Source organism: Etheostoma spectabile, chromosome 17 (genome assembly GCF_008692095.1).
Source record: "Etheostoma spectabile isolate EspeVRDwgs_2016 chromosome 17, UIUC_Espe_1.0, whole genome shotgun sequence".
Classification (NCBI taxonomy): Eukaryota; Metazoa; Chordata; class Actinopteri; order Perciformes; family Percidae; genus Etheostoma; species Etheostoma spectabile.
The window spans coordinates 20,359,335-20,431,423 of NC_045749.1; the positions used below are offsets into that span (position 1 = coordinate 20,359,335).

The 72,089-nt window shown below is 41.4% G+C and overlaps 1 protein-coding gene across 1 annotated transcript; it reads right to left on the minus strand.

Annotated features, from left to right (window-relative positions):
- Positions 1-1,493: 1,493 nt before the first annotated feature.
- Positions 1,494-30,907, minus strand: valopa (vertebrate ancient long opsin a). The gene is made up of 5 exons (XM_032541645.1): positions 30,023-30,907; positions 25,197-25,407; positions 17,844-17,961; positions 14,664-14,897; positions 1,494-4,378 (listed from the first exon to the last, which is right to left on the minus strand). Exons 1-5 carry the CDS (start codon positions 30,384-30,386, stop codon positions 4,142-4,144), a joined length of 1,164 nt encoding a protein of 387 aa, XP_032397536.1. The 5' UTR covers positions 30,387-30,907; the 3' UTR covers positions 1,494-4,141.
- Between the last annotated feature and the right edge of the window lie 41,182 nt (positions 30,908-72,089).

The window sequence follows — 72,089 nt, forward strand, 5'->3', positions numbered from 1 at the left end:
TGTTCTTTTTAACTACCTAAATATAATTACCCCAAATAACATGATTGATTCCACACAATGCTCTTTGGCAAGTACAAATCTCTACTTTCATGAATTTTGGGGTGTCTTGTTCAATTTTATAGCATTTGGAAAAACCATTGAAGTGGTTTTGAAAAAATACAATACTAAAAATAATTGTAAAGCTAAAGGTAATAAGTTAATGTTAAGTAGTGTAAGGGACAAAAACGTAAGAAAGTTAAAAATATTGATCAAAAAGTGTCAACAAAAGTGTTGATTTTCAATTTTGACAGGAAGACAACACAAGGGTTAAGCTAACAATAAGTGTCCAAACCTTATTGTAACAAACAGTGTGTGTTGTGAGCCATGTGCTGTGCATAGAAATATCAGCTTTTTTCTTATATCTGATGGATATAGGCTTCCTCTACTAAGTAGTGGTGTGCGATACTGCAATTTTTTACGCAATTTGGTATCGATCCAAAACCAAGTAAATACAGGTCCAGTATCGACAATACCTATACTTTTTAATAATTGAGTTGGATGAATTTCCATGCCCTTTCAGTGTTTTGTGATAGTATTTATTTGATTTGGACAATGCACAGTTATCAACATATCTGTAAATGCGCCAGTGTTAGCCAAATAGCTATTTTTCAACTGTAATCCTAGTTACCCGGCATGTATGTCTTTATAGTGGGAAGAAACTGGTGCACCCGGAGGAAAGTTGCGCAAACATGTAAACTCCACACAAAAAGGACTGGAACAACCTGGATTTGAAACAAGAACCTTCTTACTGTGAGGCAGAAGTAATATCCACTTAGCCGCCATGCTGCCTAAAGATATTTGGATTATTTATAAGTTAAACCTCAGGACAGAATTTCCATGCGCTTGTATAAATTTGTTATATCACTGTGTTTTACAGCCTTTTTTATAAATTATGCAGCTTGCTTGCTTGTTTACCTGCCGCCGTTAAGTCAGCGTGACAGTACAACATGAAATCACAAGAGCGGGGGGGGGGGAGCAAAGCGTGCCTACTCCGCACTTTGACAGTAGCGTCACTAACACAGATATAAACAGCCAGGTCGCCTCTTTGATGAAACCGCAGCAGTGCAGACTGGAGAGAAACTGAAACTAGAGTATTGATCTCTTTATTCAATAGCATTACCAACGTTGGGATCGGTATTATTGATATTTGGATTGATCCGCCCACCACTACTACCAAGTCTGTATGCATTGAGGACCCATGAGATAAGTGTGCACAGATCTGGAGAATCCACAAGCACTTAATTGCCAATTTTACAGTGGGACAACCCTGATCCTCCAGAGATTTAGTAGGAATGCATAATCTGTGACGTTTATGAATTTGACCTCAAGCCGTGCTTAATGGAGCACAGGAAGAGGTAGAGTGAGTCTTATCCAGAACCTCCAATCACACCATCTATCAAAAAGTAATTCCCATTTTCATTATTATTGTATCAACAGAACAGCACAGTACATCATTGCTTTTCAAAAACTATACTTTGATACAGACATTTTTATTAACCAGAGTGCATCTACCGTAGACCTGTAAACCCATGTAAATCAAGACAAAAGTACCAACGACACAAAAAACATACAAGAGACTTGATATGCCTTTGTAAGTACATCACAACAGACAAGTGGAGTGGTTGATATTCAGGGTTGGGAGGTGAGAAATAGAACTTTAACCCATGTATGTTGGAAGTGTTCCCTCCCCTTATCAACATGCAATGCAGTCTGTAATCGTTGCACCAAAATGTAACACTGGCAGGTTTGTGTGATTTATGGCCTGTCAGATGTTCAAGGTGAAGTCCCTACTTCAAAAAGTCCCTACACACCTACTGTGCACCTACTGTATTTACGCATGTATATGTTTTTTTAAGAGTGCATGTGTGTCGGTAGTGGGGAGGCTTGGGATAGGTTAAATGACTTGGTATTGGCTGGCGAAGACAGAGTGTGTAGAGTCGCTGAGCAGTTGTAACATTGATGTACAATATTGATATTAGCTTATGTAGGCAGTGCTGTGGTTAGAGATTTGCCACACAGACGTGGCCTTGTCATCCAGAAATCACACAAAAAACATAACAAAAAAATAGGAATCTTCTGTTTTGTCTTCTGGATTCTTCTCTTGGACTTCACAGTAACCTTGGAACTGTTTTATTTATTAAACCCATGTATTACTGAAAGCTGGACCTGAAACCTGATTTGATTGGTGCTTGAAGCATTTACATGCTTTTGTTTGCTGTCTGTGTGATGCTGCTTGTTGTGGGACTTGGATGAAGCCCATAGCTTACTGGGAGATTAGCAACCACATGACTGCTGGCCTCTCCTCATGTCCATGCATTAATATATAACTTCAAAAATTGAAACTAGCGCTATGACATCGGAATTGAAGGACATTTATGACATTGCACTGGTTATTACACTGCAGAGGTCAGAGAGCAAACTATTTAAGGCATAGTTCATTGTCACTTTTAGGTCTGGTGTTTTCTTGTCCTTTATTTTCCTACATTGTTGTGGTTGTACACTGTAGGCTACCTATATACTATATACACCTATACTGCACTGTGATCTAAAACTATTTTAGCGAGAGACATGTTTAGAATAAGAAAAACAACTTATAAATGTCTTCAAATATTTTTACTCTGGTAACCAAGAGCTAAGTGTAAATTTTGCCTTTACAAATTGTGTTTTATACAACAATCCCTTGAGGTGGCTGCATTTGCAAGACAAATTGGAATTGGTTGAATTTAATGGAGATAATGCCAACAATTCTAAAATATAATTGAAAAGGGAAAACATTGTCAAACGACATGGCAATAGTATACATGGCATAGAGGTTTTTTTTACTTTTGCAAACAGTATCAGCAAATTGTGACAGATCTAGGATATGATTTGAACAATGTAACATCAATACATTAAGTACTGAATGTTGAGACATTGATGTAATTACCACAAAAAGAGGCCATCTATGTAAGTAAGTAAACCACTTTTCACATTTGCAAGAAATTTGGATTGTAATAGAATGGTCTCATGTTGTTATGCTAATTATACCAAGGCAGCAGAATTCATTTGGCAGTGAGGATTTTTAAAGAAGCAAGAATTTACTCCTAACAAACTGGACAAACATGATTGGAACACACCGTACATTGCAAACAGACACCAGACTGTTACTATTTTTAACATGGTGAATCACTGTGCAGCAAAGAGAATACAACAGTGTTTTGACAAATATCTAGTAATATTGAACAAACATGCAACACAAAGTCAAGTAGAAGACATTTTAACACTCACTGCTACATCTACTGTAGAGTAACGCTGAAGTGTTCAACTGTGTGACAGTATTTAGCTTTGATATTGCTGTTTACCTGTGTTTATGACGACAATACTCATTGCTTTTGTACATGGCTGGTTAGCTAAGCCACTCTTGTGCTAAAGTTATGTATTGGTGCATTGTATCATCAAAGCGCCTATTGAGAGCGCATTATAATAATATTATATTACAAGTAGTGAACTGCAACCTGTGTGTGTGCATGTGTGCATAAATGTGTTGCTTGTGTGTATTTTTGTGTTTGTTAGCACTTCATATGTACAGTATGTTGTCCTACATTTGCAGCAGAGGCAACAGAAGACTGGCAACTCCAAGTTCCATTGGCCATCCTCAATAAAGATGAAAGCTTTGACATAAACTATGAACTAAGTAAATAATAAGGATCCAAATTCAGAAGACTGCTCCGTCCTCTTGACGAGCGGAGACGAATGAAGATGCACTGGCAAAGCAAAGTACTGAAACAGCATAGAAAAACAACGCTTTCTCAACAGGCACCATCACAGGGCTTCAAAGGAGAAGGGGAGGACGAGATAAAAGGCTGGATGCATTGGATGCCCTCAACTCACTGATGTCAAGGTTTGCGTTTTTTGCTGTCTCTTTTTTTCATTGGGATATGAAGGCAAACACTATCAAGTCTAATCAAGTGCCCAAATGTGACACCCTAGAAGTTATATATGTATGTATGTATGTACAGTATGTATGTATATATGTATATGGTACATCTAAATTATAGAAGGTTCTTATGGACTACGGGTGTCAGCGGATAGTGAAAGAACACCTATTGGGATTAGTTTACCGTTACATTGGACACACTTTGTTTTCTGGGATGGGCAGGTGGACAAATGAGCCACATTCAGTTGGAGAACCATCCGACTTAGGTGACATAGAGCCACTACCACGTATGCGGGCCGCAATGGCTGACATTTCTCCTGTTTGACACTCTACAGTGATTCCAGGTCGCTCTGAGGTCTGGTTCAGGTTGCTGTCTGGGATTGTCCCCTTGCCGGTGAAGAGCTGGATTAGGCACTTCCTGAACTGGAAAGAAAACGAGAGAATTAAAAGCAATTTGCTTGATTAAAATTATTTGCAATTACATAGATCTAGGGACTATGGTTAACACATTCTAACGCAAAACTCCTCAAATACTTTTCAACGCTCCGGGTATCCCTTTGGCATTATTTGCCCCCCTCGAGCATTTGTCAATGTTAAATAATCCACTAGCAGCTCCATGTCCCAGAAGCTTTCTTGAAGTGTCCCAGGCATTTTCCACTTTTCGCATTTCTGCTGTGTTCTGGAGGTGCCTCTACGGGCCTTTGCAGCCATTCAAGTCAATGCTTGGTTTTCCACCAGACGCGTGGAGGTACATAGTGTAACATAATATCTACACAGCCTGTTTGTAGACGTTGGAGAAGTCAATGGGTTTTCTTCACAAAGGAAAAGTTACAACACCTAACATTTTCATTTAGATTTCTGTTTATTGTTTTTATTTGGAACGCAACACACGTTGGTAGGTATATTCCTTTTTACTTCAGACAAAGCCAGGCTCTCCCACTGCTTCCATTCTTTATGCTAAGCTAAACTAACTATCTCCTGGCTTGCAGTCTCATTCTCACTTGCTCAAAGTTAGCTTACATGCCCCTCATGGCCATTTGGTGGCATGGCAGTGTCCACGGATGCACATTGACCCAGTGAATCAGTGTCATTTGTCCCTATGTATAATACCTGTCTCTGCATGGAGCGTTATCCAAGAATACATTTTTTAGAGGTCAAAGACATTTGCAGTGCTAATTATCAGTGAGCATCAGTCTCTATACTGCACTAGGTGCAATTGTGTCTACATTGCCTTCTCTCACACACACACACACACAACTGTAAACAGTAGTTCTTGGAAGAACATAGACATTTTCAGCCGGTCCCCACTAATAGGCCCTCAATCATTGTTTTCCACATTACTTTAAATCTAAAAACCCTAATTGACCTTAGTGTACTTAAGCTCCCACTCTGTGAAGCCCCAGGGCGAAATCATGATTTCTGACCCATAATGACATGCAAGCTCTTAACTGTTCCCCTCTAACCAGTAAGGCTTTCAAAGAGTAGCAATAACACCTCAGATATCATCTGATGTCATTAAAAAAAACAAATGCCAAACTGTCTATGACTTTGATCACTCTGGGACCTGGAAACCTCTTACACCTTGTCCTTGGATAACATTTTCCTCCAACCTAAAAACAATATAGCTTTTAATACACATAAGACACACATAAGGTTATAAAATGTCATCTTATTGGCAACATGAATAGCCTGAAACGAATTATTCCGGAACATCTACAACAGGTGCTGTCATCTGTTTCTTTAAAGCAGTTAAAAGTTGAATTCTAAAGAGTTAAATGAATGGTAACACAAATTTCAATCATACCTAATATACTTGTATCATAATTATATCACTATAATACATAGATAATTGGAAGCATCCTGCCCTGTAGGAATGGATATTCATTCTTCAATTTACCTGGACCTAAACATCTTCAAATCGATGACACGTGGCATCCCTAGAGTCAAGTTTTTAAAGACTGTCAAAGGACATGTCAGGAAATGCATATATGTTCAGGTAAACCCATACCTTGCACCTGCATTAAATGCACAGTATGACCTTTTAAGCACAATGGTGTTAGCAAACAACTGCCTATTTGCACATGCAGCAAACTGTATAGCAAACATTGGGAGTCACGTCCAATATTCACTTTCCTTCTAAATACTCCACTGTGTTCACCAGTTGCTTAGTTTGTGTGTCTGCGTTTATTTTTTTGGCTGGGTTGCTGCATTTGTAGTTTTTATCGACACCATTTTTAGGATTGTTCAAGTGCCACCGGAAATTCCGCCAGATGTCTCCAATATTTGTCGGAATGTCTGTAACATTCCGCTTTTTTTGTGTGTTTTTTTGTGTTTTTTGTGTTTTTGTGTTTACACTCTGGTGGGTTTCTGAGGACTATGGTTAACTGCTCCTCAGATCTAGACAATCTGTCCAAACTGAATCTTCTTTTACATGACTAAAGCAACTTTTAAAAAGTACACGTTCCTTCCCAAGGCTATTTTGTGATTGGTTTAAAGGAATGCTAATAAACCAGATCAAGTGTTTGTCCCCTTCTGTAATGCTGTGTGGACTAGCCAGACCTTCCTCTGCAGCGCTGTGGAGGTACGTCTGGCAAGACTTTTGCATTTGTGACCTCAGCCCTCTGTATGCTACTCTGTGATTTGGTCACAGAGCTTACCCGAAGCACAACTTGTTTAAACTCTCTGCCTAAAGCATGAAAACAAAACATGTTTGCCTGCGGCAAAACTATTTTCACTGACTGCACTGGCTTGCCATAGTTAGCCCAGCAGGGGAAGAGAGCGAGAGAGAGAGAGAGAGAGAGAGAGAGAGAGAGAGAGACATTTAAAGAATTTAAAATTTCAGCAGAGCAGCTCGTCTTGCCCTTCAATTTCCACTTAGATCTAATGTAAATAGCATGCATGTCTATCTCTCCTGGCTGAAAGTTGAGGAGAGACTAGCATCCCTCCTGGCTTGTGTTCAAAACATTAATGAATTGAAAATTCCTAATTGTTTGTATAGTCAATTTACATTTAACTCCAACACACATAAATACCCCACTGGACATGCCACCAGAGGCCTTCCGAGATTTCCTAGAGCCCGAACTCAATCAATGCAACGTACAGTGCTGTATCAAAGAATGGTTGCATGGAACTCACTTCCGGCTGAGATTGCTAAAGCGCACAATAAATCAAGCTTTAAAAAACAAATTAAGCAAAACCTAAGGGCCCTAAGACTATGATCATATTTTGTAATTACTTTTATTCTTTTTTTGTGTATGGGAATATTTATTTATATGTATACAAAGATGCTTTAAGATTCAACTTTTCTATATTCAGTGCTCATGTAGTTGGTGTAATATTTATAAGAGAAAAGGAATAGGTATAGTGGTGAGGAAATATAAAGTTAGTTTTACTGCTCTTATTTTTTTATTATGTGGTTGTTTTATGTTTTGTGTGGACCCCAGAAGAGTAGCGGATGTTCTGCATAAGCTAATTGGAATCCTAATACAATAAAATCTAATCAAATCAGCAGAGGTGTTCATTTCCATACAGGTTTAGTGGGTTGACGGTTAATGTTGAAGTAGGGGATTTTTTCACGGGGTGTATTTTGGGGACTTAATTAACCCGACCCAGAGTAAGTCTGATGAAAACTGATGTATCTGCCCGGTTCAACTCTGAGATTTTCTCACATTCCACAGCGCTCAGAAGGAATAATCTCCGACATTAGGCAACGTTATGTTCTGCCAGCTCGCAGCCGGATGAGGCCCCCCCACTGTTGTGAAGCGTTCTGCATGTGGCATCTGCGGACACACACATATACAGATCTACGTCTCATTTTAAAAGATAAACAGCCTATAAGTGACATCACGCTCTGTCTGCACTTGTTGTCTGGTTGTGCGATGCATTTGTGGGATTCTGAAACGTCCTGAAATTTGGGAATTGTCGTTTTTTTATTCAAAGTCAAGGACAGTCCAAAGTAGTGCTACTTTGGATATTTTTGTAGGTCTGATGTGTTTTTTCACATTTTAGCTAACAAAGCTCCGTTTCGCTCTGTCTCTGGTCCTCAGGGTGAGAGGGGGAGTGGCCGGCGGATAGAGCGGCAAAAGCCAATGTGTGCTTCTTTCAATTAATGTAATTAGTTTATACAGTTTATTGATCCCCAGTGGGGAATCTACAATTTACACTCTGTTTTGTTAGAATAACTACACACAGGCCTGAAATACACACATTATAAGGAAATGCACAAATGTAGAGATGTCAGAGTGAGTGGATTGCCAGTGCTGGACCAGCGCCCTGAGCGGTTGGGGGTACAATGCCTTGCTCAAGAGCACCTGTCAGTGACCAGCATTTTTCCAGCTACCAATCCACACTCTGAACTTTGGTCTGGACGGGGGACTTGAACCGGCAATATCTTTTGTATTCCTAATCCAAACAACGTCAAACTCGGCACCGCACTTGCCCGTGTCTGTAGCAAGACACCTGTCAGGTTTGAAATCCTTTGGAGAGACATGTGCATAACAAAGACACACACTGACAGACAGACCTTCCTGAAATGTATGTGCAGCTTTAAGATTGTTTTTTGGACTGCACTTAATACTGTACTACATTATGCGATAGTTCTGTACGTTTCCGGAAGTTCCGCCAGATGTCCTTCACGTCCTGCTTTCTTTGACTTTACTTTAAACTTGCATCTAGCAACACTAACCAAAACCTTACAAACAAATCGTGCAACAAGGCAGGCCTGTTTGGTTGGTTGGGGGAATGATTGCAAAGATTTTCAAAGAACATGTTTCATTTGAGGCATTTCCTCTCTAACTGGGAAGTTTTTGGACCAGTTGCCGGGGATTTGCTATGGACAAAATACACATGACGATACACTGGTAAGAAGATGTTTAACCATGTGTCCAACTTATTTAAATAGCTCACGTTACTGTATTGTGTGATACGCTAACTTCCAGTTGACAAAGTTAATATTGTATCATTTCTTCTGCAAGACACAAATGTTCCACCAAAACATGTTCCACCAAGAATTTTGTGATTGGTTTAAAGAAATGCAAACAACCCCTGAGCCTTTATTCTCCTATCCAGGAATATTGTGTGGACTAGACAGTATCTATTGTCAAACAGTCCAGACTTCATTATCTAACATGCATATTTAAAAATCTTTCATACTGATTCAACAGTGTAATCCTCATGTGAAACTGCTAAATAATACTGGTAGAAGTAATGAATGGATATTTCTAGAATGTTTTTTTCACCTTTGACCTCAGCAATACCAGGATGCTGTCTCATGGATGTATAAAAAGAACTGCATACAGCCCTCAAGGCAGAACTTCCTTTATTTGCTATGAGAATTGCTCAGTGGCGCCAAAAACGTCGAACTACCATGTTTAAAATTAAACAGATGATAGATTCTGTCTCCGCACTTTGGGGTCCATAGAGCAGGCGCACTAGAGACTTCTGGCTACCAGTTTAGCGCTCTGCTAACTTGATTGGGGATAAGATGAGTGCTTCCCTTCTAGACTTTCCAAATCTTATTGGACTGAAAGGATCAAATTTGAGTCTTTTTTCTAGGGCTGTGACGCTCAAAAAAATATCTCCACTGATTTAAAGACATCTCTGTAAAAAAAAAAAAAGGAAGTTGTATTTCCACTGTTTGGCTTCTATGTCAAATTGGCTTCAAAGCCCAGCGACTTCCTGGGGGCCCCTCTGCATTCCCATGCATTATGGGAATCCTCTGGCACTCTGGTTCACTTCATCTGGTTAGGTAACTTAGAAAAAGAGAGCGATAACACAATCAACACTCTACTGTAGAGGTCAGCTGACTTCTACAGTATAAACACTTGCAGTTTGACTGAAGCTGTCCTTCTTGACATTCAGTGTTAGCAGAGACGCTGGCTGACTCATGTGAACAGCCAGTGCAGCTCCAAAGGGTGGCAAGTAGACATGGAAGGTCTAATCTAGGCATCGTGCCAAGCACATATGTGTTGTAGGACTTCTACATGCCTATCTGAAAATAGATCACTTTAAATGGTACTAAAGGCATATTTGGTCATGTTTGTCATAACTGGCTTTGACAGTTTTAATATTATGAAGAAGAACTCTACTGGCCAGACTGTAAAGAATACATTAAAAAAATAAAACCTTGTCATGTACAATAAAACTTGCCACAGACAAATACATGTTAACATGAATGGGTATTTAAAGGAGTTTAGGAGACTTCAGTTTTATTTGAAGTGTACAATGGAACTTCCCAATTTCCCAGCACAGCGTATTTTCCACTGGAAAAAAAATCTTTTATGTACTGTATCAGCTTGTGTGCCGGCTGATAGAAATGACAGTTGCCAGCGCAACCATCAAGAAATCGAATCGGTAGCCTGTATCTGCAGGTGCTTTTTAAATCCACATGATTCGCATTCAGCACACCACGTCAAAGTAGTGGAGAAGGGGAAACACAGTGTACTGTAGCACTCGATTGATTGACATTCAAGCAATACAGAGACTATAAGATACACCAATGTAGTTTTTTCTACTCAATCTCAATAGGCTGTGGTCTAGGTGGGACATCCACTCTTTACTATCAGACTATGCTGAACTTGAATATGCATCTATCTCATCTCACACTGACTCACTGGCAATACTGATATATACTACCTAAAAGGACTCTGGCATTCTGTGCAATTTCATACAGTGCATATCTAATATTTAACCATTTCATTTCTGTGCAATATTTATTTATGTATTATTTAGTACTTAACCATTTCATTTCATTACAGTGCCATATTTATGTATTACTTAGTACTTAAACATTTCATTTCAATACAGTGCAATATTTAATGCTCAATCACTTCATCACATTACTGTGCAATATTTAATACTCAGAACTTTTGATACACCAAACTATATTTTTGCACAATGTGTGTACAAAACTATTTTATATATGTATGTATATAGATGTTCTCAGGACTGTGCACAAGGTCCCCCACCCCCCTTTTATTTTATATTTTTATATTTTGTGTGGACACTGTAAAGGGGTTGCTTCAATCTCGTTGCACAGGTACTGCATTGGTGTATCATGACAATAAAGGCATTCTATTCTATTCTATTACTATCCTAACACACTTTTTTCCTCACTCAGTATATCTGCTCTTAATCACCTTTGTTGCAGCCAGATTACTCGCTAGGTCCAAACTACGCACTCTCATTACCCCTGTTCTGAAGTCTCTTCATTGGCTCCCTGTTGCATATAGGTTTCCGATTTAAAATGTCCCCTTTTGCACACAAAGAATCGCACGGTCAGGCTGCTGCATACATGTGGCCGAGCTTCTTCAACCATATTCCTCAGCTCCTTTAGATCTATAATGTTAAGTTTACTGTCTGTGCCATGTACCCGGCCTAAGACCCGAGATGATTGATCTTTTGAGTCTGTAGCTTTGAGACTTTGGAACGTTTTGCCTCCTTCAGACAAAGGACTTATCTCTGTACTTGTGTTATTAGATCTTAGCGCTGCATTTGATACCATTGACCATTATATCTTATTGCAGAGATTGGAACATTTAATTGGCATTAAAGGGACTGCTCTAAGCTGGTTTAAGTCTTATTTATCAGATCGATCTCAGTTTGTTAATGTTAACGATGAATCCTCTGTGCACGCCAACGTTAGTCATGGAGTCCCACAAGGATCTGTGCTCGGTCCAATCCTGTTCACTTTATATATGCTTCCTTTAGGCAGTATTATTAGGAAACACTCCATAACTTTCATTGTTATACAGATGATACTCAATTATATCTTTCAATCAAGCCGGATGAAACTAATCATTAGCTAGACTTCAAACGTGCCTTCAATATTAAAACCTGGATGACCTGTAATTTTCTAATGTTAAACTCCGATAAAACTGAGTTATTGCTCTCGGACCCAAGCACCTTCGTGACGCACTATCCAAAGATATAGTTACTCTGGATGGCATCACCCTGGCCTCCAGCACCACAGTGAAATCTTGGAGTCATCTTTGATCAGGACATGTCCTTTAATTCCCATTTAAAGCAAATTTCAAGGATCGCCTTTTTTCACCTACGTAATATTGCAAAAATCAGGAATATCCTGTCTAAAAATGATGCAGAAAACTAGTCCATGCATTGTTACTTCTAGGTTGGATTACTGCAATTCTCTGTTATCAGGCTGCTCGAAAAAATCCATAAAGACTCTACAGCTGATCCAGAATGCTGCGGCACGTGTTCTGACAGGAACCAGGAAAAGAGACCACATCTCTCCTGTTTTAGCTTCTCTGCATTGGCTTCCTGTAAAATTTAGAATAGAATTTAAAATCTTCTCTCACCTACAAAGCTCTTCATGGTCAGGCTCCATCTTATCTTAAAGAGCTTATAGTACCTTACAACCCTGGGAGAGAACTACGCTCCCAGAATGCAGGGTTACTGGTGGTTCCTAGAGTCTCTAAAAATAGAACAGGAGCCAGAGCGTTCAGCTATCAAGCTCCTCTCCTGTGGAACCAGGTTCCAGTTTGGGTCCGGGAGGCGACACCGTCTCCACATTTAAGAGTAGGCTTAAGACTTTCCTTTTTGATAAAGCTTATAGTTAGGGCATAGAATCGAATATTGTTAGGGAGTAGTAGTTAGTCACATTGTTTTCAGATTTATCTATCATATAAAATAACTAAAGGGAGACTTGGCATACAGCCCGATCCGGTTGGGGAGAGTTCTGGCCCGGCCGGGCTGGAGCTCTCTTTACCTCGTCTCTCTTGGGTTTTGTTGTAATAGTTTTAGACAGCTGGGGACTTATTTTGATACACTAGTTAGGGCATAGAATCGAATATTGTTAGGGAGTAGTAGCTAGTCACATAGTTTTCAGATTTATCTAACATATAATCAAGAATATAATAGAACCAAAGGGAGACTTGGCATACAGCCCGATCCGGTGGGGAGAGTTCTGGCCCGGCCGGGCTGGAGCTCTCTTTACCTCGTCTCTCTTGGTTTTGGGTTTTAATAGTTTTAGACAGCTGGGGACTTATTTTGATACACTGAGCTCCTCTCTCCTCTATCTTTCCATCTTTTCATTTATGTGCATCCATGTCCCAGAAATGCTTGTTACTAACCTATTTCGGGGAGTCATTCCCCGAGTCCTTATGTTCTTTTTTCCCCAGCATGTTCCCTTGGATCAGAGAGGCTCCGAAATCAGGGTAGCAGCTATTGCCATGGTTCCGCTACACGTTCTGTGATGCCATGTTCAACTGCTACACTGTGGTACCCTGCTACGTCCTGCTACGTCCTGCTACGTCCTGCTGTGCCTTGTAATGCTGCACAGCGTCCTGCTATGCCATGAACTACCACAAAGAACTGCTACAAACTACTAATTTTTTCTATTTTTGTTATTGCCACTCTTCATTCTAACCCCAACCGGCCCGTCAGACACCGCCTACCAAGAGCCTGGGTCTGACCTAAAAGGAAGTTTTTCCTCGCCACTGTCGCACTGTTGCTTGCTCTGGAGGAAACTAGAACTGTTGGGTCCTTGTAAATTCCGGAGTGTGGTCTATCTGTAAAGTGTCTTGAGATAATTCTTGTTATGAATTGATACTATAAATAAAATTGAATTGAATTGAATTGAATTATTGCAGACATTTGCAGTCTGCAATTTCTGTCTGACTGACTTTTTTTTTTTTTTTTTAATAAAGACCTACCTTTTTAGACATGCGTTTGGTTGACCAGTCAGATTTTTATTTTGTATATATTACTTTTTTTTATATATTACTTAATTACTCTTAATACTAACTAACTTACTTACTCTTACTTCACAAAATGTGCACTCAGCGTGAATACCCTAAAATTAGGAAGTACCATGTAAGATGAGTTAAATAATTTTTTTCGGCCTTCATTTCATTGGACATTGTCTATATTTAAACACTACTCAAGCTCCAGTAGCAGATTTGTCTTCTGTCAGTGTCACCGCTGCATGACCATTTTAGTGCACCTGGCTTGAATAAAGCACTAATTAAATGCCCCGGCCGCAAGGCTGTCACATTTGCAAATTAATAGGTTTTTAAATCCAGTTATTTAGATATTCGGTGGAACACTATAAATCCCCCAGTAGTGATCATAGGAGGAAAGTGTCAGCACACAGGAAAAATGCAAACTTGCAATGAATAAAGATGGTTTGTTTAACAAAATTGTAATATAGCTTAAACTTACAATTAAAGAAATTCAAAAGAAATTTATAAACGTGTTTCACGTGTGCAAGAACTGCACATAATCACATATGCTGTAGTCCATCTGTATACAGTCAATGAGGATTTGCTACAAAAAGTGTCTTAATTACCCTTAGAAAAAGACCTGGACAGCACAATGTAAGTGACATGAAACATTGCAAGTCTCACAAGCATACCATAGGTGGCTTTTTAACATGCACACGCTACGCACGGAAAATTGTACTCTCTGGATACCATGTTTCATTTATTCATACACCATGCATTATTGAGAGGCAGGCTAACACCCAACAACAACAGAAAAAACATTTCAGTATTCTGCAGCAGCTTTCATCTTCTGCATACAGCGACTTGTCTCAATGCTGGTGTTGGACGGAATATGACTACTTTCCCTCCACGCTGCTAACTAGTTTGGTACTGGACAATGCAAATAAATACTTGAACAAACCAAGCAAACAGTCTTAAAATGGCTGAATCAAATTGGATTCCTTCCGAACATGAAAACTCTCAGTTACCTGTTTATTCATGAAGACATAGATGACTGGGTTGTAGGCAGCAGTGGTCTTGGAAAAGAAGGCAGGTATGGAAGCCAGCCCGGGGTCAAGTTTGATGGTTGGATGAATAGTGACCAGTATGGAGAAGGCTGCATACGGCGTCCACCCCACCATGTAGGCCACAATCATCACAACCACCATACGGGTCACCTGCCTCTCCGGCTTCTTAGCGCCAGCCACACGACCGTGAGCTACCTGGAGGAAATAGAGAACCAGAACTAGCTTGCCAGTACTTTGTAATTTAACAGACGGCCTATTAGGATGTAGTCCACATCCAGGATGTTCCACTTCCGGGATTCCGTCGGATGTCCTTCTCTTCGGCCGGATGTCCGTCACCTTCCCCTTTCTTTGTTTTGGACTATGGTTAACTGCTTCTCAGGTCTCTGCAGGGTAAATCAAGACTGCTAGCTAGACTATCTGTCCAATCTGAGTTTTCTATTGCATGACTTAAACTACTTTTGAATGTACACATCGACACCAAGTACAGAGGCCAGTTTGCAGCAGCACCAGGCTACTTTTGGCGCATGGCACTACCCATGACGATTAAAGAAATGCCAATAAACCAGAGCACGTTTTTCTCCCCTCCCGGAATGCTGTGTGGACTAGCCAGACCCTCCGCCGCATGTCTTTAAGGGTCTTTAATTTAATGTAGACTCTTTATTGATCCCCTATAGGAAAATTACAATTTACACTCTGTTGTTATTACGCACAGGCCTGAAATACACACACATGCTCAGGTCTTATTCATGCACTAATGGAGAGATGGCAGAGTGAGTGGGCTACCAGTGCTGGACCAGCGCCCTGAACGGCTGAGAAGGGTTTGGTGCCTTGCTCAAGAGCACCTTGGCACTGCCTAGGAGGTAAGCTGGCATCTCTCCAGCTACCAGTCCGAGACGAGGACTTGAACCAGTGACCCTTCGGTTCCAACCCAACTCCCTATCAGATCCCTCACTGTCGGTCCAAAACCCAACGATTTATCGATTATCAAAATAGTTGGTGATTATTTTTTTGTCGATTAAATGATTAATCAACTAGTCGTTGCAGCTCTATTTTCTTTCTGAAATAAATATTTGTCGCATAATTCTGAGCCTTGAAAACAGCTCTTACACTACCATGATACACTAACACCTTTAATTTAGCCAAACTAATGAGTTTCCTTTTTTTAGGCAGGTCACCAGATGTTCTTGTCCAATTGTAGGGAGTCGCTCACATAGGCCTACATAACTTTTTTGAATAAAGAATTAATTTAATAAAATAAAAATACCACAGGGAACCCTATAATTTGGCATGAAAATGGTCCTGCACAGTTTGATCGTTACTGATAGAGCCCTTATTGCAACTATACTGTACTTCCACTTATTATACTGTGGGTGTATTTACAGAAAGCAAATGCATCAAAATGTGCAGCTGGCACCCTATTAAATAGGAATTTGCCCCTTTTAAAAGAAACCGCCATAAAACAGTCCCAAACTGTCCCACCTAAGAGTGGAGTCTGCAACTCTAAAGAAAGATTGCTATTGATATTTGAACACCCAAACACATCCCATCCTGTCAGTGCTCCTTTTAGAATGATAGCATGTTCCAGATTTACGCTCTCGCTCCCACTGTCTTCTTCTTTATACTTCCATCCCTTTGCCCTGTCCTGTGCACGAGCATGAATGGAATACAGTACATGTGTGTCCCTCAATCCGGGCTACATAGTTTGTTTCCCATGTAAAGAGTTATCAATGACCATTTGCGTGATGTCCTGTTGTGTTCTTAAACCCCCCCAACAAAGCACAAGTACACTTCATATTTCACAGTTGCCGTTTTCCATCAGATCAATAGATTTCGACAGTTCTGTCCGCACTTTGAGGCATCTTTATTTCATATTTTATGCGAGTGCTTTGTTGCAGGAAACATTCAGCTATTACACAAACGCCCAGGCAGATCAGTACTTGTGTTTCGTGTTTTACCCTCCATAGTGTTTTAAAACTTTCTTGAGGCCGTGATGTTTGCTGTTTACAGTATGGGACTCAAACCGTAGCTCAAAACACAACAAGTCTGATCTCTGGTTACATGATTGGCCACCATAGCGTGACGTGGGGTTGCCTTTTCCAAAAGTTGAGTCTGTTGCAACTTTTTGAGTGTCCATAAACGCATTGCCCCCATTCAAAATTAATGAAAAGACCTGTATGACTGTTGGACGGCCGACAGAGGCTGTCTGAACGCGGCCAACAGACTATTAAATGAAATTGCAGACTCCACCTTATAAAGGTTCCAATGTGTGGACTTTAGAATGCTCTTTTGGATGCATGCATCTAGAATCAAAATGGAGTAAACTTACAATTCAGGCACAAGCATGTTTCTTCACACTGTAGCACATGTCTGCTGCTACTTTTCAAAAACATTAACATTACCGCATGTTTACTACCATGGTCAGAGAAGTGAGAAAGGGAAGAAGCATGCCAGGAACAAATGACCATAAAGCAGGTTTTAAGAAATGTACATCCAATGTCAGCAGCTACAGACGGCCCAATTACTATTGGGATATTTCACGGTGGTGTAGTCTACGTGATGTGCAGGTGTGCACAGTATACCCACTAATAAAGCTTCAGGATTTCCATATATCCACTTAAAAATGCCCAATGACACACTACAACATGCTTTGCTTTGTAATTTTGATATATTTTGAATTGTCATCTGTTTTTTCCTTTTTCACATAGGCTAAATAAAGGTATTTCCACCGCAAAGTGGTGCATAAAAGTGTGTCAGAATGCAGAAATTGAAGTCATTGATCCTCAAAACATCCCTGGGGGAGGACACCGAGACCCCCCACTATGAAATGCCCCCAGTCCAAAAAAAGTCTGATCTGGCCCATTTACAGTATATAGTATAGTTATATATTTCAATGATTATTTTCAGTTTTAAGGGTCTTTTACATGCTGTCTCAGCTAGTGGTTAGCCGAATTAGCTGTTAGCTAAACTAATGTTAGTCTGTTAAGTTCAGAAAAGTACATCACTTTACTACACTGCAGCCTTCAAAACCAGGAAACACTATCTAGCCTCATATTGAGATGTAGATATGATATCGATATATTGCCCATGCTGCATTTATGAATGAATGATTTTTATATGTGTTGTGTCAAAAGTCATACTGACCTTCCTGAGCTTCTGCAGGAGCTTTCCATAGCAGAAGAATATTACCCCGAGAGGCACAATGAAACAGGTGATGAAGAAAACGATGATGTAGCTGTGATCGACCATGCTGGTTGAATACCTGTTCAGAGGTGGAGAACAAAGATTTTTAAATTTACTTTAAACTGGGAAAAAAAAACATACATGTAAACCTGACCAGAATACAATAGATAGATATAGATAAATCAATAGATTGATGCAAACAGCAGACCATTTGTTTGAAAATACCTGTGTGTCCCTTTAAGAACAAACTGGTTAACAATCCAATCATTTCCCTTCTAGGAGGTAAATGTCATTTTTACAATCAGAGGCCTTTATCTGGCTAAAGAGAAAGAAGACCGTTTTGCAGGGAAATTTCACAGCTGAGACAAATCTCTGTGACAAAATTAGGGTCCCGGAGGCCGCTAATTTATTCTAATTATGTCATTTCCATGAGAACACCTACTGCCATTGAATGGAACAAGCTCCAGATTAATGCGTAACAAACTACCTGGAAGACAGTGGCGTGTGTGTAAGTGTGTGTACCTATATATTCATGCACCCCAGTTCTTGTTGAACCAAGTGTGGCCTGCACACATTGATTCAAATCGATTCCCCCCTCATTCCTCGTGATTTTATTTGCATTTGGTGACACATGCAAAATAGGTCTTTATTATGCATAAAAAGATTGCTCGGTCCGTTCAAATTGCTTTTCTGAACAAAACAAATCATTGAGGCTATTGGGCAGTGCCATGCTGTGGTTAAGACAGCATAGTTGTGAGGGGTTTGTTAGGTACTTTACATCTCCACAAAATAACTCTGAACACTCAGGAAATTCTGGGTCTGTGATAGAAGCTCACACGAGGCTCTGATATTGGAATTTTCTGTATTCCGTAGGACCCATATACAGCTCTGGGCCCCTGGAATCATTCATCTTTTCTCCCTTCATTCAGTGCCCCTGAAGGCAAGACATGAAAATGCAGTGCTTTTTTGTCTTCTAATTGCACCCCTGCAGACAGCCATGCACCATGTGGTTGTGCTCAAGTGGCTCTACCTGGATTCAACATATCTGCCCTCTGTTTTATTAAAAGATACTCCATTCCTGTGGCTACCACATGCCATTAGGTTAGTTTTTTTTTCTTTAATGGCCCCTTTGGTGTGTAGAAAAAACAGGTCTTTGGTCTGTAGATCTGTAGTCACACTGACCGTTATGTACGTTCTGTCTCCATAACAGCAGGCGGCGCACTCTGTAAAAAATGAAAACCGGCGACTGATTGGATGAACACGTCACATGGGTCTGACTTCTCAGGAATTTTAAAGCCATACCATAATGGCGGCTCATTCAGAATACAATCTCATATTTTACGAAAATGGTTCACCAAAAACATTTTAAACCTCATGTTGTCCTTGGGTCAAATTGACCCATTTTTTTGGCAAGTACAAATCTCTACTTTCATTAATTTTGGGGTGTCCTATTCGATTTTATAGCATTTGAAAAAAAAACATTGAAGTGGTTTTGAAATAGTATTTGAAATAGGTTTTGAAATAGAGTAAAAGTTGACATGTTCCAGTCTGTGATTATCCATCAACATCCATTCCTTTAATTTTAGTCTAAATGTTTCCTAATTTCTGCTTTTCTAACTCAAACATTAGGTATAATTTCCTATAAATGAGGTTTATTGACCACAAATTCTAAAAATAACCGTGAACCTAAAGTTAATAAGTTAGTGTTAAGTAGTGTTAAACGTCAAAAAAAGTGACAAACATTGAAAAAAGTGTTGAAAAAAGTGACAAAAACATAAGAAAAGTTAAAAAACATTGATTAAAAAGCATCAACAAAAGTGTTGATTTGTTGACTGACAAGAGATAAGGAGAAATAGGCAATGCAGCTGCTGAATCTGTCTTCATTTTAGACCGTCAAAGGTCAGTTTAAAAGATGTTCGTCAGATTTTGAGAGGGGTTAGTCACGCTCATCCCGCTAATCATTTCCGGGTTAGCATTCCACCAATCAGATTGGTCATTGAGTCCGACTGCCCGCCTTCCAATTCAACATGTCAAATTGGCCCAAATGAAGGCCGATGGCTCCTCCGACTGACGACGGCATTGAACATACGAACAGACTTGAGTCACTGACCTCGCCAGACTGTCCAACGGCCGAAAATGAAGCATTCGCTTCCCCCAGCATCTCAGTCCCCGCGTCAGGATGAAGTGACTTGGGGTACAGTTAAAAATAGCAAAAGTACAGAGATGTTTTCTTTGCAGCGCAGCCAGGCTAAGATGAACCCCGGAGTCTTATGTGTTAAATCAGTTTTTCCATTGTCTTCTGAATGTGATCTGCATTTTTATTAACATGCATTACTTGTCACTATTGCTATCACAGGTTTGATTTAAATCCTACTATTGCAGTTGCTTGGATGGTTAGAAATGATTACACTGGCACCGAGATTAAGTGGGACAATACAGCAATTCCAAAGTGTAAATGTAATGTAAATGGACTGTTCTTATGTAGCGCTTTTCTAGTTTCAACAACTACTCAAAGTGGTTTTACATAGTACAGAAACCATTCACCCACATTCATACAATGGGGCCGAGGCTGCCGTACAAGGTGCCACCTGTTCATCAGATACACACTCACACACAATTATATTCCGATGGCGCAGCATCGGGGGCAACTCTGGGTTCGGTGTCTTGCCCAGGGACACTTTGACATGGGACTGCAGGGCCAAGGATCAAACCACCAACCTTCCAGGCAGGCAACCGCTCTACCACTGAGCCACAGCCCTATGACATTAATGGCAGACTGGTCAAAGACCAATACATTATTTTTTTTCAGATGACTGATTTCCTTTTCTTGTTGCTTGTCCTGTTTTTAATAGGTATTATAGCTTTCTTTGGTTTCATTACCTTCTCAATTTTAGTCTTACACCACTGGACCATTAACCTATATAGTGAAGTGTAGTTACATTCATCACACAGGCATCACCTAATCTAATGTTTTGGTGCTGTCACTTCAAGCTTCAACAAAAGTATTAATTTTCAATTTTGACGGGAAGACAACACAAGGGTTAATACACAGGTCACTACCTACACGGACAAATAATCCGTAGTAAACTTGGGGGGTTGGTATCTCTAATTAAGCCCGGAGGCGGCAAGTGTGTGAGATGCAATCGGAAGGAGAAGCTGAGAGCTTGAAGCAGCAAGACAAGAGACAAGACGCCATTTTAAAAACAGTTTTGTTTATCCGACAACACAACGATTTGTAAATGCACCTTTTGAAACCTGAACTTTGAGGAGTGGGCTGGTGCAGAGTCCCAACGACTACGGAGAAGATGCTTTATGGTAGAACAGCTGTCGTTTCAGAAGAGGAAGCCACCGATTAGCGAGTCAACACAACACAAGAACATAGGACGGTGTACACTCATCAAGGCAAACAAAGGTCTCATTTCCTCGTTAAATGCAACACACAGGGTTGTCGGACTGGAGTTAGAAATTGGAATGGATACCCAGGGCCCAAATGTGAGGAGGGCCCAATTAGATGCTACAATGAATAGGTGTGGATGCGGGGAGGGGCCCATAGAGAACACTTTTCCACACAGTAACAATAACTAACCAAACGTACTCCCATAAAAGACCTACCATATCATAATACTCACCATTAACAACTGTCAAGTCACCATGACTGATTATTTCACACTTTACAGATCATCAATTAAGGAATGTTAATTCACAGTTACTTTATGCAGCCAAATTCCACTTACATAAGTGTATTTCAGACCGATGCATTTGCCCGGCCTCCCTGAAAGCAGGCTAACTATTCTTTTAGAAATATGTAAATACTTTATCAATTGCAGTCCATTCTCCTCTACTTTGTCAATTGGCACAAAAAAAGCTTCATATTTCTGTCAAAAATATGTTACTTTGTTTGCATATTATAGATGTATGAAGTAAATTAACATTCCTTAATTGATGATCTGTTGAGTGTGAACTAATGACATGAAATCATAGTGACTTGATCATTTGTTAATGGTGAGCAACTGGAATTTATGATACATCCTGCATTAATTCATACATTAAATCACCATGATACATGCATTAGTGAAACATTACTTAACTATGTGAGTTGTACCCTTGTTACTTATTTACAAACTCCTACACATCTATATTATCTGTGTGTATCATTGTAATAAATGTCTGACAGTCTGAGCACAGGGAAGGGATTTGGAGGAACGTCAGCAGCATTGTACAGTAGATGCAGTAGATATCATCCACAACCCTCACTAGTATACAGCCACCTACTGACAATTCTCCTGCACTATCCTTCAAAACCTTGCAAGTATGCTTAAAATTTCAAATTCCAAAGCCATGAGCCATTCAGAGATAAAAAGATACACATAAATGAGGTTTTTCAAAATGCATCAGGCTGTGCATGTGGCAACATTCTGGACCTGGAACACCTGTGCTCCAGCTGTTAACCAAATGTTTTCTGACGGAATTCATGCTGAGGTGGAGTTGGTCATCTATGTGCTTGGTATCTCCATAAGGTGATCTCTTAATTGTATTATGTAAACCCTTCACTCGCGGGAAGTGCTTCATTTGAGCAATGGTTCCCTTAGAGTGCTTGAGGCAAACACTCAACCCACAATCTGCACACCTTTGATCAAAGCAGCTAAATAGCATTACCAAGATGGCACCCTGAGGGCTAAGGTCAGAACGTAGAAACCAGAGCAGATATGAGCGCAGAAATCCTCTTCCGACAGGCTTCACGTGGGATTCATGAAACGTTCGTATCACACCAATCAGAATGTAAGAATGGTCATCCATTGGCTGGAAACAATCGTAATTTAAATATCAAAATACCCCAATATATTCTCGGTTTTGAGTCGTCCCTACTATTTACTATATGGCCAGACATAATTCGGCAAAGAAGCGGCACTTTTCAGAGATGGAGATTGAAACCCTGATATCTCAGGTTTATTTGCAGTAATGTGTGTATTATTTGGCAGCCTGAACACTGGTATTAGGCTGTAGGAAGAATGTGGGATAGAAAGAGGTCACTGATGCGGTCAACAGTGTTGCCGTATTAAATCGGACTCCAGCTGAAGTATCTTTAATTTATACATACTTGACATGTGTATACTCCTAGTAATACATAGGCTTGTATTGCAATCTCTTAGGCCTACATGTAGGTGGACCTATATTTTAATAAAAACACGTTAGAAGAGTTTATGCAGTGTTTTTTTTATTTTACTCATGTTTTTTTCGTGAGTCAGAGCCAGGCAACAGCTGTGAAGGAGAGCGCGTGTCCCCCCGCCCCCTCATGCTGGACCACCACCCCGACCCCGTCAGCAGATTGTGGGGCTGGAACAACTATCCGAAATATGTATGAATACACGAGTGTGTACCCAAAGTGATATCACCCAGATATCACCTAACACCTCACAACAGACCAAGTGACTAGCTAATGAACAAACTAACAGCTAAATACATAAGACAAGAGCCAAATATTTCCCTTATGAGTTGGTGGAGACCAAATGAATGCTAATGCTGCTCTGTATCTACTGGATGTGTGAGTAGACTTACGGTAAACTGTTTGCTACCATATTAGCCGTGTCAACTGGCGGTGGCCAGTAGATTCTTCAGTCTTCGGCACAGGTTTGTTGTTAGTTCTTTTTGTGGAAGTTAAAACAATCACTGTTCACACCGTCTTGGAATTCCTCCACAATGCTTGAGGCCTTGTAGCTCAACAGCTTCTACGCTCATTTTTTCTCCTCAACAAAGAGTTAGCACAACAATAATATTAAGGATGCCATGTTGGGATATGTGTTATTGTACATTGGCAATCTTTTTTTAAAAGGTTGCATCTACCTCAATCAATCACTGATTTAATGCTCCACCTGCATGCTAAGTGACCTAAGTCAAACACATCCATAATGTTGCCAGGTGCACGCTGGTTCTGGTTAATTTCTGCAATCAACTAGGTAATTCTGCCTTTCTGCTGTTTTTGACAATCCCTATAGAATGGTGACCGCAGAGCCTGATGCAGCTCAAAATGCTTGAAAACCTTGAAGAGTAAACTGGGACTTATTTTATGCATTTGTGACTAAGCAGAGAAGCAAATTGTGAAGGACTTCTGTAGGCATGGTTCAGGCAGGTGAACACACACGTGTGTGTGTGTGTGTGTGTGTGTGTGTGTGTGTGTGTGTGTGTGTGTGTGTGTGTGTGTGTGTGTGTGTGTGTGTGTGTGTGTGTTGTGTGTGTGTGTGTGTTTGTGCTATGCAGTGTGTAAAAAAGTGTATTTTGCCCCCAACATCCCCTTCCAGGCAACGCAGGTTAAGGTTAGGGTTAGCTGCCTGGAAGGTGACGTTGGAGGCAACAAACACCATTGAGTGTTTTAAAAACTGTAAAGTGTCTCTTTTAGCTTTCAAGTATGTGTTGGTGGCGGCAGTCACTGTGAGTAAGTATTTTTTATCCAGCTCATATTTAATGTTTATTTTTCCAGGAGTATTCTAATTTAGAGTCAGAATCTCTTTTACTCCTGGCCAAGACAGCAACATAAATAAATGTGGACGTGTCCCTGGACCAGGGCGGTAATGATAGTGGATGGTTTGCTAGCTGGCTCTGGGCTGACTGTGGATGTGTCCCCGGGCTGTGGCTGAAGCCTTGCAGCGCCGGGAGACTGACGCAGACAGACAGGGTTGTCCTAGCTAGCTAAATTACCATTAGAATAATCGTCTATCTATACAGTTAACGTTACTGATGAATTTGTGGGTTATCCCAGAGTTGATAACCGTGGTCAAAACAGTCCTACTAAAAATAACTGAACGTGTTAAACAATGTCGTACCCAACAAGAATTAGTTAACGTTATAGACCATGCACATTAGCATTAGCTTCTTGTCAATCAGCACCTTTACAGTAGGCACCAAAGCACTTTTCCCCTTTGTTCCCCCTACAGGTTGGGAGCGGAATTGTCCATTACTGTTACTATTACCATAATTCTTATGTCTCATTCCAACAAGTTATTGAACCACTGAAACAATTTTGGAAACATTATTTCAAGATAAAAACAAATTGTTGGTGTTGGATCGATGTTGAAAACAATCAATATCAATAAATAAAGTCTCTGTTGTATTAATGTATTGCAAAGTGGGATGTAATCAGTGACAAAACGTTGCCATGTGGCAGAAAAAAAGTTGTATTATGTTTACTGAGTATAACTCTCTGTCACCTTCTGGTTAATCTTTACAAGAATGCCTTAAATTATCTGTTGTCTAATGGTTGAAAATGTCATAGCTCTTTGTGGATTACAGACAGAGATAAATAAAATGTTCATTTCTCACCAGTTAGGCTCACAGGTGGTTCCGATCTTGCTTGTAGTGTAACTGTTCCAGCCTAGCACTGGAGGGATGGTGCAGATGAAGGAGAAGGTCCAGACAAACACCAGACCCAGGACCGCATGCTTCGTTTGCAGTCGGATGTTTCCCAAAGGTCGGCAGACCACGAAGAATCGTTCGAAGGACAGAACAGAGAGGGACCACATGGCCACAATCCCTGCAACAAATAGCAGGATGTCAGTTTGTAGGAGCACAGTTCGACAACAGCTGCCACAAACACACGCCACTAAGTCCTGTAATTAATTTTTTGTTACTATGAAAGTCACAACTCTGTGGTTTTCATTTGCTATGACAGCAATACACCTTTCTGCAATGTCTCCATATTTGAGCACATAGTGTGTGTATTTGCATGCCTTTTGCATTGCTTTCCGCTTTCAAAGTGTATAATTCCATTCTTTTTTTTAGGAGTTTGGAACTTATCCAGCTGGGATCTCCTAGTAAAGAGGTCCCCTGTAGTGCAACCACATTTCTTAATTGTTGACATATGTCCCTTCGGTACTGTGCAGAGGTAAAAGTGGCAGTATGTTGCTAAAAATGGTTTATGATTGGGTAGAGAGTGGGTGCAGAGAGGGTACATTAGGCTACGTCTTAATGGGCCAAAAAATGCTGAATGTAATTACGGTAATAAGTCTCTCTCGCAAATTACCTATCTCTTCACAGCCAGGTACTTCTAGTACTTCAGCTGGAGAGGACAAAATAAGAGAGCTGGATTAATAATGTCACACACATTTAAAAAGAGCCTCTGCAAAGGTTCACTCATACAATTAACACCAGTACAATGTGTAGCTTTTTAAAGTGGACGGAAACTGACCATCAAAGGGTGTATTTTTCTAGAAAACCGTACTAATGTACTTATCTGTAAAGCACAGCTGCAAGTAGATAAAAAAACTAAAAAATAAGCAGTAACTGAAAATACTGTCACCCTGTTCAGCATAATAAGCAGAGGTGTCAAAAGTATTCACATTCAAAACTGATAGATACTAGGGTTTAAAAAGACTTCTGTCGAAGTTGAAGTATCAACTCGAGCTTTTTACTCAAGTGAAAGTGTAAAAGTACTGGTTTCAAAACCAGTAATAAGTAATGTAGGGGGGGAAAGATGCCACAGACAGAAGCTTAGACGGCGTCACAGCAGCCTATACCTCCCCAAAAAAACATTTTTCTAAAAAGCCAAAAAGACTATAATGTTATATTAAAATGCTAATGTTGAAAAATGCACCTGGGATGCAGCTGTTTCAGCCACATTCATGCCCATTGAAAATGAACAAATTTTAGTCAATGCAAGTACATTAAAGAACCATATACAGTAAGTGTACTACTGAGCATTAACATAAGTTTCATGGAGCGGAAGATATGATGACTAGTTGCCTATAAGTATTGTAAAGGTGCAAAAAGTCAAACTTCAGAGGAACGTTATCAATGGCCTTAATATGAATGTAAATGTACATCCAAGCTTAGCTGCAGGAATCTATGAGGCCAACGGATTCACTCTATCCGGATGGCGTGATTTATCTATATTCTTTTCTTTTCTTTTAACAATGATAAGCCGAAAACAAACTGATTTGAAATAGGAGTAACAAGGCTGTTTTTAAAATGTAAGGAATAGAAAGTACAGATAATTGCGTAAAAATGTAAGGAGTAAAAGTAAAAAGTCTGCTGTAAAAGAATTACCCCAGTAAAGTTTATACCCAAAATTTTTACTTAAGTAAGGTAAAAAAAGTATTTGTACTTTGACACCTCTGATGATACGTAGACCATCCATCCTATTCACTTTCCGATCCATACACCATGTTGCTAGTGATGATTTCAATATCATATCAGCATGTTAAGTATAATAGCCCAGGCTATATGAATTCAACTGGCACGCAATTTAATGTACAGTAGGTCTGGCAAAGATCCATATGGAATATTTTAACTTATAATAAGGACGGACACAAAGCTCCACAGTCATTTAAATGAACAAGTCTCTGATAATATTCTCATAGAGTGACATCCTGTGGCTTCCTGTGTCACTCCTCTGTAAGATGTCAATATGAGATTGTACAAACCTTGTTACTACATCCAATAAGGAGCCTTTGCCTGAATAAATCAGGTGTTATTATTTTTTGGATCCAATGTACTCCAGGGGCTCAGGATCCCAATTGGGGAACCTTCAGCTTCAGCAGAGACCTCAAAAACAATCCATTGACTTATGCCAAATGAGCGATTCCACAAATAATTTTTTTATATCTGAATGAAATCATGAGAATGGCGCTAGAGGCTGTCCCATCATCTCTTGTTTAGTATAAGGTGATCATAAACCTCAGTCCGAGCTTTTTCCCATCTGTACATTTACTCAAGTACTGTACTTAAGTACAAATTTGAGGTACTAGAGTCCTTTCTTTTCATGCTATTTTCTACTTCTACTCTACTACATTTCAGAGAGAAATATTGTACATGCATCTGATAGCTTTAGTTTCTTGATACTTCACAAATTAAGGTTTTTGCAAACAAAACACACAAAGTTTATATAAAACAAGTTTTAATTATAGATAAAACTACGTAATAACATTTAGGCCTACACTTCTCTACAGTATATGATTAGCTGATTAAACACAGAACTGTTGTGATCATTTCCAGTTTCAAAATGTACGTTTTTTTTCTGCATTGAGTGCCTTTACTTTCTATACATTAAGTACAATTTCCTGATGGTACTTGCATAATTTTACTTAAGTAACATTCTCAATGCAGGACTTTTATCTTCTAACAGAGTTTTTTTACAGTGTGGTATTAGTACTTTGACTAAAGGGTCTGAATACTTCTTCCACTACTTGTGACCTTGAAAGATCCGTAGTCTGCAAAAAAGGGGTCTGTGACTAAAAAGTGAGATATTGTCTTGTCTTTTCAGAGCCTTCCATTCTATGGTAGGATTCAGTTAATTGAAGCTGGATCATAGGTTCAGTGAGTGTCTCTTTTATTTTTAAGGCATCAGCATTCAATCCACACACACATTTTCACGCATCATTCTTTGCTGTGCTGTCATGTCTGTAATCAGCTGCTCTCATCAGCTGATCTCCTCTATTCAATAGCTCAGCAAAACACCTACGTTGTAAGCTATTTATCTCTGCTGCTCTGTTAAGTAGTTCCTCGTGCAGTCCATGCTGTTAACATGTGCCACGGTGCGTTCACAGCTGTTTAAAAACTGTTCTCGCTCCATGCGTCAGCTTCTTTCAGTACACAACTTTGCAAGGCAAGCCCCCATCATCCTTAGCCCCCTCCTCCCCCCCCCCATCAAGCGCCAGTCATTATGGCAGCTCCATAGCTCCAACAGCTGCATCAGAATCATCAGACCTACTCACATATTGGACTCCATGGGGGGGATTTATTTTGCTTGCTGGTCCTCATACAAAATCCCTGTAGTTCTAACGCCAAGACTTTCTACCAATGACTTAAATAGTATGAATCTGTTATAATAACATCCATCTTTACTTGACTTAAGTTATTATTGGCGGTCACGGTGATGGAACTACTTTTTGCCAGTCATGACTAGTAGTTGTGAAGGCTCCTCAGTATGCTTTGAATTCTCCTTTGAAGACTCACACTGGGCTTTTGTTACTGATCCTAAAGTCTGTTTTTATGCATTTTCAAAAATCTACACTGTGGGCTCATAAAAATACAGGTGAGTTACCCCTGAGTCGGACACTGTAGTGACTTTTTCGACTGCTGCCTGAACTAAAGGAACTTTCCTCTCTTTTATCTTCAAAATATATACTCAGCATTGACTTTGACCACACTAACGTCCGCTATGTCAATCCTTTTGTTTTAGCTTTAGTTTGCATGGGCATCATGTAATGCAGATTACACTTGAAGAGCTCCTTTATGGGGGATGAGCTTGAAATAATGCCTCATACAAGCTGAAATAGATTTACAAAACTATTTTCTAGAGATGATTAAACCAGATTTTCACATTACATTTTTTTTGTATAATCATTCCCATGTTGTTAATGTTTATGCTGCACTCTATACTGTATAGGGCTGCACTATATATTGTTTTATTTATCCACCGTGATATCAACTGGCCAATAAATACACCGGAAAATATCGCAAATGACACTTTTTGGTGTTAGTTGAAAAACAAAAATCAATAGAAAACTGCAAATTATATTCTTTTCTTTTTCTTTTTTAGTAGTGCCTTTTATATTCAACTGTTTGAATTGTTTAATAAAAGAATGTTGGAAACGATTTCCTTAGTTTGTTTTAAATTCAACAAGCAGATTGTTGTATTTTAGCTGAACACTGAAAGCAGCAGTAAAGCAAAACTAATTTAATATCTGTTCATCACAAGTTTACATTATTGCATATTGCATATGTCCCTCCTATGGTGCAGCCCTAAAACTGTATAATGTGACTTTTAGTATGCTTCTCTGACATAGTTAGGGTTGCTTATTTTACAGCAACAATTATGCTGATGAAAATCATAATGCGTGATATGAATGCTCAAAGAAAGTGAGCAAAGTTACTGACACCCTGATCTTCAGTGCACTTTTTAATTTTGGCAACAGCTGTAGATGAAGTAATTTGTCACTCCCAGATGCTCTAACTTATGAACAGATGTTGAAGTCAGCGCTGACGTTAGTCTGAGGATGTGCCATGTGGAGTTGTTAGTCATCACATCATTGCAATATGTGTATTTAAAAAAGCTTGGAAACTTACGCCTAGACACCCAGTTGTGGAAGTTGTCTTAAGCATGCCCTATAATTACAGCACCAGAAAGACAATAAAACAAGTAAACCTACCGAAAAAAGTGACAGCAAACCCCTCCAAGACGCAAGCCCACCTCCCAAGAAAGAAATAACCCCTGGAGTTTGTCAGGAAACTTATTACTCCACCGGTGAGGGAGACCAAAAAATCAGCGATTGCCAAATTAACTATAATATAGTTCAGGGGCTGTCGGAGCTGTTTGTACTTGAAAGTGACCAACATGACGAGGAAGTTTTCGCTCAGAGACACGGAGGTGACGAAGAACATGAACACAGCCAGGAAAGTGAAGTTCCACGGCGCGATGTTCCTGATGGGTCCTTTAAACGGGTCATCGGGAGTGAAGAGTTCAGCCGCTGCAGTGTAGGACACAGCGTTCACTGACAGACTTAAAGTATCCATGGTCTATACCCAGAGTGTATGCCACACTAACCGAGGGGGAAATCCTGTTTTTGTTGTTTCTCACACTCCCAACTTCACGCGGAGTTCCTCCTGCACAGCGCGCGCTCACTAGTCAGCGTTAAACTCGCTGCCTGCGCTGCGGAGCATCCCGTGCGCCCTGGGACTCTTCTTTTACAAAGTTTTTGTGTTGAAATCCTTATTGGCTAATGTGCATATTGCAAGTCGGGAGAGAGGAAAATTAATCCGCGAGAAATGTTGAGCTGAGCTGTTGGAAAGCGTGGGTAGAGCTACACGTGAAAGCGGAGAACTGGCGGTGCATACGGTGCGGGCAGAGGCAATGTCTTGGAAAGCGCTGGCAGCAAACGCGTGAATAACCGGTATGTGGCATCCTGGAAGCTCTTATATAGACTGCTCCGGCATCACTGCTCTGCTGCCCTCTCGGAGAGGCGTCAGGACGCCACGCGCCCTCTTCATGTGCGCTCCTTTGCTTTGCCCGCTGCGGAAACCGATGACCACAAAGTCTCCAAGCTAGACGCACACTCCGGCTGGATCCGGAGTATTGTTTTATTTTTTAACAAAGATCAATTCCACTTTGTCCTTTTTATCACAAACAATGAATCACACTCAGCATGAGTCATACACCAAGTGAGTTTTTTTGACGCTCAATTACACTTTGAGATCTGAGGTGGCTTTGCCTTTTCCAGTGCGCAATTCATTAATCCTGCCTAATTAGGCAATTCAGCAGGTTCATTGGTCACAATGGGCGTTGTTGCATTAATGCAAATGAAGTAGGTTAAGTGCAGCAAAAAACGAAAAAGCTTTGAGTGTCATTGGGTCGAACACCTGCGTGGTCAATTGCATTACATCGATCAAATCGAACCATCTAATCAACTTGGATGTACTTTTAATGTAATATGACATACACGTATTACAAAAACTGGTGCAATTAAGTGGTTAACTCAAGAAAAACAGGCTGGGCTTTGATTGTTCTAGACGACTCCCACCACACAGACAACACACACACACACACACACACACACACACACACACCACCACCATAATACTCACTAATCATCTTATGAGCTAAAAGTGCAATTTCTGCCCTTTCTTTCCGAATTCTAAACAGAAAAATGTTAATGTGATTGAATGCAAACCCCAGAGTTCTCACTAAGCACACATGAACAGTGAAAATCATGAATTATAATCATGTGCAGAACAAATGACCCATTGCACTTGCATGGTTAACAGAGTGTACTGCTTCTCTCTGCACCTCACACATTGCAGCTTTACATGGAAGCTAAAATAACAATAATAATAATAATAATATTAATAAGAATAAGAATAAGAATAATAATGCTCTCGAAAAGGTTACAGGAAACACTTTAAATGTATTTTGAAGTGTCAATGTACCACTCTGCCCTCACGCCTTTCACCATGCTTATTCAATGTTTGATTGCTGTCTTTTTATAGCCCTCGATCCACATAATCATTTTACAAAGGGGGGAAAAAAAGCTGCGTGTGCACAAAACATGGACATTATCTGCATTCAAAGGCGTCATTTCATTTTTTGGGTGATCACATTTCTTTATTTATTGTGGAAAAGTAAACGGCAACAAACCATTACAAACAATGCACTGGGACCGACAACGCGTCCCAGGGCCAGAAATAAAAAAATAAAGTAAAATTAAATAAAATAGAACATAGAGAGGAAAGACGGGAGGAGGGAGGGAGACAAAAACAACACACGCAGAAACCTACAGAACACTCCCAAACACATACACAAACAGACATATACACAGACAGATACAAGACAAGGAACCACATACGGCTACAGCCCAAACTTCACAGCCTCAGAAAAGTGTCCAGAGTTTTTTGCGGTGCTCAGTTTATGCGTGCTGTGGAAAGCTCCACACACACAACATCCAGGTAGGCAATGGTCCATGCGTGGATAGACAGGTCGTGGGGTGGTTTCCAATGGGTTGCAATCATCTTCTTTGCTCCAGTAAGTCCAGCAAATACAGCACGTTTTTAAGTTCCAGAGAGTTGAAAGGCTGAAAAATCATTCAGAGTCAAGACATTGACAGTAACAGACACAGTATCATTAATCAAGGCAGAGATTTTGAATGCAATACTGTTCCAGAACCAACTAACGAATGTACCTTGTGCTTTTAGAGGGGAGAGAGTTCATAAAGGGATGTTATTTATTTGTATTCATAGGGGGTTGAGATATGCCCTATGAATTAAATTGTTGTGAATCTGCTGATGGTCTGGATTGCGTGACACTTCTATAATGCTAGACTATACATCATGCCAGTTGAGATCGCTACTCAGGTCTTGGCAATTGCGTGCCCAGATCCTCTCAATAGGAAGGACAGAGCCGCCAGATGTCACTAAGATCTGATAAAGCCTAGAGACCATCCCACAGTTCTTATGGTGCACAGTAAATAACTTCCGGATAGGATGGATGGGCAAAAACCTCTGCTAAGGTAAAAGAAAAAAGAGGAATGTGGTAGATAGAATGCGTACTGAAGGTCAGAAAAAGGCAGTAAGCCAAAATTGCTAAAAATGAAGCCCCCTGTGGCTGTTATCAGCCTCCCTCCAATCAGGAGTGCTGTATTATTGAATAGGGGGAAAAGTGTGCCAGTTACAAGCTATATGGCAGTGTGTTTCAGCCATTCTTGATAGTCTTGATAAGATGTGATATAATGGGGCCAAAGCGTAACTGGCACTGTTTGTTAGATACATTGGTTAGAAGAACATCATGGAGTGACCAAGGCTCTGTCATAGCACTCTCTAAGGTACGCCAGCAAACGCATATCTGATTCAAACCAGGTGAGAATGGGCCTTAACACAAGGGACCAGAAGTAATGTTTGAAGTCTGCCTTTCCAGATAATTTACACATAGCTGATTGTAATTTACACCGGGAGGGGAGAGAGGTTGCATAGAGCTCACAAAATTAATCCTGGGTAAACCATTCATTTTAACCACTGAGATACGGGCTTTTATAGACATGGGGAGACCCATCCACTTTTCCATATCTTTCAGGACATTGTTCAGAGATAGTTATGTTTAATTATCTGGTTTAAGCAGGGGAAGACCTCAGTGCCTAAATATTTAAACTGCTTAACAATGGGGATGTTAGCAGGGATGATTGAACTGCGGGCAGAGTCATTTCAATGAAGTAGTGCTGACAAGCTCCCATACTCCTCGCACAATTATAGAAGGTGAGGGAGAAACCGAGAGGGGTTCTCTAAGAAAACCAAAACATCGTCCAGAAATAATGAAAGATGATGCTGTGTATTTCGCATGCATATTGGTGACACAATAATCGATTGGCGAATGGCTTGAGCCAGAGTGTTACGACTGATGTCATATTTGTTTCTGTGGTTTGCTGTGTGTACATGTGTCTTGTGGTTTATCTTGTTTTCACATGCAAATTAAGCTGTGCGTTAGCTGGGGGATAATTGGTGGAAGCAGACATGCCCAACCCATGATTGTCGGCAGCTGGGGATCCACCAGATATTTAAAGAGCCAAGATGGTGGCCGTCAGCGGGCAGCAGGCATTCCTCATCCTCCTCTCTTCCCAACCGGCCGCACTTTGTCTTTGTTCAGCTTCTGTGTTAGATTAGGTACTTTTCGTTTCAATAGTAAGGGTGGACCGGCTCTACCTCACCTGCGTTGCTACCCCGGAAGCAGTAATCACCGTGCCTCCGGCACTTCCAGGTCCCCCGCCAGTGTCGACTATGGCCAGCGGCGTCACGCATGACGTCACAGGGCCTTCACAGCCACAGCACGCATCACCATCTCCTCCTGGCGGGGGTCAGGTTGTGTTTCCCTATGTGTCTGCTCCCTCCATGTCTGTCATGTCTCAGGCGATCTCTGCGTGACTATGACTGTTGCCACTGTTCATTTCAAAGATCCCAACCAGCCCCGTCAGACACTGCCTACCAAGAGCCTGGGTCTTTCCCAGGTTTCTTCCTAAAAGGGAGTTTTTCCTTGCCACTGTCACACTGCTTGCTCTTGGGGGAACTTCAAGAACTTTTGGGTTATTTGTATATTATAGAGTATGGTCTAGACCTACTCCATATGTAAATTGTCTTGAGATAACTCGTTATGAATCGCGTTGCTTTCCACGGTGGTTTTTTAGGTTGTTCAAATCCAAGGCCTGCAGTAAGCAACGCTAGTTGGTTCTGAATAGCAGTAAGCTTATTATCGTTGTCGAGGCCCATCTGTTAAATCTGAGAATTGATCTGACTAAAACGTGGTTTGAGGTAGCTTTTCTGTTTCTCCAGCAATGCCTCTGCAATGGCGTTTGTCTTGCTGCGCTGGAATCTGTTCTTGTTTGCCATTTTACATTAACTCTAACAAGCACAAAGTGGTAAAATATCGAAGTTGGAATCATATAAAACAACTATTTGTAGAGCCAGGAGCTATGCTTTACGCCGCCATCTCTTTCCACCCGATCACGTGACTCCAAAAGCGTAATTTCACTTTAAACCAGAGGTGTCAAAAGTATTCACATTCATTACTCAAGAAGAAGTATAGATGCTAGGGTTTAAAAAGACTTATGTAGAAGTTGAAGTATTAACTCAAGCTTTTTACTCAAGAAAAAGTGTAAAAGTTCTGGTTTCATAACTATTTAAAGTATAAAAGTAATAGTAATGTAAGGGGGAAAAAATGCCTTTAAGCAAATAAGCTTAGGCGGCGCAACAGGGGCCTGTAGTGCACTACATTATGTTGTTAATGTTGAAAAATTTGGGATGCAGCTGTGTCAGCTGCATTCATGCCCATTGAAAATTAATGGATTTTAGTACATTGCAAATACATTGAAGAAGCATATATGCATGTGTACTACTGAGCATTAACATGTGTTTCATGTAGCGGTAGATATGATGACTAGTGGCCTATAAGTGTTGTAAAAAAGTCAAACTTCAGAGGCATGTTATCACTGGCCTTTATTGGAATGTAAATTTTGGGGTGGCAGTAACTCAGTCCGTAGGGAGTTGGGTTGGGAACCGGAGGGTCACTGGTTCAAGTCCCCGTATGGACCAAAAAGTAGGGAGCGTGGACTGGTGGCTGGAGAGATGCCAGTTCACCTACTGGGCACTGCCAGGTGCTCTTGAGCAAGGCACTGTACCCCCCCGACCGCTCAGGGCGCTGGTTCAGCTGGCAGCCCACTCACACTGACATCTCTCCATGTATAGTGCATGTATAGGTCCTGAGCATGTGTGTGTATTTCAGGCCTGTGTGTGAGTACTAACAAAAGTGTGTACATAGAGTGTAGTGTAGTAATTTCCCCATTGGGGACTAATAAACAAATTAAAAAAAATTAAATGTACATCCAAGCTTAGCTGCAGGAATCTATGAGGACAAGAAAACTGCTGATGGTTGGTTGGGACATTTAGCTCGAGTTCTTTTGAGTCTCTGCCACAGACATCTTTAAACTAGGCTACACATGTCTGCTATTTCCTTGCTGGAGTGTGACGTGATTGATGTTATGTGCCAGTGGGATGGATCGCGTACAAACCAATAGGGTGTCGAAATGGTATGTACTGTATATGTTTATACTTCTCATGCAACTCCAATCAAATTCATTCTATCTGGATGGCTTGATTCAGCTGAACATGTTTTTTTTTTTTTTTTGGGGGGGGGGGGTTGAACAATGACAAGCTGCAAAGAAAACAAGCCAAACTGAAATGGTGAGAAACAAGGCTATTTTTTAAATGTAAGGAGTAGAAAGTACATATAATTGCATGAAAATATAAGGAGTGGAAGTAAAAGGTATGCCAGTAAAGTACATGTCTACTTAAGTAAGGTAACCAAGTATTTGTACTTTGTTACTTTACACCTTTGACTAAAACCACAGCACACTACTGTCTCCCTCAAGAGGATCTACAGTGTATTTTAGTTGTTTCTGAGAATGAAGATTTAGATGCTTGTCAGCTAATCTTAACTATTCAGGTACAAACTGTCCATACAGCTTCTCTAAGACAGAAAGGAAAATATCTGCTACTGGAAGATTTGATCATATACTCTCAATAACTCAAGTGGCCTGTAAAGGAGGTTATGATCCTAAGACAAGTCAATAGTAGTGCATGGTCCAGTTGCGCTGAAGAGTTGCAACTGACATAAAAAAGCCTATTCCCAGTGTTAAATTGGTCCATGTGTTAATTGTTCATTCTTCTCTTGTTATGCAAAATAAATGTAAAAAAAAACAATACACAATTTTGAGTATTTTCACATTATAATCACAGTTTGTTGTCTTTCTGGGAAACTGTTTCCAATGTTTGATGACTCATCCTGCACTCGGAGCGTTTCCTAATGTATGTCCAATGGAAAAGTTTTATCAAGTTTTTATGTTCCTGCCTATGACTAAATCCTGCCTGTCACCGATCGGGACTGGCTACATCCATAGGGACCAACAGCTAGCTAGCAGTCCTCGGTACTGAACTAAACCATACACACTTGTTTGCGGTCCAATGAAATGCAACACATTTGATGTACATCCCAAAAAATGTTGGTTTGGACCAGATGGATCTCCATAAGCATACATTTTGCACTCTAAGGCACAGCATGAAGATTCAAAGAGGATCGGGAGTTTCAAAAAGATAATAGGAATTAAAGATTTGTTTCAAAAAAGAAATTTCAGATTGTATCTCACAAACATGTTATTTATGTTTTAGATTCCCCTTTCATGGTAACTTAGCCAGAACTTGAAGGTGAAGTCCATGGCCGGACAACACTTTTCCATAGAGGTTAATCACCTCCCAGCTGTCTCCACCTCAGCCTAGGCTTTGATCTAGTTCTGTCTTGTAGAAGCCAGCATGTCACACCTCAACGGCCATCACGTAAATGAGGATTTATCACCGGGGCTGCCTTACCAGGCCCCTGCGTGACTGCTTTTTGTTTGGCAGGTGTTTGAAAGTGTCATTGCCAAGTCCAACCTTGCTCAAGAAGAGTCAAAAGAACATATTCAATTAGTTTGGCTCCAAACTTAAAATGTTTTCCATGATTTACTTTACACATGGCAGCATTCACTCTGCAGCTGCATTTCTTTGTATAGCACTTGATAAAATAGTTTTGCATGAACACCTACAAGCTGACATTCTACGTTGGTGCAATGACTTAAACCTCAAACAAACCCGAATGCTAACAATACTGAAGAAATGGCCATAGGTTACAAAGCTACATCACTGCGGATTTGCAGTGTTGATGATTTCAACCTTGTTGACAGACAACTCAATTCCATCTCATCCCACATCTCTATTACATGTTTATCAGGCTTCCAGCAGGGCAGTGACCTGTGGAATTGGCTGGTCTAATGGTTTCACCGAAGGCTCAGGAGGGAAAGGAAATTCAAGCCCATGGGGGAAATCTTGAGAAGGGCAGGCAACTGAAGGATGGTCTTACAATGGAAAAATTAGTGGTCGTTCCACCAGCAAGCTATTACAGTGTAGAAGTGGTGAAAAAACGGGAAAAACCCATGCACACTGTTTCTCAGATTAAACGGTGGTGCACTGAGGCATGGAAAAACTGTATCAGTAGTATTAGTAAGTAGAAGAGACACATGGTTATTTTGTATATACAAATGTATCAATGGCACTCATAAATGTAGAACACTTAACATATACAGAATTTCAATTTTCCTAAATGTAAGCCCACTGATATTCATCTACCCCAACAGTCTATTTCATAGAATCTTGCATATTTTTTTAAAACTGTTTTTTAGGTTCTCATAAATCTTCTTCATTCTCTAAATACAAATAACTTTCAAGGGGGCTGTCTCCTTTTCAGCCTTCTATGCTAGTTTATGATATTATTATTATGAGAGCTGTGCAGTGTCTCCTCACTGTGCGGATGCTGCTATATCAGAGTAAGATTAGCAGGTCTGGTCTGTGCCTTGTAAGATTCAGATTTACACTCCAGCAACCCCAGTCAAAGTCCTTATCTGAGATTACTCCTCATCCTAATAGCCTTTTCTCTTGCAATGTTAAAAGGGAAACACACAGTTTGAAAATAGAAACAGTAAAGCTAAGCAGCCCAATAGGGTTATGTTAGAATGATATATGAGTTTGGCCTTTTATTTGACCTTTACAGTCCCTGACAAAAGTCTTGTCGCTTGTGTACAAATTGACCTGAAGTGCTGCTGAAATATATTTCTAATCAAGATTTATTTACAAGAAATGGCTCATTTTAATCCCAACAGCTTTTATAATAATGTTTCAGTGCAAAAAGAAACTGTCAAAAAGTATTCTAATATTTACAGCTTGGTAAAGCCCATTGAGTCAATTTTTGCAAAGACATAAGTGTGGTCGCCTTGTCATATGAGCTTCACCTGTGACTAATAATGGATCAATTAGGTCTCAGGTGTGTATAAAAACAACCCCCAGTAAACTAGACCTTCACATCAACTGCAACTAGACATCTGCAAACATGCCTAAGATTCACCCTGAGACTAAAGTTTTGATTATCAAGAGGATGAAGACCAGATCCACTGCTGATGTGGCAGACACCTTCAATGTGTCTCAGCGTCAAGTACAGAGGATTAAAAAAACATTTGAAGACACTGGAGATGTTTTTGACAAGCCCAGGTCAGGCAGACCCCGCAAGACAACTGCTCGAGAGGATTGTTTGTTGGTTCGAAAATTCAAGGCCAGCCCATTTTCTACTGCAGCAGAGCTCCACGAGACCTGGTCACCTGAAGTCCCTGTGTCAACCTGAACAGTTTGTCGGATCTTCTCAAATAGGCCCCATGGTTGAATCATGCCCAAGAGCCAGCACTAGACAAAAGACAATTGAAAAACCGCGTGGCATTTGCCAAGGCCCACAGCTTGCTAAAAGGATGGACGCTGGAGAAGTGGAAGAAAGTGGATTTTTCAGATGAATCTTCTGTTGAATTACACCACAGTTGCCGCAAATATTGCAGGAGACCTACTGGAGCCCGCATGGATCCAAGATTCACCCAGAAAACAGTGAAGTTTGGTGGCGGAAAAATCATGGTCTGGGGTTACATCCAGTATGGGGGTGTGCGAGAGATCTGCAGGGTGGAAGGCAACATCAATAGTCTCAAATACCAAGAAATCTTAGCTACCTCTTATATTCCCAACCATAAAAGAGGCCAAATTCTCCAGCAGGATGGTGCTCCATCGCATACTTCCATCTCCACTTCAAAGTTCCTCAAGGCGAAGAAGATCAAGATGCTCCAGGATTGGCCGGCCCAGTCACCAGACATGAACATCATTGAGCATATGTGGGGTAGGATGAAAGAGGAAGCATGGAAGACCAAACCAAAGAATATTGATGAACTCTGGGAGGCATGCAAGACTGCTTTCCTAGCTATTCCTGATGACTTCATCAATACATTGGATGAATCCTTGCCAAACCGCATGGATGCAGTCCTTCAAGCTCATGGAAGTCATACAAGATATTAAATTTGAATCTCACAGCACCACTATTTAATTCGCTGACATATTTTAGTATTTGTAGTAAATTTGTTCAATTTATGTATAGGCGACAAAACTTTTGTCTTGCCAAAATTTGACCTTTCTGTCTTGTTTAAATAATCTTTTTTTAGTGAAACTAATTTATTTCAGTGCATTGAACATCATTTGGGAGGGTTTTAGCTTTTCATATGAGCTATTTCTTACACCAATTGATTAATTAAAAGTCAGGTTAATAGTAGGTGTTTCTACAAAATAGATAAGCTACAAGACTTTTGTCAGAGACTGTATACTTAGAATTCTAGAACTTACTAGCTCCTCATTGCAATGCAATGCTGCTTCTTTATTTACATGTCTTTAACATGGATAATCAAGAAGCTTACTTTCTGCCGGCAGCTTTAGCCTCAGTCTTTTAGCCTATAGAAAAAGACAGGGTTCTCAAACAAGCAAGCTTTAAAAAGTAAAAGATCAATTGGACCAAAATCAATTTCAAGCTGCTGTTACTCAAAATAATCTTCATAGAACTAAAAGGCCACTCAGAGAGCGCTGGACCGCAATCCTGCCAACAAACAAACAAACAGAGCCGAAAACATAACCTCCTTGGCGGAGCAAATACAAATATATATTTTTAATTTCAAGAAGCTCAGCAACATCTCCTGTCATGCTCTTCTATGTCCTCAGGTTTCCAGTCAGTAGATTTCCACTCCCCGCATTCATTCAAAAACATACACATTGAGAGTTGTGGATTCAGGGAGCTTAGACGGTGTATTTAAAGTTCTCTCACGAACCTGTCTGATTATCAGAAGTTGAACGAAAAATAAAAAGAGATTTTGTGTCCTGAGATTTCAAATATAGTAACTACCGAACAAAGATTTCAGCCTTCACACTGAACAAAATTCCAATACCATCCACATCAAACATTTGAGATACTCAGTTTGAACATAAACCTTAACAGACTGTACCAAGGAGTGTGTTTTACACCTACTCCACTTCTAAATGCCAAAGCTCATGCCAGTGATAACAACCACTGGGAAAATAAATGTTCCACAATGATCTATCTAAACAAGATTTAAATATCTGGTTGTATAACTGCATCACATTAATAATCATATGTGTCACCAATAACTTTATTGGTTGTATGTAATACATACTAAGTACACTAATTAAGTACCAAAACTCTCCAGAAACCCCTCACCCAAAGGGATTTAGTGCACATTAGCTATAAATATTAGCTAGTTGTGTATATACTGTATGTTTCAGTTGTTTGGTCTGGTCTTTTTTCAGTCTCAGCCCCTCAAAGTCTTTGTCTTGTCTCGGCCTTGATCCGAGAGAAACAAGAAAGCAAGTTGAAAGATGTCAATTATATTCAGCCTGTTTCCTGAAAATATTTTTTTTTCCTAGGTCCTTGCCCATACCCACCCCTAGGGTAGGGTGTTGTTTATCCTGTAGTGAAAGACACTCTTCATTGCATGATCTATGGTAAATAAAAGCAATTAGATCCCTGTGATCGGCATACCAGGGATGCAAACTCATCAGGGGTGAAAACAAAAATGGGAACCCCCACAAAGCCAGGTCCAAATTATTGTGTGTGTGTGTGTGTGTGTGTGTGTGTGTGCGTGTGCGTGTGTGCGTGTCCTCCACGTCCTTGTCAATCCCCATAGAATGCATGCTGTATGTAAATACTCCCATTAAGGATAAGTGCATTTAGACAAAATGCTTTTTCAGTTAGGGCTACTTGGGGGTGGAACTCCATCCCAAGTTACAAAATTTTGAAACTTATGCCTCTTTTAAACATAAGTTAAAGAAGTTGCTAACAAGTAGTCAGCACTGTTAAATTTAGTTTAGGCACGACAATTGCTGCCATCTTGCCAACCCTGCTCTTTCTGTCTGTGGTTTTCCATGCTCTACTTGTGTTTCTGTTTCATTATTGTATGGATAGGGAAATGGTATGTTGTTATCGTCCCAGCAATGTTGTTTTTGTGCATGTCCACCATGTTCTATGTGTTTAGTATTGCGCCCTTTATCCATTTAGCCTTCATGCAAGATATCAACCTCTTTGTAATCCTCAACAAAACCAATGTCTGACAAGGCATCATCCCTGGGAACAACAGAGATAGGTTGCCATATTACTTTTGGAGATAGAGTGCATGTGCATGGTCTCTTGTATCACTCCTTTACACAGCAAGGTTGAAGAACTCTGTTGCTAAAGGTGTTTCTTAGCCAGTGTTGGGCAGTAACTAGTTACATGTAACGGCGTTACGTCATTTAATTAGAAAATAAAGATAACTGGGTAACACTTTTAACATGGTACATCATGAATTCATGCATGACTTCTATTCTTCTCCTTAATCCAATAATCTTTCGATGAATCCTTGCACATTACTAATAGTTCATGAAGTACATGAATGAATTCATTCTTTGACATGCATGAAGTCATGGATGAAGATATGATAATTCATGTACCTTCATAATAAAGTGTTACCGGTAACTGTAATCTGTGACAGTAATGGGGAAAAATAGGAAATTAAATTACAGTAACCCATGAAACATATGAAACATTTTCTGTAACATTTTCTGTAAAAAGCTAGGCTGTATGTTGAATAATAATAACTTTATTGCTTTGCACGTTTTTCATGTGCACAATGTTCACTTTGCCATTTTCAGCCACAGCCATTTGTAAGATTTTATCATATTCTGATGCTTTCAATTAGTTCTCCTGTTTGAATTTGCAGCGCCATCTGTCTGATAGTTGCTTCTAAAGCTGTCTGGAAATTACCACTATGGCTATGTATAATAAATACATGTCCCAGGGCTGGAAATAAAAACACATTTCATTCAAATATCTGAGAAGGGTTTGAACATAACAATTCAAAGAATGTTTGCCAGCGTCCAACCTCAGGGAACATCTGCAGGTATGTGAGTTAAGTTAGCTTTTGGTAATTGCAAGCAGTCATATTAAATAAGGTAGGGAAGACATGCCTGGCTTCCATGTGACACATTGTGCTTCTAATGTGAATTGAAGACGTATTTTAGCACCATATCCAGTAGACTTTTTTGTTTTGTTATAATGTGAAATCTATGGCTTCAGAATGATCTCATATCAAACAGAGGTGCTGGAGGAATTTGGTTCAAGCTCTGAGAAACCGCAAAAGTACCTTAAGAGTACCAATCACCTTATCACTGGTCTCATTTATTTACAGAGTTAAAACTAGATTTTGCTATTAATTTGACAACATATTAGATTCTTAAGACGCAACCACCTTTTTTTCTCCAAAGGCAAATTAATTCTATGTGACAGACATGATGTTCCTATCTTTGGCATATAGCTGTCAAACAGAGGTCACACTATTCAATCTTTGCGAAAATCAAAATCAGGCAGATCAATAGTTCCAACAGAGACTGTGGCCTCGGTGTGATGACCTCTGCCATTTGCCTCGCAGCTCTGTACATTTCCAAGAATGCAGGTCTAAATTGAGTTTTGAGTAATGACTAAGTGAAAGATCTTAAGTTGATTACCCTCGAGGCTCCGCTAGACAGTTCACTCTGTGGACCAAAAGCAGCAGACCATCTGTAGGGCTCACCAGGGAATTGAATTTCCCCCAGGACAAGACAACACATGTTCATTACACACAAATTCCGCAGATTACACAAAGCAATCCTTTGAGCATTACCAATTTGATTTAGACACAAATGTCATGAAGTTCCACTGTTTGGAAGAAGGATAATGCACACTACAGACAACAACCCTATCACCATGTTTGTGTGTGACTGTTCATGCATCTAACCTTGCTATATATGTCTTGAAAAGATGTTTAATGTTACAGTGACTAGAATTACCGCCTTGTGGCTGTATGCCGCTGCCAACCAGTCAAGTTGCAGTCTGTCCAGACTCCCATAATATATGTATACACCTGGAAATGGATTTCCTGCAGAAAATGCTTGTGAATGCTGAAAAGCTAAATTGCTAAAACTACACTTGATTGCTTGCATAATTGCGTAATAAGAAGGTGAAGCAGTAAGAATAGTTAGAAAAGTGGTAAAGTATTAAAGAAAAGTGGAATATTTAGGGTTTAAAAAAGTCATGGTATAGCATGTCGAAAAAAGTAAGAATAAGGTCACAGTAGGCCTAAAGTGTATCAAAAAAGTGATAAACAAAAGTCATGGTATAGTATGGCAAAAAGAGTTACAGTATAGTATGTCAGAAAAAAACGTCATGTCAACATCAAAAGTATGTTAAAAAGTGATAAAACAGTCTTGAAACAATAATAAAAAAGTTATCACCATGTTGATAATTGTCATAATATGTCAAAACAGTGATATAAAAGTCTTAGTATGGAATGTCAAAAAATTGATTAAAAAAGTCATTGTATAGTATTTAAAAAAAAGGTGATAAAAAGTCACAGGATGATACGTCGAAAAAGTGATGAAAAAGTCGTGGTATAGTGTGTTGGGAAACATAATAAAAAAAGTTACAGTATAGTATATTAAAAAAAAAATCATTGTGTAGTATGTCGCTTAAAGTTATGAAAAAAGCCATAGTATAGTATGTTGAAAAAAGTGATTAAATAAGTCATAACAAAGTATGTCAAAAATAGTCATAGTATAGCATGTCCTAAAAGTCATAGTATAGTATGCCAGAGAAAGTTTGGAAGAACATACAAACTCCACACAAAAAGGCCCAGTAGGCCCAGTCTGGACTGGGGATCGATCCAAAGGTAGGAGTCTTAAGCTAATCATTGAGACACCATGCCACTGAATAAAGTATGTTGATAACATATTATAGGTGGAAAAAAGTGCTAAAAAGTCATAGTATAGTATATTGAAAAGTGATAGTATAGTGAAAATTGTGTGGTTCTGGTGCCGGTTAGGGCTTGGCCCCAGTGGCTAGGGTCGATTTAAGATCAACTCAACTCGTCTCAGACTGCCCCTTTATCCTACGTGTTTGTTTAATGGTAGGCCAGAAATAACTTCAAGGAGTCCTTCAGTTAAAGTCAATCATCTTTAGTGACAATACTGCAAGGAGTTACAGCTTATGCATAAGGACTCAGTCTCCTTTAAGACAGATTCTCTCTCACTCTACCAATAGTCTTTCCAGGAACTGGGTCCTGACTAGCTTAAAACCCTCACTACTTATTCCAACAAGCTTTCATCTTCAACCTGATTGGTTGTTGTTATCAGTTGGATGTAGTCCTGACGACTGGGTTTCTCATCCTACTGTTGAAGCAAAGTCATGCAAAATACCTGGCTGCCCCACTCTTGGGTTTGTTCGTTATCTTCTGCCAACCCAGGAGCAATGCGAGTCGAGCTCACCCTATGACCTGTACCGTATCTATTTTCTAATTAAAACACAGATTCCTTGGCTCTCTGATCTTCCCAATCTAAGAGTCCTTTACTAAGCTCAAATTATTTCCCCAGTGTTCTGATATTCCTTTTACCTTATTAATTCAGATTGCATTCTCAGAGAGCCAGTTTTGCCCTGACCCTAAGGCTTCTGCAAAAAATACACTTCCTTCAATAGCATGTCAAAGAAAGTCTGAAAGAGCGTGCACACTCTAAACAAAAACTGCTAGCCCAGAATTGGAATTGAACCTAGGTATGAATCTTCCGTTCCTACTTGCTGGTGCTTGTTGGAGCAGTGTTAACCACACCGTGCCATCAATGAAGCAGTTTAAAACAGTCATAGCACAGTATTTCGAAAAAGAAACATTGAATAATATTGAAAAAAGTCATAGTATAGTATGTCAAAAAAGAGATTAAAAAAGTCATCATATAGTATTTTTAAAAAAGTGATAAAAAGTCACATTATATTATGGCGAAAAACTGATGAAAAAATTGTGGTATAGTATGTCGACAGTAATAAAAATTGTTATAGTATAGTATATTGAAAAAGATTAATAGTATAGTATGTCACATAAAGTTATTAAAGTCATAGTATGTCAAAAAGAGTCATAATGTATCAAAAAAGTATTTATATATATTATAGAGTATTTACAGTAACCTCTCTGACCTCTCTGTTCGTACCCATGCCCACCTCTCTGACCTCTCTGTTAGTGTCCATGCCCACCCCGCTGACCTCTCTGTTAGTGTCCATGCCCACCCCTCTGACCTTTCTGTTGGTGCCCATGCCCACCCCTCTGACCTCTCTGTTAGTGTCCATGCCCACCCCTCTGACCTTTCTGTTGGTGCCCATGCCCACCCCTCTGACCACTCTGTTGGTGCCCATGCCCACCTCTCTGACCTCTCTGTTAGTGCCCATGCCCACCTCTCTGACCTCTCTGTTAGTGTCCATGCCCACCGCTTTGACCTCTCTGTTGGTACCCACAGCCACCTCTCTGACTTCTCTGTTAATGCGCATGCCCACCCCTCTGACCTATGTTGGTACCCATGCCCACCCCACTGACCTCTCTGTTGGTGCCCATGCCCACTTCTCTGACCCCCCTGTTGGTGCCCATGCCCACCTCTCTGACCGCACTGTTGGTGCCCATGCCTACCCCTCTGACCTCTCTGTTAGTGCCCATGCCCACTTCTCTGACCGCACTGTTGGTGCCCATGCCCACCCCTCTAACCTCTCTGTTGGTGCCCATGCCCACCCCTCTGACCTTTCTGTTGGTACCCATGCCCACCCTTCTGACCTCTCTGTTGGTGCCCATGCCCACCCCTCTGACCTCTCTGTTGGTGCCCATGCCCACCTCTCTGATGGATCCCTTGTCCACAACCTCTTCCTATTCCTTGCTGTCTATCCTACTCCATGTTAAAGGAAATTGCCAGTGTTTACACCCCCACCCCCTTCATTGTAGGTGAAATCAATAAGCAATAACGAGTATTCATTATGTGTGGTTACATGTCATTTAAATGTTCATACATACCCACATTTTATATATCTGACAAACCAATTTAAAAGGTATAGGTTTACCAAGTGGTTCAGTGACCATTTAGAGCAGATGGATTAAATGTCTGGGAAATGTATTTATGCAAATCAGAAGAGAAACATATCAAAGTATTGTGAACATTGCATGGTAAAAGCCAAATGAAAGGCACTGTCTTTGATGACACTGATTAGGTGTGGTGAAAAAGTAACTGTCTAAGTCTGTGTTGTACTAAGTCAATTGAACATGTGGTTACATGTTTGTAAAAACAGCCATTTTTTTGACCAACTTTGAGTTTTGTACGAGATGTAAGGTTTTACCACCTACTTGCAATAACAGTACCAACGTGATAAAAAAAACTGTAAATCTTACAGAAATTTGTGAAAACAGTGTACTGTACTTCATGTATTCTCTATTTTTGGCCAGCTAGAAAAAATGACAGAAAAAGTGGTAGCCTCACTGTAGAGGATTTAGGTATCTCTACTTTGCCCTTTTGTTTTAAAAAGTGAACATTTTTACCAAAGAAGAGCATATCTGACAGGGTCCAGTAATACATAAAAAATCAGTTACAGCAAGATGAAGGATGTGCAATAAAAAGGCACAAAAAATGGGGAAATGCTTAAAAAATGAAAAGTAACATGAGGAATGTTTGGTTTATTTTGACCTTATACATCATGGCACTTGAAAGACTCTGTAGAAAGTTACCTGAATTTATCCACTCTGTCATCACATCTGAGACTGTGTGTGTGTGTGTGTGTGTGTGTGTGTGTGTGTGTGTGTGTGTGTGTGTGTGTGTGTGTGTGTGTGTGTGTGTGTGTGTGTGTGTGTGTGTTTGTGTGCGTGCGTGCGTATGTGTGGTGGTGTATCGGTCAAAGTGTATATTGGGTCTAACCGCCATGTTGAAGGAATTCTGTGGTGGAAGCATTTTGCAAAAATAAGTCCCACAATGAAAAAGTCCGAAAGCTTGACCACAAGCTACCTGGGGGAACAAACTTTGACAAAAAGGCTCTATTTTCATGCTCTTTTATGCACTCTGACTTTTTGTTGTTGTTGTTTGTCAAGATTGTTGGTGGATGTATGTTCTGTTTCCTCTTTTATTTTGAAGTTTCCTTTTTCTCCCTTATATTGTCTAGTTTAACTTCCTGTCTTGTGATTGTCTGCCCAGCCCTGATTTGTTTCACCTGTTCCTCATCCCTTGTGTCACCTGTTGTTAGTTCTCGTTACCTGGTGTATTTAGTCCTTCTGTTGTTCCTTCACCCTTTCATCCTTTATTTTTTTCAATAAATTTCTCCTAATCTGCATTTGAGTCCAAGCCTTGTCAGTTGCTCGACCGTTTGTGACATTGTCGTTCTAAATATAAATTTTTCTTTTCCTTTTTACTAAAAATGTTTTAAAAAAGGACATGTGTAAAATAAAATTTAAAATAGATTTAAGATCATCCTGGCCTTTCCTTCCTGGTGAGTATTCTCTAATTCCTCTCTGTGTCTCTGACCGATGTACCCTAGATGATTGACCTCATAATCTGCATAGCGCACAGGTGGGCGAATATGCTGTTTGGGACGTGCCCCACTAGCATCATACTATGGGTGTAGTTCCATCTCTAATGTACACCCAGAGATCCGGCTCAAAGGACAATCAATGTACTGAAGATAATGGGTAGACGCTCTAGGTGCTAGTTCTGGGTTTATCAACAAGGGAAAATCGAGTGAAATCACTTGGGGGCGACTCTGGAACAGGCAATTAGAAATGATAGATACACTTTACCCTGTCAGTGTCCCGGAGGTATGCCACTGAGCCATAAGCCTCTTCTGAGGCGTTGCAAAGTACATGCAGCTCTCTCTGAAGGCCGTACGCATCCTTCGACAAGTTTGGTTGGGCCAGGGTGACTTGATGTAAGTTTTGTAGTTCTTCTTCTCAGGCTTGCATTGCTGCAGAAGCTCCTGCGGTAGTAGCGGATAATCCCATAGCAGATTTTGCACATGCAAACCAAAGACAAATTACTAACTTTTTGTTGTGAGTATTTTCTATTTCACCAAGCTGAACCAAATTGATTTTTTTTTTTTTACTTTTTTAAGAGAAAAAGCCTCACTGTTAGTATCTTGGGACAAAAATCCCAATTAGCCTTCTTTCCCAAAGATATAATATATCTAATAATGTTTAAAAGTCGAGGTTTGTTCCATTGAGGGAACCTAGTCTCATTACCTCAGTATTACTTGTGGCTCTGCTCATCATTTAACATGTGCGATACAGAATGAAGAGCAAGATAAGACGTATAACACGTGGTAACTAATTATCATTTCAGACAGAGACTGCATGCTCAGAGATTGGCTAACACTGAGAAGCGGGAAAACAAATTTCTGATTTTTTGCACAGCGTTCCTCAATATTTGTCTTGAGTCTAAAAGTTCCAGCAGACTTAGAGGGAACTTTAGCCACTGCAGATCAACCAGGAAGAGTCGTTCAAATCAAATTTGCTTTGTACTCCTCGCTGTGATTTCTCTCCCTTTGAATGAACAACTATTGACTTTGCAGACCCCAAGTATGTGAAGCAGAGATGACCTATGACAGAGTGTCAATATCATTTCTGCACCTTCAGCCTCAGCTAATTTCTTCCCATACTGCGGACCTTTCAGAGATCAAACAGCCACGGCCCTGACTGTGTGTGTCTAGTCTGGGAAGGCAGGGAGGTGATGGAAAAAGGTTTTGGCGACTTGTTTTGATGACACTCATCCTGGGACCTTTTTTCATATGCCAGTCCGCCGAATGGCATTACACGTTTCTCTCTCCCAGGTTATATGCCGACGCTCTTATCTGCCACATGAGAGGCCCAGACAACCCCCCATCAGGAGGCAAATGATAATTGTCAGCGCTTTTCCAGGAAAGCGCAGGTAAGCAAAATGAATTGGCATTTACCCCCCCCATTAGTGTATTGGTAAAGCCGGAGAAGATGGAATCAAGGCAATGGGAAGCTGAAAACAATTTTTCTCTCTAGCAGAGAGAGACAATCAAGTGCATATGACAACACAATGTATAAGACAACCTCAGCAACTACATTTCTTTCATGAATGGGAAGGTTCAAATTCTTTAATGTCATTTTCATACTAAACTATTAGATGTCAGGTTCACCAACGTATGTTAATTAATCTGAAGGGGAAAGTAGCGTAATAGAAAAGTGGGACATAATTTAAAGCTATCATAAAGTCACACATGTCGTTTGTAATCAGACATCAGCCTTTACTCCTCCTGTAGTTGCTAATCATGTTCCCCTGCCACAATTGGAACCTATATAAATGTTAATTGTTCTATTGTAATTGTACACAATGGGTGTAGACGTTCCCTGTTTATGCTAATAAATGCCCCATGAAGCTGCAGCAACCTTTGCTATCTCACAGATACATGACTTTGGTGTAAAACAGTTCATTTGTTGTACCCTTTAGCACCATGCTAAATCAGAGAGCATGGCATTATGCTGTTCATTTGGTGTAATGTGACCCTTACACAAGCGGGCCTCCACTGGTGTTGCAGTGGCTTGACCTTTCCGAACTACTTTCCGGGGGGGCATGTTTGTAAATGTCGAATCACTTCCTATTATAAGAAAAAAAGTTACTTGTGTCTAACTTCTTGTTATCCCACTCTTGTATAGAGCAGGTATGTGCAACATGGTACAGTGTGGCAGAATTATGTGCATAATAACAATAAATTTCCTGGGCATATTGACAGTACTGTTTCCTAAATTAGCTCCCCTACCGGTGAAATGAAGTTCCACATGTCCTCATACGTAATGGTTTTAAACACACATGGTTAATGCTGGGAATTTGTATTAGTTTGGTTAGTCAGTTTGGTCAACCAAATTGACTTGGTTAGGTTTTGGAAAAGAAGTAGAACTGTTAGGGGTTTGGCTTAAAATCAGTAATTTTGCTACACATTGTCAGTTTAGCATAGATAAATACATGACAGTTGTATGTCAAGTTAAAATGACTACATAAAGTTAACGGGAAGCAAACATCAGTCAGGTATATGATTGTTTGTCTTTATGCTAAGCTAAAATAACCGACTTTGGCTTCATTCTTAATGTACAGATAGGAGAGTGGTGTTCCCTTTGCAAGATAGTGAATGCGTGTATTTCCAAAAATGACAAACGGCTCCTTTAAGAAATGTTAAGATTGGAAAAACGAACGTATTATACACTGTCTGGCATCATCACGAATGGGTTATTGAATGGATATCCCAGCACAAGCCCAGGGGAACCAAGAAGACCGGGGCACCCTAGCCTGAGCTGTTCTGTTTGTAGTGATGATGTGAATTCTTGTTGAAAAATCAAAGAAGTTTATCAGTGTATGGATGTTTAGATCTTTTCCCTGATCCTCATCTAAGTCTGTATAAATCATACTTTCTGACATTTTTAGGGGTCCAAGCTTAAGGCTGTAAGAAACACGGTAGCAAAGCTAAGCGGTTCACACAGCAGGGCTGTTGAACCCTAACCTGGTCCAACCAGAATCTGGTACATTTCATTAGTCCAGAGAGTCTGGACTCTCTCCATTGACAAGTGTTAACTTCCTTGAGGGCTGCTCCTCTGAAGTTTAAAACTATTGGATCTGCCCAGAGCCCCTCTGGACTGCCATAACCAGTCGCTAACGTTTGGTTGTGACGTATGGCATGCACATGTGCAACAAGAGGAGACCGGCAAGGCTTATATTTAGCATTAGCATCGCTAGCATTAGCCTCGTAGCTTTAGCCTTAGCCAACTCCTTCACCACTAACAGAGCGTGCTGGAAAATCAAACTTTTCCTGAACCCCGTGGGGAGGAGGGCCACAAAATCAACATCACCAAGAAAACTCAGCAAAGTTTGTTCTTGCTTGGGCTTTAACTTCGGGACATTCAGCAGCGTTGCCACAACGGACAAAATGGCTTTGCTTGCATGGGAAATACAACACAAACTACCACCCAATTTCAATGTCATCGTTCTCAGCCACTCCCTCTGTTTGATGATTGGAATGCCAAAAACTTTGGTTGAGAAAACCCATAGTCAACGAAATTAAATGCTATAATCAATGTTTGTGTTGTGGCTAATAACTCAATGCATGCAAATGGGACATTTGTGATTGCAATATTTCTGCCATAGTAATTGTTATCAACATGAAACGTATGATGCTTCTTCAGGATGCTGCTCTGGGACTCAAAGATCGGCCATTAAGGGGTGCCATAGTCAACATAGACCAGTTTTGGCCCTTTTACTCTATCAATGTTAATGGGATATTTGCAACGGCGGTGTACCACAGGCCTTGCGGCTCATTATGCTTTGGGTCCCGCTTTCAAGCGTTCCCTGGGTTGTCGACCATCAACTGCTTGCTGTTCTAGTTTTATATTATGTTTGTTGATGTTTTCAAACATTCTACAGCTGGATATTGCATCCTAAGGCTACTAAATTGGTAAAACATTTGACTATATTTTGTGAGTTAGACAGCCTCTCTTTATCTTCAGAATGAACAAAAGTATAAAACTATGATAATACGTTTAGATGCAATTTACACCCAACAGCAGCCCTTTACAATTGTGGTTAAGCCATTAAATACCACTAAAATTGGAGCAAAATAATCCACTGCTTTACGGGTTTGTGTCTAGGGGCCCATTATCTCACAGTTGTCCAAGTAGATTGTTACTTCAACTCTTAAGTGGAGCTACTATAATACATAAGACAAACCCACTGCACTATTCCTTACCATTTAATAGACTTTGAATTGTACGCACATTTCCTCACAATCCAAAGTGACACATTTAGTATCTTTTGAACCGTCAAGATCTTTTCTAGATCTTTACTATTTCAAATAAAGATCTATTGGTTTGAACAAAGTTTGGCTGCACAGCATGAGTTTGTAATGATTTGTCCACAGGTGGGTCAGTGCAGTTTAAGTTAAGTGAAGACTTAAGAGCCTCCAGGATTATCTGAGCTTTCTTTTCCAAATAATAACTTAAGGCTGTGGTCAGATCAGAGTTGGGCGTCAGAGGTGAAAACACTGATTAGAGGGATGTTACTGTAGCTCCCCATGTGGCTGTTGCAATGTCTCAGTGTTGCTAAATAACTGTGGCCTAAGGTGAAGAGCGTGATGGAGCAGCTGGCTGGCTGTTGGGACCATCAGCGCCGCTGGAAATCCAGACTGGATGCCCCTAATGCATATCTCAGGCCACAGATAATTCTAAAAAAGTCATACAGATTTTATTCCCCTGCTGTGTGTGTGTGTGTGCGTGTGTGTGCAAGTAAAAATACATGGGTGTATTTTTTTTTTTACATACACAACATATGCTTCTCATGTAGGCACATGGTGTACTTTGCGCTTTGACTAGCATCTCTTTTTCCTCATCTTCCATTAGAAAATTCAAATATTCATATTCTGGCCAGTACGACCTAATGTTGCCTGTATATGTGCTTAAAACAGACAAATGATAATGCTTTAATTATGTTTAAATAAAATAAAAACTGCAATTACGTTTGCAAAAAACAATGGTAGAAAATGAACAAAGCACTTGTCTATATAACTTTTTGGAAGCAGATGCAAACTACAGTTTTGGTATTAAATATGCTAATTGCATGTCCATATGCTTTGAAAGTATGATTTCTTTCAAAACATATCAGAATTCTTATTGGGTTCAATCTGATAGAGCTGCTGAGATGAATCGAGTAATTGATTAGTTGTCAACCAATAAATTAATCACATACTATTTGGATAATGAATTAATCGGTTTGAGTTATTTCTACGAAAAAAAAAGATTCTCTAGATTCTCAAATTCCAACTTCTTAAATGTGAATATTTTCTAGTTTCTTTACTCCTCTGTGACTGCATACCAAATATATTTAAACAGGACAAAACAAGACATTTGAGAATGTCATCCTGGGCTTTGGGAAACACTGAACGTCATTTTTCACAATTTTTTGACATTTTATAGAGCAAACAACTAATCGACAATTGTGAAACAAACCTACAGATTAATAAACAAAAAAAAGTCTTTAAGGGTTAGCTGCTTCATAAAGTATTTCCCCAAAATGCACAAGAACGTTTCAGTTGTCACTGTCCAATTTCAAAGTCACAAGTTGATCCATTCCTTTTAATGAGGCGCGCTTACACAAATCACGTTGAGAAGACAGCGGGAAGGGCGAGGCGGGCGAGGAGGAGTTCCAGAAATGAGGCCGGTCTCATCTGTTTGCCTGGAGACTCGAGAAGCCAGGGAGATGTTGATCTGTCTGCGCTGAGAAAAACCATGTGTCACCTCAAAAACACATCCCTCCTCCCCCTCCATCCCACTGTGGCCACATGGGGACCGGGCAAACATGATGTTCCTCCCTCTCCTTCCTCTGTATTACACAACGTGACCCACTTTGTTCTGCCCATCCAGATAAGATAAGGTCATAATGGTAAATGTTCTGGACGGAGTTACTAAAGGCAAAAATCAAACAACAGATAACTTCAGCTGACTTATGAAATAACAAATTTCAAATATCTTGAAGTTTGTTTTAGAACATCTGGTATTTTAGTGAGTTTACCTTGCTGACACTGGATAACCATTACGTCTGCTGGTGCTAATTTTAACATGTTATTTTTTCATCTAACTAAATGATTTCAACTAATTACAAGCCTCTACCAAACGCACTAGATGTCCATCAAAGATATATTCCAGTTGTTTTACGTTTATAAAGTTGGGGGACATGCAAGAGACACATTGAAACAGAAAGGTCAAAATCTGTGCAACATTAGGATTATCCTAATATGGGTCGAGCTCAAGAATCATGTCCCATATTGCAACTTAATATGTCCTCCGAAATGCCCTCTTTAAAACTATGAATTGGAGAATTAAAGAAAAAAAACAGCATCCCATTTATTCCTATGAAATAAATAAAAAGCCTCTGCATCCGTCTGTTTTTGGTCCTATAGAGCATGCACTAAAGTTCTTTCTCTAAGACTTCTGCTGATATAGTCTGGTGAGATCCCACACACATAAATGGGATAAAAAAAAGCATTGAATTATTTTTTTGTTAAACAATGTTACACAAAGCATTTCATGCACACAACAAATCCATGGTATAATAACCCAAACATGCATTGTTTAATAATATATATAAATGGGTTAAACAATAATGCTGCTCAATAATTTGCAGAAAGTTTTTCAGTTGTTTTTTGCTCTATTGTGTTTAGGCTCTGTTAAAGTCTGTTTGCATTGACATGCTTTCATTTTTTGCAAATACAATTTTCAACAACCCACTGTCCTAACCTACAACAGAATTTCTCTCTCAACCTCTCAACCTCAATCAAAAAACCAAAAGCAAATTTTATGACAGTGTCACAGTAGCAGCTCCCCTATGTCTTCTTCGTTCACAAACCGGTCAAATGGCCTTCAACATTTCTCTTACACCTCCAATTTGCCCCTCAATACATATGTCAGTCTCTCCATGGACATGCATTGGACATTGGACATATATTACACCATATTCTCAATTTCTATACATTCATGATATGACAAAGATCAGGTAGATTAATGTTGTATTTATTCAATTCAAAAGGAGTTGTGTGTATCATTGTGTGTATGGGTGGCAGTAGCTCAGTCCGTAGAGAGTTGGGTCGGGAAATGGAGGGTCTCTGGTTCAAGTCCCTGAACAGACCAAAGTAAAGAGTGTGAAGATGCCAGTTCACCTTGTGGGCACTGTCAGTTGCTCTTGAACAAGCACTGTACCCCCCCAATTGCTCAGGGTGCTGATCCAGCACTGGCAGCCCACTCACTCTGACATTTCTCCATTTGTGCATGAATATGTCCTGAGCATGTGTGAGTATTTCAGGCCTGTGAGTAGTCAATAAACAGTATAAATTATCAGCCAATTTATATTGGAGTAGCTTTAAACTAGAGTTTGCTATTTTTTTCTGTAATGCATCACAACATCAGGTAGTTTGAAAAAAGTTGGCCTGCAGTCTTCTACTGCAAAACCACTGGAAAACTATTGCAAAACCACTGGAAAATAAAGATTCATCAGCTGCCTAACAGTTTAGTTTGATGGGCCAGTGTCCAAGTTAAGAGTTGAAGAGAACAGCTTGAAGGCTAATGAACCAGTCAAGTGTATATCCCCAGAAAAATATGTCAGGAGCTGCTCTCATCTTGCTAATGTGCTCATGGCTTAATTCCTCTTTGGACATTCAGACCCTTCTTGGAATCTTCAGCCAAACGAAGCAGAATAAACCTGTTAACCTGTTGGACAACATGTGAAAAATGCTGCATCACTACGTTGAGCCTCCACAAATTAAGGAAACCCCCTATAAGAAGACATAAGCAGGTGCGGTCGGACATGCATACAAAAAGCTAAGAACATTCACCTGTCATTTCGTGTTACAGAACAATTGAAAAGTTTATGGCATCATGTAGGTTTTAATATAAAAACAATAAAATGGATCAAAAAAAGAATGCTTGGTTATTTATCATGGAATTGCACAATTTTTGCTCTCCATCGAAAATGAAAGTAGAGACCTATTGATGCTGTCTTGCAGAGAAATGAACAGGAAAGATGTAAAGTAGTTCTTTTAGTCAGTCATCTGTGCACTCAGCAGAGGATATATCCTGCTCTATCATCAGGAAGTCTACCAATTTGACTTTCAAAATACACAGCACACCGTTACACTAAAGTCATAGAGGTGGTAGGTGTACAAATCAAGACTTGTGTATGGCCAAAAGCACTTTGGTTGAGAATAAAGAAAGATCTTTGTTTTGATAATGTATTAATAAAGTGTGTTTTATGCTTTAAGTCTCTGGCAACTTTAAAGGGCACCTACTATGCTAATTTGTTTTAGCTTCATACTTGTATTTTTGGTTTCTATTAGAACATTTTCACAGTTTTTAATGTAAAAAAACACTTAATTTTTTTTTTTAAGCCCCATCCTGAAAGAGCCAAATCTGCTCTGATTGAAAGCGGTTAAGTCATCCGCATCTGTATTGTCTGTTATTGCAGCCGGGGAATGAGTTTAAAAGACCATGGCAGCATTTTCAATAAATGCTTCTAAAGGCTGTGGTCTAGGCCTCCTTTTTATATGTAAAGTGTCCTGAGAGCGCTTCTGTTATGATTTGACACAACATATGAAATTAAATTTTGTTCAATTGAAATTGAAGTTTTTTGTTTTTTTTATCCTCAGAAATTCACCAGAGTTTAAAATTAAAACACAAAGAAAGCAGAAGGTAATGGGACATCCAAAAACGGACATTAGAAAAGAGTGACATCCGGCGGAATTTCCTGCAGAACAAGAGAAATCCTGGAAGCGGAACATTGTGGATATAGACTACCTTAAACCTGACAAGATCTGATTTTTTTGTGGGATATGTGATCTCGCAATTCTTGTGTAATCTCGTGAGAATCCAGCTGCTGTGCAAGGTAAGCCTGGAGTGTGGTGGAATTTCCAACTTACAAACTCATGCTACTTAAGTTAATACAGCCGTACCCGGGTCTTATTCAGGTCAGTGTCAAACATAACCTCATAACTTTTCCAGGCAAAAGAGCATTTCAACTTTGCTGCCTCCATAGATGATGGGAGACATAGCAGCTGTATAATAACACAGTGCTGCTCACCTTGCCAAGGCCATGAAGGAAGTAAAAACAACACATTTGTGCTGAGATATTTGGACGCCTGCAATATTTTTGTTTGCCTTAAAGGGGTGATGGAATGGTTTTATAGAGTATTTGTTGCTTAGGTTCTCCTATTTGGGTTGGTAACATTGTTTGGGCTGAAATTTGCCCTGGTGTTGTTAAAATGGTCCTGATGCCACCCTGTTATGTGGGCCTGGATTGAAACGAGAGGTTTTCTGCCTTAGTTTCTGAAAACTGGGTTGGACTTTCTGGCTTAGTACTTAACTGGTTTGAATCCTACTTACAGAATAGGGATTACTTTGTGTCAATAGGTAATTATACATCTGAACATACAAATATGACGTTCGAAGTTCCCGAAGGCTCCATTCTGGGGCCTCTTCTGATTAACATCTACATGCTTCCACTGGCTCAGATTATGGAAAACAACAAAATTAGTTACCATCGTTATGCGAACGACAGACAAATTTACATAACCTTATCGCCAGGGTACTACAGTCAAATACAAAAACTGACTAAGCACATTGAACAAATTAACGACTGGATGTGCCAGAACTTTCTGAAATTAAATGAAGGAAAAACTGAGGTGGTTGTTTTTGGAGCAAAAGAGGAACGATTAAAAGTCTGCGCTCAGCTTCAAACAACAATGTCAAAAACAACAGACAAAGCCAGAAATCTTGGTGTAGTCATGGACTCTGACCTGATTTCAAAGTACGTTTGCTAGTTTATAAATCACTCAATTGTTTACGACCAAAATACATTTCGCATCTGCTACTACACTATGAACCACATAGACCTCTCAGGTCATCTGGGACAGGTCTACTTCCCAGTCCCCAGAGTCAGAAATAAACAGGATGAAGCAGCGTTCAGTTTCTATGCTCCTCATATCTGGAATAAACTGTGCAGCGCAGCCAGGCCTGTGTCTTGATGTCACAATACGCAAAAACAAGCCCAAGCTGCTGAGCACGTTGCCCGCCACCAAGGGCCGCGCGGTCTTCTCGTCCAAGTTTGCCTTCATGCCCACCATCACTCTGGTGTCCTACGTCCATCCATCCATCCATCTTCATCCGCTTATCCGGTATCGGGTCGCGGGGCAGCAGCTCCAGTAGGGATCCCAAACTTCCCTTTCCCAGCCACATCAACCAGCTCCGACTGGGGATCCCGAGGCGTTCCTAGGCCAGTTGGAGATATAATCTCTCCACCTAGTCCTGGTCTCCTCCGAGGCCTCCTCCCAGCTGAACGTGCCTGAACACCTCCCTAGGGAGGCGCCCAGGAGGCATCCTTACCAATGCCCGAACCACCTCAACTGCTCCTTTCGACGCGAAGAGCAGCGGCTCTACTCTGAGCTCCTCTCGATGACTGAGCTTCTCACCCTATCTCTAAGAGAGAAGCCAGCCACCCTCCTGAGGAAACCCATTTCGGCCGCTTGTACCCTGGATCTTGTTCTTTCGTCATGACCCAGCCTTCATGACCATAGGTGAGGGTAGGAATGAAAATTGCCCGGTAGATCGAGAGCTTGCCTTCTGGCTCAGCTCTCTTTTCGTCACAACGGTGCAATAAACGAATGTAATACCGCACCGGCTGCTCCGATTCTCCGACCAATCTCACGCTCCATGGTCCCCTCACTCGCGAACAAGACCCCAAGGTACTTAAACTCCTTCACTTGGGGTAAGGACTCCACTCCCACCTGAAGAAAGCACTCCATCGGTTTCCTGCTGAGAACCATGCCTCAGATTTAAAGGTGCTGATCCTCATCCTAGCCGCTTCACACTCGCTGCGAACCGATCCAGTGAGTGCTGAGGTCACAGACCGACGATGCCATCAGACCACATCATCCGCAAAAAGCAGCGATGAGATCCCGAGCCCACCGAACTGCAACCCCTCCCCGCCCTGACTACGCCTCGATATCCTGTCCATAAATACTTACAAACAGGATTGGTGACAAAGCGCAGCCCTGGTGGAGGCCAACCCTCACCTGAACGAGTCCGACTTACTGCCGAGAACCCGACACCAGCTCTCGCTTTGGTCATACAGGATTGGATGGCCCTAAGAGGGACCCCTCACCCCATATTCCCGCAGCACCTCCCACAATTTCTCCCCGGGGAACCCGGTCATACGCCTTCTCGAGATCCACAAAACACATGTAGACTGGTTGGGCATACTCCCAGGCCCCCTCCAAGATCATTGCGAAGTAAGATCTGATCCTTGTTCCACGACCAGGACGAATCCGCATTGTTCCTCTTCAATCCGAGGTTCGACTATCGCCGAACCCTCCTTTCCAGCACTTTGGAGTAGACTTTACCAGGGAGGCTGAGAAGTGTGATACCCCTGTAATTGGCACACACCCTCTGGTCTCCCTTTTTGAAGAGGGGACCACCACCCCGGTCTGCCACTCCTTAGGCACCGTCCCAGACTTCCACGCAATGTTGAAGAGGCGTGTCAACCAAGACAGCCCCTCCACACCCAGGCCTTCAGCATTTCTGGACGGATCTCATCAATCCCTGGGGCTTTGCCGCTGTGAGTTGTTTGACTACCTCAGCGACTTCCACCAGGGAAATTGACGACAATCCCCCATCATCTCCAGCTCTTGCCTCCACCAAAGAGGGCGTGTCAGCTGGATTTAGGTAGTTCCTCAAGTGCTCCTTCCACCGCCCTATTACCTCCTCAGTTGAGTTCAACAAGGTCCCACCCTTACGTATACAGCTTGGATGATTCCTCGCTTCCCCCTCCTGAGGTGGCGAACGGTTTTCCAGAAGCACCTTGGTGCCGACCGAAAGTCCTTCTCCATATCTTCTCCGAATTTTCTCCCACACCCGCTGCTTTGCCTCTGTCACAGCAGAGGCTGCAGCCCTTCGGGTCCGTCGGTACCCTGCAACTGCCTCCGGAGTCCTCCGAGACAACATATCCGGAAAGACTCCTTCTTCAGTCGGAACGGCTTCCCTGACCACCGGTGTCCACCAGGGTGTTCGTGGTTACCGCCCCTGGATCACATCACTCCAGTGTCTGAAGTCTTTACACTGCTTCCTGTGTCTCAAGAATTGATTTCAAAGTACTCTTGCTAGTTTATAAATCCCTTACGGTTTAGGTCCAAAATACATTTCTGATCTGCTACTACACTATGACCCCCCCAGACCTCTCAGGTCATCTGGGACAGGTCTACTTTCGTCCCCAAATCAGAACTAAACAGGGTGAAGCAGCTTTCATGTTTCTATGCTCCTCATATCTGGAATAAACTCCCAGAAACCTGTAGATCCGCTGCTGTACTCTCATGTTCTTTTAAATCAAGGATGAAGACCTTCTTTTTGATGCTGCCTTTCTTAAATTAATGCTCATTTATTTCTTATGCTGCACCTGTAACTTTTATTCTTGTGTTTTATTGTGTCCTAACGTTTCTATTTGTTTTTAACTGTCTATTCATGTGTCTTATTGATTTTTAATGCTTATGACTTTAAACTGTTTTGTACTTGTGTTTTATCTGTTTTAATGATTTTGTGTAAAGCACTTTGAATTGCCCTGTTGCTGAAATGTGCTATACAAATAAAGCTGCCTTGCCTTGCCTTGCCTTGAGGCACCTAAAACCCTAAGACCACAGCTCGCCGCCGCAGCTTTAGCAATGGAAGCTTTGAACATTGTCCACTCAGGTTCAATGCCCCCAGCCTCCACAGGGATGTCCGAAAAGCTCCGCCGGAGGTGTGAGTTGAAAGTCCGTCGGACAGGGGCCTCCTCCAGACGTTCCCAGTTTACCGGCACTACCCGTTTGGGCTTACCAGGTCTGTCCAGAGTCTTCCCCCACCCCCTGACCCAACTCACCACCAGATTCAATTGACAGCTCTGCCCCTCTCTTCACCCGAGTGTCCAAAACATACGGCCTCAGATCAGATGAAACGATTATAAAATCGATCATTGACCTTTGGCCTAGAGTGCTCTGGTACCAAGTACACTTATGAGCATCCCTATGTTCAAACATAGTGTTTGTGATGGACAATCCATGACTGGCACAGAAGTCCAACACAGACAACCACTCTGGTTTAGATCAGGGAGGCCGTTCCTCCAATCACGCCTCTCCAAGTATCTCCATCATTGCCCACGTGTGCATTGAAGTCCCCCAGCAGAACTATGAGTCCCCTACTGAGCCCCATACAGGACTCCATTCAGGTCTCCAAGAAGCCGAATACTCCGAACTCTTGTTTGGTGCATATGCACAAACAACAGTCAGAGTTTTCCCCCCCCTCACCCGCAGGCGTAGGGAGGCGACCCTCTCCGTCCACCGGGTAAACTCCAATGCAGCGGCACTCAGCCGGGGCTTGTGAGTATCCCCCACACCCGCCCGGCGCCTCACACCATGGGCAACTCCGAGTAGGACAGAGTCCAACCCCTATCCAGGAGAACGTGTTCCAGAACCGAGACTGTGCTAGAGGTAAGCCCACCAGATCTAACCGGTAGCGCTCCACCTCCCGCACAAGTTCCGGCTCCTTCCCCCACAAGAGGTGACATTCCACGTCCCCAGAGCAGCCTCTGCCGCCCGGTTCTGGTCCGTCGAAGCCCCTGACCTTCGCTGCCACCCATATAGCAGCGCACCCGACCCCTTTGGATCCTCCCACAGGTGGTGGGCCCATGGGCTGGAGGGAGAGGTGCCACGTTGCTTGTTCGGGCTGTGCCCGACCGGGCTCCGTGGCAAACCCGGCCACCAACGCTCGCTCACGAGCCCACCATCTGGGCCTGGCTCCAGACGGGGCCCCGGCTTCCTCCGGGCGGGGTCTCTCTATCCTTCTCCTTGCTCAACCATCGAAGTCTTGAACCATTCTTTGTCTGGCCCCTCCCCTGAGACCTCTTTGCCATGGGAGACCCTACCAGGAGCACAAAGCTCCAGACAACACAGCCCTCAGGTTCATAGGGACACACAAACCTCTCCACCACGATAAGGTGATGGTTCCCGGAGAGGTATATTTGTCCTACGTGCCAAACCAAACCCAACATCATCCTCCACTACAACCACACTAAGGGCATCGTGGACAACCTGGACAAGCTTGTGGGCACGTACAGCTGCCTCAGGAAGACGGCGCCCTGGCCCCTCGCCGTGTTCTACAACATCCTCGACACAGACACACAAACGTACACACCCCTGGGTACCAGGGACCCGAATGGTGAGGCTGCAGCCTCAAGGGTAGTAGAAAGATGAAGTCAAACAAGGATGGGTCCCAGGAACCCAAAGGATGAGGCCACCACAGCAGTGGTGGAACGTGAGTATAATGGCATGATAAAAAAATCAAGGGGTCTCCGAGACCCGAAGGATGAGGACAGGATGGCATTTCACATGAAATGAAAATGATGTCTCAGGACCCAGAAGCACAACGGCTTTTCTACTGTAAAAAAGGAATCCCCTTTTATCCCCGCTTTACCCAAAGTCGGGTGAGTCATAAATACCCAGGTTTACTAAAGGTACATTGACCTTTTATTTTAGGATTTTAAAAAAAAGGGGGCCCCTAAAAGTCAATGTATTTGAATTTTTAGGCTTTTTAAAGACCAATTTTACTTTTTTTAGGAAACAAAAAAGGAAAACCCTCCTGGGAAGCCAGTTTTACCCCCAAGCCCGGGTGAGCTACAATCCAGTGTTTCACTCGGGTATAAAAAACCCATTTGATGTGGGGGTTAAAATTAAAGGTTGAATGTCCAAGGAAAAGTTATTTAAAATTTTTTTCGGGCTGTTAAAAGTGATATTTTAAATTTTTTTTCGGTTACTGTAAAAAAAAAATTTTTCCTTTTTTAAACCATTTTTAGCCAAGTTTTGGGGGGGGAATTCACATATCCAGGTTTTATCAGGAAATATCAGCCCTTTCGGGTTAGTGTTTAAAATTAAGGGCTTTGAAAAAAAAGTATATTGAGGTTTTTTCGGATTTATCCCTTTTTTGGTACTCTTTTTCGGCTTTTTAAAAGGGAAAACCCTCCGGGAAAAGACCGCAAAATTTCCCAAAATCGGGGGGTGAGCCCATCACAACCCCTTTTGTCACCCCTTTAATATCGGAAAATTTGATGTAGGATTTTAAAATTTAAAATTTTTAAAAAGGCCAAGTAAAGCTTGAAAAAAAAAAAAATTCCGGGGCTTTTTAAAAGGGGACTTTTTAAACCTTTTTTCAAGCTACTGTAAAAAAAATTTCCTCCGGGAAAACCAGGTTTTTTCCCAAAAGTCTCGGTAAAAACATCCCCGATATCGGGATCAATCAAAGGTAGCTTTTAAAAAAATTAAACCCGCTTAGAAGAAAAAACCTATAGTAAATTTTTTAAAGGGGACTTTGGGGCCTTTTTTCGGGCTACTGTAAAAGGGAAATTTCCCCTTTAACCCCAGCTTCATTAAAAGTCGGGGGGGAAGACTTTAAAGTATCCAGTGTGTCTCTCAGGTAATTTAAGAGTTTTTGGAGTAGGGTTTTTAAAATTAAGGGTTTAAAAAGTAAAGCAAATTAAATTTTTTTTAAGGGCGTTAAAGGAAATATTTACTCCCCTTCACCCCTTTTTAAAATGGATCCATTTTTTTGCCAGGTTCTTTCCCAATATGGTTAGACACTACAAATCCTTTGGGTTTTCACTCGGGGTTTTGGGGCCCTTTCTGATGAGGTTTAAAAAATTTAAAGCCTTGAATGCCCAAATAATGGTAAAATTAAAATTTTCGGGAGGTTTAAAGGCTTTAATTTACTTTTTTTTAGGCTATTTACAAAAAAACCTGGTTATTCCAGCTTCTTCCAAATTTGGGTGGGGACACCCCTTATCCGTGTGTCTCTCGGTTAAAAGAGCTTTGGAGTGGGTTTTAAAAATTAAGGTTTTAAAAAGGGAAAAGATATTGATATTTTTCAGGCGAAAAGGCATTTTAAACCTTCCTTCTGAACTTAAAATGGTTTTCCTACTTTTTATCCCCGTTTCTTACAAGTCGGGGGGAAGGACATCGCCACCCCAGTGGGGCCCCCAAGTTTTTAGGCATTTGTTTGTGGGTTTTTTGGGGGAAAATAATAAAATAATGAGGTGGGTAAACGGGGCCATCAGGAACGGCCACGTAAAAAGTGGCTTAAAGTATATGCTAAAATTAACCAAAGATAAATAAGAGGGGTTGGTGTGTGGGGGCATTTTATAAAATTAGCTTTGCAGCGGGGTGGGGCTGGGGGGGAAAGAGAACGGGAAAGGGCAATTTTAGTCAGAAAAGTACAGGAGCCCGAGAAGAGGGAGGGTTTGAGGCCAAGGACACTAAATTTCAAAGGAGGGTTTGATAACTGGGAGAACGGACGTACAAAAAAGAAGGGGGGGAACAAAGCTGTCGGGTGAAGTAAATGATAACTGAAAAAAATAGACAGGCAAAAAAGGAAGAGGCAGAGCAGGGTTTGGAACCCACCCAACGTATAGCTGCCCAAATTTCAGGCCCAAAGGGGAACCAATAAAACCCCTGGGCCCCTATTTTTTAAAGGGGCCCCTTTTTGGGGAAACCCTCTGTCCTAGCCCTTTTCCCCATCTGGTCGGGGCTTTTAAAATCCCCCGGAAAGGGTTTTCATCTTTTGACCACAAGAAAAAACCCGCGGTGTAATTCATCATGGAGTCAGTTGTCATTTTTAAAAAGGATTTCTCCAAAAATTTTGGTGACCCGGACGTGAAAACGAAAATTTGGACAGGAGAGCCAATGGCCCTTTGGAAATTTGTCCCGGCCCGGTTCGCTCACCCCACCGGACGACACCCCGGGCCCGTGAAGGGGACTGAGCGGCGATACTGCGATTCGGGGTGTGATCCCGGAGAGCTCTCAAAAAAAAAAGGTAAGCGGGAAGCCTTTTAAAAATCAAAATTCGGGTTTTGGGGAAAAAAAATTTGATGTGATCACATTTAAAACTGTTTTAAAGTGTTGTTTTAAGCAAAAAAAGTTTTGTTTGAATGTGCGTAATTAAAGGGAAAAAACAGATGAAAGGGGGGGGCCCATGTGTGTGATTAAACAGAGAAAAAAAATAGGATTTGTGAGAAAAAATTGTTTAAAAATTTAGGGTGGCGGGGGGGGAAAGGGGAAAAGGGGGACAAATAGTAGGGGAAAAAAAATACGTCCAGAGGTTGACGAGGTAGGGAGGCAAAGGGACAGTAGTTCAGAGATTTGTTTTGTGAATTCCCCCCTTTGGTTCGGTGGAAAACCTGAAAAAGAATTGCATTTAACAGATGTCATTGAAAATATACGAGCCACCGGGGAGTGTTTGGAAAAGGAGTGAGAGGCACTTTTTAAGTTGTAAGATTATAGAGATGTAAAAAAAAAAGGCTCTGGGAGGGGTTTTAAAAAAAATTTGGGTTTGTTGTTGCATGGTGATTTTTTTGGGGTTTGGGTTTTGTTGGTTTTTTTCTAAAGGTTATTTTTTGTAAAATGACAAACCCTTAGGGGGAAATTTTGGGAGGGGCAGTGAAAAAGTAGGGCAATAAAGGGGGGGAAAAGGAAAGTAGCAAAAAGAGTTTGTGAAAGAAGGGAGAGAGGGGATGGAGGGGGGGGGGAAAGGGGCCCCGGTCCGGGGGGAAAGTGAATAAAAAGGTGAAGTATAAAAAAAAAAGAAAAGTTGGAGTAGGGGAAAAGGAGGAGGGGGGAAAAAGAAAAAAAAAAGGGTTTTAAAATTTGGAAAAAAACCAAACCCAAAAGGAGTAAAAGCGCAGAAAAAGAGAAATATGGGGGGGGGAAAAAAATTGCCCAAAGGCAATACAGAAAAAAATTTGGGGTTTGAAAAAAACAAGAGGAAAAAGTCCCCAAAAAAACTGAGACAAAAGCTGAACAGAAAAAAAACCCCCTAGCGCAGAAAAAAACCCCCGCTGCCCCTGAGGGCCCCCCCCAAAAAACCCCTTTTTATCCAGAATAAGAAACCTAAAAAACCCGCTCCCCCGGCCGCCGTTTTACGGCCAAAAGGGCCCATAAAAAACCCCAAAAGTCCAACCCCCCAGTGGAACTGCCCTTTTAACCCAAAAATGCTTTTACAAATAGACTTTCCACGGGGCCCCATTGATAGGGCTTTAGGGGGCCCCGCGAAAGGATTTAAAAGGGTTATCAAAATTTTAAAATGGACGTCAGGTCAGGGGGAGAAAGCAGCGGCTCACACAACCAGGGGCCAAGTCCCAGCCGGCCCAAGCAAAGCTAGTCCCCATTTTTCAGCGTCTTTTTGCCAAAAAAACCCCAGAGCTTTTTCCCACTTTGCAAAAAAAGGCCCCAGTCCACCTCACCATAGTCCCCCCAAAAGGGACTCGGGAAGGGGAAAGGAAACTAGCGAAAAAGTCAGCCCACCCAAGGGGGAAAAGTGGGAAAAAAGAAGAAGCTTAGCTCTGGGAAAAAAGGAAAAAAAACGCCCTAAACGCAGGCCAAAAAAATCTGGGGATAAACAAAGTCCTAAGACGTTTTTGTAGCGGGCCCACTTTTAAAAAAAAAATTTAAAAAACGGGGAAACCGACAAAGGGTTAGCTCGAAGAACAAAAGAATAAGGAAAGACTTAAAAAAGATTTCAGAGAGAAAAAAAGAGCAGAAGAGCAGCTGGTAAAAACAGTGAATGAGCTCAGGGGGGAAAAAGAGCAAACGCGCCAAAAACCCCGAGGCGGGGCTAAAAATGCCCCCCTCCCCCGTGGAGGAGGGGGGGATGGTTGAGTCCCCCCTTACAGTTTTTGGGATTTTAGTGCTGGGGGAAAAACTCCCCCCCCGGAAGGAGGGGTTTGGTTTTTCCTTTCACAGTTCAATGTCTTACGGGAAGGAGGGGGCGGGTTTTTGGGAGATCTAAAGGCAGATTTTTTAGAGTAAGGGAGCAGATGAAGCTAGTGCTGCCCCCCCAGAGGGGGAGCGGGACCCACTTTTCCCCGACCCGTCCCTTGACCCGCCAGTAAACCCCGGGGCTTTTGGGGCTGGTGAAAAGCATGTATCCCACATTTGGGGATTTTGCAGGGGATGATTTAAAAAACAAAGTGATGAAAATTTTGAGGGCCAGCAGATAGAGCAAAAAAGTTTTGGGCAGGTGCATGGGGGAAAAGGGGGGGGGACCATTTCCGCCGCCAAGGGGCGCTGTTCGCCAGGGGTATGGGGGATTCCCCAAGAAGTTCGGGACACTTTAGGGGGAAAGGTAGTGGCCGGGAAAAACCCAATAAACCGATGCAACAGGGGGCGGGGGAATGTGCTCTTTTCCTGTCAAAACCCCAAAAAAAAAGCGAGCAAAAAAAAAAGAAAATTTAAAAAGACAAAAAAAACTAAATTTGGTTAAAGAAACAACGGAAAAAGATGGGCCAGCATCACCCCGAGATGGCAGAATTTTGCTCTAAAGGGCAAAAAAACCAAAACACATGAAAAAGGGGAAAACAGCTCTCCGGAATCTGTTGACTGTGGTGGGCCCCAAAAATTTTGGAGGGAATGGGGGACCTTTTTTGTCAGGAAGGAAGGGGTGTGGGAGAGCTAATGTTAAAAAACCATCCCACCACCCCAAAAGGGCTTTCCCCCGGCCCCCACAGCTTTTTTCCAAGTATCAGTTAGTTATACTGATATGGGCGCGGGGAAAAAAAAAGGGGGGTTAGGGGGGAAAAAAGGTATTTTGGGGTGAGGTAGACAGGTTCCTGGGTGGGTTTTAGAACCCTTTTTCCCACCAGAAAAAAAAAGGGACGAAAAAAAAACAGTGGTGAAAGGGCCTCAAAACTGAACCTTTCCGGGGTTTATGGGGTCCCCAGGCAAATAAGGTCAGAAAATGGCAACTTTTTAACAACAAAACAAATAAGAAAAGTAGAACGGCCCGGGGAAAACCCCAATTTTTAAACCCTTTCCGGATCAGTTTTTTCACCAAGCCGGGAATGGGGGAAAAAGAGAAAACCCAGACATTGAAGGCAAAGGGATAGCCAAGGCAGTGGGGAACCCAAGTTAACTGGGAGAAGCCCCCTTGGCCCTCAGGCTATGAGGCCCTCAAAAAGGACGGGGGAAACCCCTTTTTGACCCCCCATGAAATAAGAAAGGGGGGAAAAACCCAGGCCTCCCTAGATGGAGGGCCAAATCCCAAAAGGTTAGGGGTTCGGCAAATGAAATGACAGATTTATATAAAAAGTAACATCTCTTTTTTCAGCCCTTTTAAGCAGGGTTCCCCAATTTTTGGGAACGGGAAAAAACCGGAGGGGGGGAAGAAACCACTACCTTAAAGGTGGGCCCGGACTGGGTCAGGGTAAACGTTCACAAGGGGAATGGACTGACCCGGGGGTTTCCCGGGCCTTTAGTGGGGGAGGTTACTTCCACTCGGCCGGGTTAAAAGGGGAAAAAAGGAGAACCTTGGCACCCCCTGACACTTTTGTCCCCCCAGCCGCCCCTCCTAGCCGCCCTTTGGGCAAAAATTTAGAAAAGCAACCCAAAATGTATAGTGGAAGAGATTTTTTGGGGGGGGAACCCGCCCCCGCATAGTACACCTTAACGGAAAAGGCAATGGGGTTTTGGGAAAAAAAGAAACATTTTTCCTACCCGTAGAAAGTAGTAGTGGGAGTTGCAGCTTTAAATTGGGGGGGTTGGGAAAATGCGTATGGGGCCCCGAGACCACAAAGAACCCAAACACCGGTAGTGTCCAACAAACCTTTTGTAACAAAGGAAATGAAAAAAGACGGAGGGAAAAAAAAGCAGTTTTTGGGAGTAGTGAAGGGAACACACTAAGGGCCCATCCCCAAGGTGCGGTGCCAGATTGACCTCCCCAGTGAAGGACTCAACCACGTCATTTAAATTTGATTGTGTCAGGCTAAGGCGGCCCGGGGGGTTTTAAAGTTTCTACAAAAAAACAGATGGTACATCGGGACGGGCTATCAAAAAAAGGGGGGACTTGGAAAAGGGGCGCTTCCGGGGCAGGTGAAAGGTAGTTCGTAAAGCGGTATGACGCGGGTTTTTTAAAACAAGGGGGTGGAAAAAAATGGGGGAAAGGGTTTACAGCAAAAGAGATTTGGGGGGTTAAAACAAGAAGGAAAAGGGGGGATTTATTATACAGGGGGGACAATTCAGGGCCCCACGAAAAATCCCTAACCCCGTCGTAAATAGAGCCCAAAATTTGGGGGAGGAACGGGCAGGAGTGGGGATGTGCCATAGGTGTTTTGGATTTGCAGGAAATGACCCGATAACCCCCCCCAGATAAATTTTTTTGGATCCCCCCCCGCACCCCCCGAAGCCCCTGCCCTGGGGAGAGTACAGTTAAAAACCCCCCAAGGAGGAAAACGTAATAGTGCAGGACTTCTCTAAAAGGGGGGTGGAAGATGTGTTGAGTTTTTCGCAGGTGCAGGCCAGGACAATTTTTGGATCAGGTGGCTAATACAGAATGCCAAAGACAAAACATGGAAGGGTGCGTGGCCTGGGCCCCAGCTAACCCCGTAAGGTTTACTAACCGGCCCCGTTGTTTTTCCCAATGAGGACCCAGCCGGTAGGGAGCCTGTTGAACTTCACACCCTAAAGGGCAGCTTTTCCCCCAATTGGACTTACCCCAGCATCCTCTTTCCCCCCCGGCTTTTAAAAAACCCGGGGATTTTACCGCCCCTAAAGGGGAGGGTGCAAGATATCACTGTTTCAATCTTCCACAAGGATCAAGCAAAAAACCAAAAATAAACAGGGGGTATACCCCCCGGGCTGGTGTTAAAAATGACAAAACAAAACCCGCCCCCGGCCCAAATGGCTAGAATAGGAATTCTATATGTGGGGGTTCTTGGGTTGGGCTCCCCGTAAAATTCCCCCCAAACAAAAAAACAGGGTTTTTTTGCTATGGTTAGATTTGCCCCGGGCCCCCATTTTGGGGGGGAGTAGAGGCCATATACCCACCAAAGGCCGGGGAAAGGGCCCGGGAAAGAGAAGGCGCAGGGGCCCCTAGTATGCAAAGGCCCGGGTTTTTACCCGGGCGGGGCCCCCCAACCTTTTAAAAACAGCATTTTGGAGTTTTAGGGGTGCCCCAATTTAAACAAAAGGGAAAAATCAAATAGGCCCCAAAGGGTTGAGAATATTTCCTGGGTTTTACCATTTCCCCGTCACCCCCGAAAAAGTAGATGGAAAATTTTGGGGATTTTAATGTTTTACGCTTGAGCAAAGGGGAAATAGGGATTTTCCACGAAGGGGGGAGGAGATGGCCCCAAGCCCCATGGGGGCTCCAAGGAAAAGGATGGCGCTGGACATGTGGTTTGGGTAAAAAAAGGGGGAGGGTTCCAAATTTTTTGGAGAGATGTTCTGTACGGTAAACCCCCAAAAAAACTGCCCCGGATGGGAAAAGGGCACCCGGGCTTTGAACCAAAAATTTGAGCCCTTTTCCCCGGAGATGCAGACGCCCCAGGTGGATCAAATCCATTGGAGGGGGGAGGGGCAACCTTTTTTTGGGAAATGGAAGAATTTTTTGGGTTGTTTGACCCTATTGCGTTTTTTTTCGTATTCTAGGGGCCTGTGGGGTTGCTGGGGCCCTGCTGGGACCAAAGATATCCCGGCTTTATCCCCCACTGCCTTTTCCAAAGGGGAAAAAAACGCCCCCTCCCTTTCCCCTGGGGTGCTGCCATTTTCACCCCTCCTGGGACGGGGAGGACGTTTAGGACGCAGTTGTGGAAAAAAGTGTTCGCACCTAGTAGGTGCGGAAAAAGGGGGGGAATTTTTGGGAAAATAAAAAAATGACGAGGTGGTGTGAACAGGGCAATCCAGGAACGGCCACGTAAAAAATGGGGTTTAAAATTATGCTTAAATTTAAACCCAAAAACTAAAAAGAGTGTGTGTGGTGTGGGCTATTATAAATTTTGCTTTCGCTGGGGTACGGCTGGAGGGGGGGGGGGAAAAAGAGGGCATTTGTCAGATAAGCTACCAGTGAGCACGAAAGGAGGGATTGGGGGGCCCAAGGGGCACTGAAATTCGAGGACGGTCTGAAACTCAGAGGGAAAAGGGTCAAACTAAGAAGGGAGGGGAACATGCTGTCTTGTGAAATAAAGAAAAAAATGGGAAAAAATAGACAGGCAAAAGGGGGAGGCAGGGCAGGGGTTTTAAAACCGAAAAGTTAGTGACCAACCCGGCCCCCCAAGGGGGAAACCCAAAAACCCCGGCACGCTATGTTTAAAATGCCTTTTGGAACTCTGTACTAGACAAAGTGTGCCATCTTGGTATTGGTGCACGTTTTAACTGCCCGGAACTTCCGCCTAATTTCAGTGCTGTTGACCCAAGGAATAACAACGCTGGTAATCATCATGGATGAAGTTGTCAGTCCAGTTTATAGAAGGATGTCTTCCAAACAGTTTTAAAATGAAGGCGTCCTTCAAAATCCGTTATAAGCCTGTTGATAATTTTCAGGGCTATGTTAAATGTGCATATTTAACTCTTTTGTTAGATTCTATGAAATGAATCCTGCTGTTATTCCAGCTCATTCCAAGTTCTGGGGAGAGTTCAACTGTCGCGTCATGTTATTCCCAGGTAATATCCATGAGCATTCTGGATATGGGTTTTAACAAGTAAGGGATTAAAAATAAAAGCTATGGTGGATGTTTGTTCAGTCTCGCTAAATGCATATTTAACTCTTTTTTTTTAGGATCTCTAAAAATGAATCCTGAAGGTTATCTAGCTATCATTTCCAAGGTTGATGGGACGACATCACTATCCATAGTGTTGTCTCACTTTTTATGGTAATTTCCTGAGCTAATACTGATTTACAAGTTTTTAAAATTAAGGGCCCTCGAAAGTAAAGCTACATTGGATATTTTTTCAGGCTGTTAAAGGCATAGTTTATTTATCTTCCCTTAGTGCCAATCTAAAAATGGATTCCTACGTTTGAACAAGGGTCATTCCAACTATGGTGT

What these genes read in the sequence shown, in the direction of transcription:
- valopa (XM_032541645.1), bottom strand. Translation starts at nt 30,386, where the DNA reads ATGGATACTTTAAGTCTGTCAGTGAACGCTGTGTCCTACACTGCAGCG. An exon ending in GTTTGCTGTCACTTTTTTCG is followed by an intron (nt 25,408 to 30,022) that starts GTAGGTTTACTT and finishes TATTTGTTGCAG; the next exon opens with GGATTGTGGCCATGTGGTCC. An exon ending in ATGTCTTCATGAATAAACAG is followed by an intron (nt 4,379 to 14,663) that starts GTAACTGAGAGT and finishes TTTTCTTTCCAG; the next exon opens with TTCAGGAAGTGCCTAATCCA.